Here is a 72089-nt window from a genome sequence, read left to right on the forward strand (position 1 = left end):
TGGAGGTAGAGGGCTCCCCTATTGTAGGCATCAGCACACTATAACTGAATTTCTTATGTAGTGTATAATCACCAGGAGGGATTGCTTTGCTGGAAGCTGACCTACTTAGGATCATTCTTGCCTTCTCAGGGTTGCTCTTGATTACAGCATCCCTCTTCTCCTTCAGTGTCTGCATCACATCTTCAAAGCAAACAATCAAAAACTTTATTTTCTCCTCCAGTGGGAAAAAGCTAGACAATGGATCATAGCTGGCATCAAACTGATGCACAAAATCCAAGGCTTTCTTATAAGTCACCCACTTCTCTTTCCTTAGCTCTTTCTCATCTAGATCAAACTCTTTTCTGATGAGGTCTTCAAGAAACAGGAATTGATGAGGCCTACCTCTGCACGCTACCTCCTTTCTAAACATACCGTTGAAGAAGTCTTCCAAATCAGCACACCTGGACAATGCAGTGGACAAATGATAAGGCTTGAGGAAATCCTCAAAGCAATTCCAACCTCCTTTTGTTATTACAAATTGGTGAGCTATTGTAGCTGTAGGGAAAATAGTCCCTTTACCCCTGCCTGTTAACTCTGCTTCTTGTAAGCCACCAATTTGTCTAAGGATCTCTGCAATTCCAACTTTGAGAGGGACCTGGTAAGGTAGCAAAAATGGGGTGCCTATGAAACCAAACACTCTGAAAACTGTGGAGATTGGATACAAGTAAATGTCACCCCAGTTATGGACAATTTTTATGTTCTCTGCGAATTCTTTTGGTCTTATTAATTCCAGAAGAACTTTGGGGATTCTTGGGTTCTCAGAATAGAGGAGAGTCCTTATCTTGGATGCAAAATATTTATCAAACATCAAAAAACTGGCATCCTCTCTATCCCATGACAACACAGTACTCCATAATTGTACTGGCATTTTTTCTCCTTCTTTCTCCTTAACAAGGTCCAGTCGACTGGCAAAGTATTCACCACCTTTGAAGAGAAAAAGATGCATCAGGAGTGAGTATCATCTGAAAGGCCTATCCATGTTTCCATTCTTGATTCCTATTAACCCTCCATGAATATCATCAGCAATGAAAGAGGCATAATCAAATGTAATTGCGAGAGAAGGATTCAAAATCTGAGCAATCATTAACAGGTAATGATTTGGCATATTTGCTTCAGCATCTTCTCCCAAAACTTGGCAAAGTGCCCAATACATTCCTTTAGCCCTCAAGGTGAACATACTTAATGAAAAGGGCTCTTGTGTGTTGGGTCCTACAATTGTTAACCCTCCTATCTTCACAAAAAACTATTTGAGAGGCCCGTTCCTAAGATGACTCCTTTGTGCACTGTAAATTTGGGCTAATGATGTGAAATTTATAGATTCTAGAAAATTGGTGAACTCATTAAGCCCAAAAGCTTTCCTAAATTCTTCAGCATTAATCTCAACAAGGGTTTTCCCATTTATATTCCAAATGCTTCTTGTGACTGGATCATAGTTGAGCGCAATTTGGGTCAATAGATCTACGTCCATAAATACCCCTAGGACTACCAATTTCCCAACATCTTGTTCCCAGATGCTGTTTTGCGGAGAAGGATAATTTCTCATTCCGAATCCAATCTTAAACAATCCCAATCCAAACAATCCAACCTGTGGGTCTCTCAACCAATTTCCCTTATCATATAGTCCTCCTATCTTTAAATGGGGAGCCTTGGGCACTAATTCTTTTGCCTTTGATGCCTGATTAGTTGACAACGTCAACTGTTCTAAGAAATCATCACAGACACTCCTTTCTGAATAGTTAACTTTGCCAGAAAATTCTCTTTTAGGGGCCATTTTGAAAACGTAAGAAATGAATACCACTCTTAAACAATTCTATGACGAATCAATTATCTTATCTAAAACACTACACAAGAATACGAGAGAACCTGTTCTTCGCTTGAAGGAATCTACTCTGCAACTGAACCGACTTGCTCTATACCTGAAGAAAATAACTCTGCATCCACTCTTCTGCAAAATTCTTTAAAAGATATCTTCACCCGGTTGATAGGAAATCAAATACTGTACTCAGGGCCTTAACTACAACATTGATTCCGCATGCTTCGGTCATCCCTTCAAAATTGAATTCATACGAGAATTCATATTTTTCACTCCAACGGGTCACAACATTCCTGCAAGTGTTTCATTTTGCTCTTTCACAACTTCGTGAAGCATAACTATCGGGCAGCTTGGTCTTGCAAAATAGCGTCGACCGTCCGATCAAAAGAAACTTGATCAAGCGTTAGATTAACTAACAATTTTGGCTCACACCGGGTCCCGCTTCTCTATTGGATATATGATACCATGTGGCACCCAACCATTGGCCTTGAAATTTCCTTCGCATTTGACTTAACGCTGGTCGCGTGTCTTTCCTTTATACCACCGGTTCCACCTTTGCGGGCCCACACTTTCTTCTTAGACCACGTGTCGCCGGACACGTGGATGGCTCTCATGCACTCTCGCTATTTCGTAGGGTATAAAGAACGAGCACCTTACCCTTGCGAAATAACGTGGGCCATCGGATCATCTCTTAAGTTGATTGGCATTTAATCATCTGAAAAGGCTTTCGGGAGGGGTGGGCCCGCTGACTCACTGTGAACACCTAGCGTCCAGTCACCGTCGGAGCTGACTTGTCACTTTTTCATTTGCTGAGTGAAATCACCACGGGGCTCCAGTAAACTCTTAATAGCTGTATCCTCCAAGGCCGCCATCATGACACATGGACGGCTCTCATGCACTCTCGCTATTTCGCAGGGTATAAAGAACGAGCACCTTACCCTTGTGAAATAGCGCGGGCCATCGGATCATCTCTTAAGTTGATCGGCATTTAATCATCTGAAAAGGCTTTCGGGAGGGGTGGGCCCGCTAACTCACTGTGAATACCTGGTGTCCAGTCACCTTCGAAGCTGACTTGTCATTTTATTATACGCCGAAAGAAAACCACAGGGCTCCAGTAAACTCTTAATAGCTGTACCTGCCAGGTCATCTCTAGGGCCCGCCTTTTAGCCTTTAATCCTGACCCACTGACTGTCATAACTTACGCCGCATGCCGCCATTTTACTCGCTATCATAAACCAGTTGGACCATCTATGTGGCATGCCATGTCATTTTCACAACTTCTCTAGTTTTAAATTACGTGCAACTTCACCTAGCGAAATAACGCGAGCCGTGGATCCACCCGTGAGATGCGCACTAGTTACAGGGCCCGACAACTTTAGGAGAAAAATATATGAGGCATAAATTTGTTGATTAATTAACATAACCACCTAGGCAAACAACAAGGGGGGACACTTCCTACGACCCCATGACCCATTACTTAAGTGAATAAAGTAATGAAAGATTAGAAACCAGAGGGTTTAAAACAAACACAAGAGGATCTAAAATCAAAAACCCTTAAACCCTTGAGGTCAAAAAACAAAACTGAAGCATTTGAAACTGCACCCTATTCAAGATTTCAACAAACCATAGCCAATAATGGGAAAAGAAAAGCCCATTTTTAATCAGTGATAACATCAGGTACAGTTCATCACTCTAGGGAGGACAGTAGAGTGCTAGATCCATCAAGTCTCCCACTGCAGGTAGAGAGGGATCCTGATCCTAGTCCCCACCGGCCCGCAACTACTGTACAGAGAAATTATGAGTGTGGAGAGCCTAGTGGGTCCCATTCTTAGGAAGTCCTTGTCCATGATCCCTACTGGAAAGAGGGAGATCGAGGTAAGGTGCCATGTTGTTGATTAACATATGTAACTTACCTTCTTTAGATTTGATGATATAGAATTTTACTGATGAAAAAATTATCTATATCTTACAGCTACCATCCAAGAGTGGCATTCTCTGATTCAGAATGCAATGGCAGAACTTATTGTGACAACACACGTTCCTAGTTCCTCATAGATAGCACACAAATCCCAGAGGAATGCAGCATGACACGAGGACCTTTTCTCCCCTATTTGGATGGAGGTGGACATCCTATGAGAGAGATTATGACAGATAGAGCATGACATAGTGGCATCACAGATAGAGGCAGCCACATACCGAGGTACATGATGGAGAGGGGTCACAAGAGCTCCTCACGGAGTCACTCGTAGTCTGTATCATGATACACCCCTATGGGGCCACTCCCATGGCCAGATCAGGAGGGGGCATCTATCCACCATCCTCTAGCTACTAGTCCTAGGGATAGGAGTTGATTTTGATATATTGATGTATATATGATGACACTCATGATTATGTTATTTTTAATGCTTAAACAATGTATGCATTGCATAGATTAGAAGTAACATATTGAGTAATGAGCATGTGTATCTAATTTAATTTCCATTTGATTAATTTCTCAATGCTTCATGATTAAATTGATACATGTGTGATTTTATTAAATAACTAAGTATTTAATCATATGCTACTTTGAGGATATAAAAGAATAATGTATTAAGCCTGATAAATATATGACTAATGTGATTTAATTAACTCTAATTAAACACAACATGATATAATTTCTACTTATGAAATGTAAATCCATTACAATTTACATAAAAAGAATCCAAGACAAACAATACAGTAATGAAACATGCTTGTCAAGAATGAAGTAATGTAGACCAAACAATATAACATCATTTAATATTACATACTTTAATGAAGACATGGTAAAATTCCATAACATGCTAACACATATGAAATGTAAATCCATTACAATTTACATAAAAAGAATCCAAGACAAACAATACAGTAATGAAACATGCTTGTCAAGAATGAAGTAATGTAGACCAAACAATATAACATCATTTAATATTACATACTTTAATGAAGACATGCTAACATATTACCCAATTTTGAAGAAAAAGACAAAGAGAGAATAGAAATAAGATTTGAAAGAGAGAGACAGATAGACACACAGAGAGAGAGAGAGAGCTAGGCATAGTATCTACGAAGGTGCATAGCATTTATGGGCTCCTTAACAGGTGTACCTTCCACATCTGCTATCCTATAAGAACCTAATCCATAGACCTCCATAATGATGTATGGTCCAAGCCAACTAGGACTAAACTTTCCTTTCTCCTGAGGTAAGGCATTCATGTTGCATTGATTCTCATAAAGGACTAAATCCCCTACCGAGAAGGAACGTTGAATAACCTTATCATTGCAGCTTTGTTGCAAAGTTTTATGATACACTTAAATATGCTCGAGGGAATTTATACATCATTCATCGAGCATCTCAAGTTGTTGAAGTATTTTCTCTCTATAAGAGTCATCATCCACTATAACCCTAAGAGAAACTCTCAAAGAAGCAATTTCTAACTCCAAAGGCATAATGGCATCAACACCATAAATAAGATTATAAGGGGTACAACCCGTAGCAACACGTACACTTGTCTGATAGGCTCATAGAGCATAGGTTAATTGAGTATGTCACTCCTTACCATGCTTCTTTACAGTCTTTCAAAGAATTTGTTCAATTATCCTATTAGAAGACTCAACTTGACCATTTGATTGAGGATAATAAGGTGTAGAAAATTTATGTTGAATATGATGTTTCTCGAGGAACTTCTTCACATCCTTATTTTTGAATGGTGTTCCATTATTTGAAACTAAAGTGAAAGGTATCCCAAATCAAGAAATGATATTTTCCAAAATGAATTGACAAATTACTTCAGCGGTAGTGGATCGAAGAGGAATGGATTCCACCCACTTCATAAAATAATCAGTGATGGTTATAAGGAAAGTATTTCCTTGAGATAAAGGAGGAGGTATTTTACCAACAAGATCCAAACCCCATGTGGAAAAGGGCCAAGACGCTACTTATGATTGAATCTCTCGGGCAGGGGCATGGATCAAATTGCTATGTTCCTGACATTGATGACATTGTTTAACAAACACAAAGGAATCCTTTTACATGGTTTGCCAATAATATCCCATTCAGAGCAATCTTTGAACTAAAGACCTACCCCAAAAATGCCCCCCACAAGCACCTAAATGTGCTTCTTCAAGAGAAAAAGGGACTTCAGCCTTGTTTAAACATCGAAGAAGAAGACCATTATAACCCCTCCTATAAACAACATTAGAAAGGATAATGTTTCTAGTAGCCAATTTGCCAACCCTAGCCCTGGTTTTCTTATTTAGTACCATTTGTCAAAATCTAAAATTCAACAGTATGCCACATCACTAGGATTATCAGCAATAGCCAGGGAAGTAAGGTTGTGAATAGTGAATTTAAGATCTACCACATTAGGGTCCTCTAGCAATACAAGAGAGGCAACACATGCCATCGCATCAGCATGTCGATTGTCTTTTCGAGTAACGGGTTGCATGGTATAAGAATCGAATTTTTGCAACAAGGATAAAGCTAGATCTTTATATTGTGATAATTTGTCTAGCTTAGCTTGATAAACTCTTGTCACTTGTCTTGTGATTAATTAAGAATCTCCATAAATATGCAGATGTTTCACATTCAACACCAAGGTTTCTTTAATTCCAGTTATAAGAGCTTCATATTCAACAATGTTGTTGGTACATAAGAAATTGAGAGGATATGATAAAGGAGTAGGCTTCTTTTTAGGAGAAATTAAGACCACCCCTCACCCCAATCCTGTACAAAACTTAGATCCATCAAAGTACAGTTCCCAAGCCTCATCAACCTCAATGGAAACAATGTATTCATCAAGAAAAGACTCTGGATTAGGTAGGGATAAGGTGAAGGAGCATCAACTAAATGATCAATCAACGCTTGACCCTTTATTGCCTTTTGTGAGACAAAATTAAGGTCAAACTTGGTCAACATATTAACCCACTTAGCTAAGCAACCAGGTAGATCAGTTTTGGACAAAATATGTTTAAGAGGGTCAAATTTAATGATAACATGGATCTCAACATTCAAGGGATAATGCCTCAACTTCTGGGTCGCAAACACTAAAGCAAGGCACTATCATTCTATTGTAGAATATCAAACTTTGTAATTGAGTAGAGTTTGGCTTATGTAATAAATCAGGCATTCTCTACCATCCTTATCACATTGTGCCAATAAGGCTGCAAGAGCTTGAGGGGAAGCAACGATGTATAGAAGGAACGACTTAGTAGGATCAGCAGGTTGAAGAATGAGAGGATTGGCCAAATAAGTTTTTAAGTCTATGAATTCTTGACAAAAATCCTCATTCCATTGGAAATTGGTATTCTTTTTAAGCAATTGTGTGAAGGTAAAGGTACGATCTGCAAGTTTAGAGACAAACCTACAAATAGCTTGGATCTTTCCATGCAAAATTTTTAGTTGAGAAACATTCTTAGAAGGTGGCATGTTAACAATAGCATCTATCTTCTTCATATCCACCTCCACGCCATGATGTCAAACTATGAATCCTAATAGTTTTCCACTATCCACACCAAAAACACATTTTCAAGGATTCAAACGCATGTTATACTTATGAATTCTCTCAAAGATTTGATGAAGCATCTTAACATGATCTATATGGAGAACGAATTTGGCTAAGATGTCATCTATGTAATCTTCTAAGGTCTTATGCATATAGTCATGGAAGATGAGAGACATAGCACGTTGATAGATTGCGCCTGCATTTTTCAATCCAAAAGGGATCACAATCCAACAAAACGTACCCCAAGGAGTGGTGAAAGTATTTTTGTATTAATCTTGCTGATTGATGAAAATTTGATTATATCCTAAGAAACCATCCATAAAGGATAGTAAAGCATGCCCTGCTACTGAATCTACTATCATATCAATATTTTGGAGGGGAAAATCATCCTTTAAAGAGGCCTTGTTCAAATCATGAAGATCAGTACACATCCTAATCTTGTTTTCAGATTTAGCCATAGCTACAATGTTTGAAATCCATGGGGAATAATCGATAGGATGGATGAATCCAGCATCCAACAATTTTTCAATCTTAGCTTTAACAAGTAATGCCACTTTAGGGTGAATCTTTTGAATCTTCTACTTCACAGGTTTAACATCAGGAATTAGGACAATGTTATGAGTGACAATCTTAGGATCTACACCAAGCATGTCATAATATATCCAAGCGAAGATCTCAGGAAATTCATATAACAACTCAACATATTATTTTTGCTTTTCTTCGTCAAGACATTTCCCTATCTTGATGATCTTATCTTCAACACAAGGATCCATCTTGATATCAATGGTGTCATTTATTAGGATTTTTCTTTGTTGAGGAGAGTCTTTCAATTGAGGGAATCTTTTAACTATCTCATCATTATTTCTTTCTTTCCCAAAGTATGCTTACGCATTTAAACAATAGGAAAACTACGATTATGGTGATAACTAGGAAGGTTGTCATAAGCTCCCAAGAATTTAGCTAAGGAATCATTGGTAGAAAAAACATCTAAAGCAAAGACACAAGAAGGGTCAAAGTCAATATATTCTAGATATTTTAGTGAGAGAGAAGTAGAAATGACATTAACACTAATAGATGGTCTCTCAGGGGCTTTAGTACGCTTGAAAGGATCATAACCAAGCCCAAATGTCATATCACAAAAGTTTTTTCCCAAGGGAACTTTAATCCCTTGTTCTTGAGAACCACATCCATTTCCATTATATCCACACCTAGCCAAGATGTGAAAACCAAGACCATAAAGGTTAGGCATTTCCAAAGAAGAAGGAGGATTTTCAAAAAGTGAAGGATCAAAATCCTCTAAACCAAAAATAAAGGGAGATGAAATCTGAGAAGCCACCACAAAGTTATTACTCAATATCCTAGACAAAGTAGATTACTTTTTAGATTCATCTTCTTCTTTCTTCTTTTCAACCTTAGGTTCTCTAGGGGGAATTTTGTATTCCCCTACGAAAGTAGGATTGAAATCAAGGGATCCCAAATCATCTTCTGCAAGAATCTTTTCAGGAGAGAAAGTATTATCAATCGTAGAGTTAGGTTGAGAAGATTCTTCCTCAAGAACCTTAGGTCCACTTGACAAAGTATCGAGGATCGATCCAGATATAGGAGACGGGTTTGATGAACTAGTCACACTAATCAAAGTAGAAGCTTTGGAGGAATTATCTAAGATAGTTGGGGAAGAATTGATTGAAGAGGATTTAGAACTTGATGTTTGTAAACAAGCCTGAAATCTTGTGTCACCTAACAAGGTGTATGTTGTATTGTTCTGAATGAACTTTATTTGCCTATGTAATGTAGAGGGAACAACTTGCATGCTATGAATCCAAGGTCTCCCTAGCAACAAGTTGTATGTCAAATCTCCAAACATGACATGGACAGGTGTGGGTAAAGTAATAGGACCTACCTTAATAGGCAAGGTGATGATACCTAATGAGGATTTAGCAACATTATCAAAGCCACAGATAGTGAGATACCTAATGAGGATTTAGCAACATTATCAAAGCCACAGATAGTGAGAGAATCAGGCATAATAAGAGATGTATCAACATTGATCTTGTGCAACAAGTTAATACTATAAACATTAAGGCCAAAACCATTGTCCACTAATGTTCATCTTATCGCACTATCATTTATTATAACCACAATCATTAAGGGATCATAATATTGTTGAATTTCACTAGAAAGCAGCTCATCTTGTGTAAACACAATCTAAGCCTTAGGTAATGTAATAGAGTGAATCAAAGAATCCATATTATTGGATGTCACTGCATGTGGGACATTCAATGTTTTCAAGGCATCTTGTAGCATTCCATGATGAATCGAGTAAGTTTGAAGAAAATCCCAAAGGGATATCTTGGTAGGAGTATCTTTAAGTTGTTCGACAAGATCATATTCCTTACCAAGGGTTTGTGAGGATCAGGTAGAGGATTCGGAACAGCCAGAGGAGGATTAGGTAGCCTATTGTTTCTTGTGTTATAGGTATGGGAAACTGCATTATAACTCTCCTTAGTTAGTTTCCTAGCATAGAGATAACGACTCTTAGTGGGATTCCTTCCTTGAACCGTAATGATAGGTTTGTTTGGAGTGCTAAAGGAACCATGACCATATCCACCTTGAACCATGAAAAGAGGTTGATTCGGAAGAGGTGAAGTTGGAGAAGGACAAGCACCTTGGACAACAAAAAGTGGCTTACAATGTTCATTCACATTGACCATAATGATTAACCTTTTAGATGCATTATTCTTGTTTGAAAGCTTAGGCAAAGACATAAAGTCATCAAGGGCATCATCCACTAGTACATTTGGGCCTAATTTCTGACAGCTAATTGTCGGATTTGCAACGACACAACATCGGACTTCCGACCAACTTTACCGTTGAAAACTCATCGTCGAGCTTGCCGACGATGCCATTTGCGTTGATCATCCGACGATGTTATGAACTCCTCCGATGGTGGCTATATTTGCACCCCTGGCCACAAATTACGACGGATTTCCATCGAAATTCTGACGGATGCTATGTTTGCTCCTCGACGACTGTTTGACATGGAAGTAACGTCGGATATACAACATCCTTGTCAGATGTTTCATTAGTTTTCGTCGGAATTCCGACGATGAGAGATGATGTGGGTCAAACGGCTTTGTCGTCGGTGCATGAAAGCACTGAACGAGTTCTACTTTTAAAAATTGCATAAAACATTTATTATTTATTTGATTCAATGTTATTTGCAAAAAATGATTATCAATGATGTTTCCTTTCTCCAATAATCGTCTAGGATCTTTCTGTCAGATAATATGTAACATCGAAAGACTAAATCTTTTATTTAAAAATGCTTATTTTATTTAATTATTATGTGAGCGTGAATTAAAATTTATATCTGTATGGAAGCAGAACATACAAGCTGAAGAGTCATGTGCAAGCAAATTTCGTAAAAGAAAGCAAGCAGGCATTATCTTGAATGGCATGGAAACAAGCTCATCGGCTGCCTAGAAGAGAGCAATTGGAGAAAAGTAGAGGAAAGTGTTAAAGGGTGATAAATAGATAGAGAGTATGCAATACAAACAAACAATGTCTAGAGTGTGTGATGTGACATCTCTAATTTATGTCCAAAGGGACTAACTGGTTTTGGAGTTCCTGTGAGACCTATTGGTCCACGCTTGGAGGAAATCAATGTGTTCATGAAAGGAGCACCTTTTTTCTATTATGAGAATGATGCTTTTTCACTGAAGGATATTTGGAAGTAAATACCCAAAACTTTCTATAGTGTGGAACCAGAGTTGGCGGACTCGAAGTAATTTTCAGCTTTCAGAAGACCAAGAGGTTATGTACACAATCTCCCAATAGAAGGGCAATTTCAAGCATTACCTCTCCCCCCCATGACTATTCAGGAAGAACTTCCTTAGACAAAGGACTATTGGGCTCCATGGGATCAAATAAAAAAATTGAATCATAGACTCTAGACGATGTGGTGGTGTCCTTCGTGAAGAACTTGTAGCGTCGTAAATTGTACGCACTTGCTAGGGTGGTACAATTTCACACCTAGTTTAGCACCCGCCTTGGCGCATTTTGCATTTCGCATTACATTTCCCCTTTAGCACTTAATTAATCAAATTAATTAGGTCTAAGGTTCTATTTTATCATCTCCTATATCATAAAGTTGGGCCCCTTTCATTAAAGTGTGCCCTTTTCATTTTATTCTTCCAATACATCATTTAATCAAAAACCCTAATTAGGTCCTATTTTGAACTTGGGGGCTTGATTTCGGGGGTCAAAACATCTCGAAATCACCTGTAAGTTCGGGATTCTCTCTAAAATCATCATATCCGATGACCCTGAAAATTTGGTGAAAAGTTGTCGGGACCATGGCGCCCGGTGCACATGGTCCTGGACATTTTTCCCGAAATTTTGGGAGCACGATCCAATCATAAAATAAAGCTTAACTCAAAGAAATTGGCGGGATATTCAATCTCTAGGTCGGCCAAAAGTTGAAATTAAGACCTAGGGTTTCATACATAAGAGCTCTCTTTCTTCATTTGAAAGGATGGGATTTTTGTTTTTAGGAACCTCATATGCAGCGAAAGAGAAGATCTTTGAAGACTTCAACAACATTCAACCTCCTTCTATCAAGCATTTATTAATTTCATTCATCCATTTAGGGCTTGGAAGACATTGAAGAACAATAGGAGATTACCAACTGAAGATTGGCTTGTACTCCTCCCTTGAGGGTTGGGTATGATTTCATGTTGTTTTCATGTCTTTGCATAAGCTTCAATATATCCTTTATTCATGCTTTAGATCACTTTGCATCTTGATTTAGAGAATTTACATTATCATTTACAAGCAATTAGGGTTTACTTTCTAGGTTGCTCTAGTTTGCTTTCTTGCATTTAAGGACCTTGCACACACACTAGGTCTGCACACAGAATACATTTTACAATACAACTTGGCTATTCGTGGAGGTGGAAATCACCGAAGCGGGGGTTTGACTAAGGCAAAACCCTATATAGCCGCCCAAACACCTTTTTAGAAATAAGTGCAGGTTTCGGGACTCGGACGACACCGCAGGTTGCAGATCCGGGAGAAGCAGACTGAGACCGATCTTCCCACCAAATTTCAGAGAAAAAGACCAGGAAAGGGGCGTGGGGTGCCCTGGTCCTGCCAGGACAGGAGTGCTGGGTGCCCTGGTCCTTGGGACAGGGGCGCTGGGCGCCCTGGTCCTCCTGACAGACAGCATTTTCAGCATTTTGACAGCTTTTCCAGAGTGCAAAAACAGCAGTTTTCGGAGCAGTTTCAGGGGCAGAATCAGGACAGTGGCGCCCGCGCCCCCGTCCCGAACATTTTCAGTCAGATTTTAACTCCGGGTACGCATTTGCATTCTTGTCTTGTCCTTGTGTTTACAACTTTCCATCATTTAAGTTCAATTCTGTAATCTTGTTATTAGTTCATACTTGCACTTTGAGGTTAGGGATTGAACTTGCATCATTTCATCTCTCAATTACAACAAAGGAATAGAAATCCTAATAGGTAGCCCGTGGCTCTCTCTTCCACAAGAAGAAGTAGCCAATTGTGTGATACCTCTAGGCTCTTTCGTATTCCACAAATGTGTGCTTGAAAGTGAGATTAGGGCATGTTTGCTTAGTGTCACTTTTTCTCCCACACAAAACTCTGCATTATAATTGAAAATTCACGAGGGAAACTGTAAGATAGTGAAGAGAAATACATTCTTGAAAAGTGGGAAGAATGGATCTTGCTTTGGGTGGGGCCAAGTCAGGTGGCTCCTCTAGAGGTTGTCAAGATAGAAATCATATTAGGATTTGAAAAAGATCACACTCATGGAACTTTGTGTGCGACTGATCGATTGCGTTGTTTGGGTAATGCATTCCAAATAGATACAGTTGCATACCATTTATCTGTCTTGATTAAAGAATTTTATCCTGATGGCATTAAATTAAAGTACTTTCTCTTCTATTTGGTATTGGTGGAGAAGAGGTTGCTTTGCATCAACCTGACCTGCCACCTATCGAAGAGGTCAATAGGTGGCAGGTCAGGTCGATGCAAAGCAACCTATTCTCCACCAATACCAGATAGAATAGAAATTACTTTAATTTAATGTCATCAGGATAAAAGGCTTTAATCAAGACAGATAAATGGTATGCAACTGTATCTATTTGGAATGCATTACCCAAATAGTACAATCCATCAGTCGCACATGAAGTTCCACGAGTGTGATCTTTTTGAAATCCTAATATGATTTCTATCTCATCAACCTCTAGAGGAGCCACCTGACTTGGCCCCACCCAAACCAAGATCCATTCTTCCCACTTTTCAAGATTGTATTTCTCTTCACTATCTTGCAGTTTCCCTCGTGAATTTTCAATTATAGTGCAGAGTTCTTCACGAAGGACACCACCACATCGTCTAGAGTCTATGATTCAATTTTTTTCTTTGATCCCATGGAGGCCAATAGTCCTTTGTCTAAGGAAGTGCTTCCTGAATAGTCATGGGGGGGAGAGGTAATGCTTGAAATCGCCCTTCTATTGGGAGATTGTGTACATAACCTCTTGGTCTTCTGAAAGCTGAAAATTACTTCGAGTCCGCCAACTCTTGTTCCACACTATAGAAATTTTTGGATATTGACTTCCAAATATCCTTCAGTGCAAAAGCATCATTATCATAATAGAAAAAAGGTGCTCCTTGCATGAACACATTGATTTCCTCCAATCCTAGCCCAATAGGTTTTGCAAGAACTCCAAAACTAGTTAGTCCCTCCGGACATAAATTAGAGACGTCACATCACACACTCCAGACATTGTTTGTTTGTATTGCATACTCTCTATCTATTTGTCACCCTTTAACACTTTCCTCTGCTTTTCTCCAATTGCTCTCTTCTAGGCAGCTGATGAACCTGTTTCCATGTCATTCAAGATAATGCTTGCTTGCTTTCTTTTACAAAATTGCACATGACTCTTCAGCTTGTATGTTCTGCTTCCATATAGATATAAATTTTAATTCACGCTTAGATAATAATTAAATAAAATAAGCATTTATAATGAAAAGATTTAGTCATTCGATGTTACATATTATCTGACGGAAAGATCTTAGACAATTCTTAGAGAAAGGAAACATCATTGATAATCATTTTTTGCAAATAACATTGAATAAAATAAATTAAAAATGTTTCATGTAATTTTTAAAAGTAAAACTTGTTCAATGCTTTCATGCACCAACGACAAAGTTGTCTGACCCACACCATTATCCATAATAGAACAAATCAATATAATAGGCTATTATAAAGAATATATACAAAAATATGAAAGAAAATTAAATTACCATTACAAACCCATAAACCATTAAATAGTGAAAATAGATATAAATTTGTAAATGTCTCCCTACAAACACCACAACCATAACCAAAAGAAAAAAAATTCTTACCCGCAAAAACTAAGTAGCTGACCTAAGTTGAAAGTATACAACATCTCTCAGATGATCAAACCATTTCTTAATTTTGTTCTTATGATTAGTCAATGGATTTAGTTGCGTGTAAAAGTTTTCTATTTGAAGCCTTTTGTTTCCCTATATTTGAGACTTAATAAAATTCTTGTGAGTAGGAAATTGATTCAGGAGTTACTTGTGAAGAATTTGCCAAAGTAAATGATGACAATCAAACTCAAATTTTATCTGTCTTGAAACCCTTTTATCCTGATGGCATTAAATTAAAGTTTTTTCTCTTTTTTTTGGTGATCTCTGGAGAAAAGGTTTCTTTGCATCGAACTGGGATACATTTAACTTGTGTTGTATTTGCAGAAATATGTATCATAGGTCGATGAAATGCAAACCTCTGCTCCACCAATACTAGATAGAAGAAAAAGTACTTTAATTTAATGCCATCAGGATAAAATGCTTTCAAGACATATATTAGGTATAAAAGGAATCATACCCTATAATTTGAAGGGGTCTACCTATAGTTCAAGTGATCTCTTAATTATAAAATCAATTCAATTCCAAGTGAACAAGCAATCAAGCATTGAAGGAGAATTCAAGTTGGTGCAGGTGCATTTGGAAGACCAAAGGACTCAATGAAGACATTAAAGACTTTTGAAGGTCTTAGGATTGAAGAGCCAATCAATTATGATGTCTTAAGGTCCATTATGGCCTTTAATGATGAAAGTAGTAATAAGTTTTTAATTTGTCGTAAAGGGCCTTGTAAGGACCTTAGGACCAACAAAATATGTAATAGGAATTTATGGATTAGGGAGTCTGCAAGAATTTAGGAAAGTTCAATACATCATTTCATGACCTTGTGTGTCAACAATTAAGGATTTTTTATCAAATGGTTGATGTAATTTGTACGGCCAAGAATGTTGGTGTACATACTAGGACAAGCAACAACAACAATTTTTTGTTTTCTTGAAATTTTTTGGTGTTTTGGTTTATGGTAACTTTGTCTTGAGTGTGTATTCGAATTCCTAATGCATTGAAGAGACCTTGAACATCTTATTTGTAGGGAAGATGCACTGATAATCCATTTGTCTCAGACTTTAGACTAGTTGCATTGACTATTCTAACAGATTTGTGCAATTTGGCATTTGATTTGGTTGATTTACAATGAGAATGGTCATTCCATGAATGTAAAAGGCCTAATATTCATGGGATGGTACTCCTCTAATATGTACAATAAATTACTAACAGGTTGATGTGTAGTTTGGGTGGAGAACCGGGGTGCTCACCAAAACAGCGAATGTAAGAGTGGAAAAATTGCTTGCTAAGGAGCAGCAGTAGCAAATCCACCTTAAGGAGGGGCACATTTTGTGATTGATAGTGTTTAAAAATTTCAAATGAAAGGTGAATCCATCATAATTTGGATGATATAGTGTTTGGAAGAGGGGTATATGAGAAACCCTACTTTTAAGGGTTTGTGAGAGGCTAAATAAGGGATTTTGCATCTAAGAAGGTTAAAACTTGTAAATAATTGCATTTCCTTAGTTTTGAATCATATACTTTCCAAAGCAACCTTTTGATAGTAGATTCTGTGTACCATCCTAATCCAAAAAGCATTCATTTTGTCTACATCCGATAGTCATTGCTAAAATCAGTTTAAAGTGTATTCATCTAGGGACCTTTCATAAAATATTCTCAACTTACACATCATAAAAGGATCTTAAAATATTCATTGTTTATAATGATAAGAATTTGGTTGTTCCATACACCTTCCTTTACTATTTAAAAAATATCATTGACCAAAATATTGTGCAGCAGTAGTATGGAGTGCATTTCATCTATTTTATGCCTAAATATTTCATCATACCACTTTCTCTTCAAAGGCGACTGGTCGATTGCGCTATTTGGGTAATGCATTCCAAATAGATACAGTTGCATATCATTTATCTGTCTTGATTAAAGAATTTTATCCTAATGACATTAAATTAAAGTTCTTTCTCTATTTTTTTATGATCTCTAGAGCAGAGGTTGCTTTGCATCAACCTGGGATACATTTAACTTGTGTTGTATCTACGGAAATATGTATCCTAGGACGATGCAATGCAACCTCTGCTCCACCAATACCAGATAGAAGAGAAAGTACTTTAATTTAAATCCATCAGGATAAAATGCTTTCAAGACATATATTAGGTATAAAAGGAATCCTACCTTGTCATTTGGAGGGGTTTACCTACAATTCAAGTGATCTCTTAATTATAAAATCAATTCAATTCCAAGTGAACATGCAATCAAGCATTCATCAAGAATTGAAGGAGAAATCAAGTTAATAAAGATATTTAATAGAGGAGATATTTAATAAAGATATCATCTTTTAAATTAAGAAATGGGCAGGAGATTAAGAATACAAACCTTCCATATTGCACACTTCAAGGTATATTCAAATTACAAGTTACATTTATAGGGTCTGTCCTATTTGAGCTAGCTACTATTTCAACACATTCTAACTCATGTATCTATTTCTATGCAATAATTAGTAGTAGCTACATAGACTAGCATGGTACATAAGTTCTTTTCTAATAGTGTCCTTCATATGCAATTCTTTCAAGATTAATTAGTTGTATCTACCTTCTTAGGTTATGCAAATGGAGATTAGATTAGGTTATGTATCTCCTTTCTTTCTCTATAATTCTCATTGTGTTTAATAAATTTTTATCCCTTTGGTGAAAAAAAAGGAGGTTGATGATAAATATCTATGTTGTCTATTAGTTGATTCCCATGACAATAAGTGGTTAATGTTGATACAAAGTAACACTAACAGGAAACTTTGATGACAATCTAATACACATGACTATTGAACTTACCCCTGTCTCATATAACCCTATGTTGGCTAGGCCCCACAATAATTAGAAGATCCTAATTATTACTATCCTAAACCTTGGATTGACCGTCACAATTTCACAGTGAGTTGAGTTAATTAGTCCATTAGCGAGATTGGGAAAGAGTTTGGTATTGAGTAAGGTGTTGGTGGAAGGTTTAAGGAGGTACACTATCATCATAATTAATGTTAGAGAGTGTTGTGTGAAGAAGAATGGCCATGAAAGGAGTGACTATCCTAAGTGCTTGAGGCTATCACAAAAAGTGAGTGTTTTAGCAATGAATCTTCCTTTGACCTTTGTGTGTTTGGGAGGGTAAAGACCCATGGTGGTATATGTTGAGTGGTTGGGAGGGTAAAGACCCACATATCAACTATCTCCTTTGACATCCTAGGATGGTGTCCACCTACTCTAAAACCTTGTGGGCATTCTCTGTCTGATACTAACATATACTAACATGTGCCTCTCATATAACCCTATGTTGGCTAGGCCCCACCATAATTAGAAGATCCTAACTACTAAAAACACTAGATTCTCCCCTAAAAGGTTGTTGAGTCATATAAGGCCTAGCTTGATAGCCCTATAGTCTCTCATACCTAAAATATCCTTTTGTCGATGATGGTCAAATGTGACTACCATATGGCCCCTACTATGCTCTAGACCTTTGTCCCTAACATTGATACTATTGGGTTTTTCTTTGTAAATCATATAGTAAGTCTAAATTATCCTTTGAAGGATGGGGAGGCCTATGGACACTTTAGTCCCTTCATCAAGGTTACAAACTTCTCTCATGCCTCTTGTGTCATCCCATGTACCTCCTTTACCATAAGAGACTTTGCCATAGCAACCCTAAAGTCATTTGAATTGGCCATGTGTAGGAAAACTGAAATTTTGGGCTTTCCACCCCTAATGAAATAATTGACAAGTAACTTGTCTTGAATGTAATCTACAAACTACAAGAACTCCAAAAACTAACTCTCATGTTGAGCCACTATGAAACCTTATTATGTAAATTGTGAAACTCATCTATGCATCTCTGTCAAAAATATTTTGAAATAGAACACACTTTGAAGCACTCCAAAATGGTATCTAAAGAGGGTTTCCAATGTGAGTTGGTGCATTTTATCCACCCAGTACCACAAGGTTGAATCAAGTCCTCTAAAAAATTGCATTGAAAACTATGCCTTTAGGTTTCTCACATATAGATGCAACCCAAAGCATAAGTCCAAGCTAAGTAACCAAGACATATCCTCAACCCCATTTATGGATCTTAAAAATGTAGAGGATTGGAGATGAAGCAACTCTCGAATATGATCCTTTGGCTCATGATATGTGCTTGCTATAGTCTATAACTCTTGTATTTATGCATGATGAGGCTAGGTAATGTGTATTGATCAATATTCTATCTCCTCTATGTGTATTTCTCAAACTCAAGGCGAACTCCTAATAAGCTCCCAAGATGCAAGTATATGCTCCTCTACTACAAGTGGATCCTCATGGCTTGTAAGATTTGAGGTCCATGCTCAGGCTACTCATCTTGGTGAAAACTCTCAAAGTGATATGACCCTTCCTTCCTTTTCCTACACCCAATTTTCTAACCCACACCTCATAACCTTTACCTCACTTCCTATCATTATTACCTTCCATCTACCTTTCATATCCTCTATCTTAACCTCCTCCACTTTCTTACATCATATCCTAAACCTTAACCTCATACACACTTACTTTTACTTCACCTACCTAACCCCATTCCATCCTTCACATCCTTTTATCTCCCCCCATTCACTTTCCTACCTTCCAAACCCCTAACATATCCTAACTTACTCTTTCACCATTACATCCTTCATCACTTACCTCTTTATCTTATCCTAATCCACACCTCATAACCTTATACCTCTCAGCTTCCATTTTATACCACCTTCCTAATGGTACACTTATTCTCCCTTCCAAAACACCGACAAAAAATATCACTCGATCACTACACAGTGCTCTCACGGTTCTGTAGCAGGGATTTTCTCTCACAACCATATATACTAGCATCCATAATTAGGATATATTTTACATAATGGCACTCGATCACACAGGTTTAGGTCATCCCTCTCCTTAATTGGGATATATTTTAAATATAGAAAGTAGTGTTAATTGTAGACGTATAAAAATGACCATATTCCTAAATGAATATTCAATGTTCATTTTATTCTCATTCCTCTATTTAGTTAAATCTAATTTAATTAAATCACCCACATTCTTCTATTTAATTAAATAAATTATTCAATTTATTTAGTTAAATTCACTTAAGCCCTTTATGTCATTTAATTGAATAAATCATTTTATTTAATTAAATCCCTTCTCCTTACTTTTTAATTAAATTTACATTTAATTAATAGTTTATCCCAATTGAATAAATCTAATTTATTTAATTTCCCAACTTGCAACCAATTGAAATAAATTTTATTTTATTTTAATTAAATTCTATTTTCCCTACCCACTTGCAAAATCTTACATCTCCCACTTGCCTCCTAAACCCCCTTTCTAAATTCTTCTAGAACCTATCTAATCCTAATCAATTAGCCTAAACTCTTCAATAATTTCTTTTCCCTAAATTTGAGGATGTCACTTCTCAAATTTGGAGGAAAGTCTTCTAAAAGCAATAAATCCTTTATGCCTTCAACAAACTAACTTGTTGAATACCCCCAAATTTGGAAGGACTCTTACAAATTTGTCCCCAAAGTCTTCAAACCATTAATGGTTAACTAGCCCTTAGTGGCATGGTTAGAGACTTTTTGCCTAACTTGACCCTCATCTAACACAAGGGTCTCACCAAGAATTCATTGCTTTGACCATGGTTATCCCTTTAACCTTTTCACAAGAGTTTACCCTTTGGGTAAAAGCTTTATCCATTGGATAACCCTAACCTAACCTTAACCCTTACCTTCTAAGGTAACCATGAGGTCTTCTCAAGCATTTAATGCTTCTTTCATCTCCTCTCAAGTAGTCTTATGTTGACAATTGTCACCATTTCATTGGTGAAAATTGTAAACATGGATTGATAACTTTAAATCCTGACCCTTGATTAACTCCTTCAATCTTGACCATCCACTGCCCTATTTTCACTATAAATAGAGCTCTCATTCCTCCATTTTAAGCATCCATGCAAGCTTTTAGTATCTCATTTATGCTGAAATTTATCAATACATCTAGCTTCTCTTTTTAATAGGAATTAATCTAATAAGCATTTTAGACTATTTCCTTTATCATTAGCTTAAATCATTAACTAGTATATCATGTTAGGATAGTATTGCTACTAACCTTGTCATCTTATAATCTAGTTTACTTCATTTGTAAAATCATGCATAGATAAGATGCATTTCATGCTAAAATAAATCTAAAGCATCCCTCGTTCTTGCATTCGTCATCCCTAAGTCACTTTGCTCAGTGATCTGAGAGCAAAGGCATTGGCTTGAGGGACCTTGTGAGATAGAGAACCATGGAACCTACCTTGGGAAGTTGAGTCATTCTTCATGACTCCATAACTTGCACCAAGAGGTCCCGTGGGTGTGTGGACAAGTCCCTTTGAACAATATTTTCACATTTTGAGTTTCATTGACCCGCTTTTCCCACACACATTTCTGGCGCCAACCGTGGGGCACTACCCTATTAATCAAATCGGTTTTTGAATATAATCACTTTTGCAGGTACCTGGGAAATAGGAATCGGTGTGCGGGGAGCATCCCTTAGCGCATTTGGTTAATCTTCCAGCACATTCAGCTCACTGTTTAGCACGTGGGACTCATTTCCCAGTGCATGCAGACCATAACTTAGTGCATCAACTTTACTAACATTTTCATGTAGGTCTCGGTGTGGAAAAACAACAGAGAAGCGCATCTTGAAAATAGTTTAGCGCATCGGGTCTACCCGATAGCGCATCCCGGTTCTTTTGTAGTGCGTATAGTCCTTTCTCTAGCACATCACAGATAGAAGGCAAAATTTAATATTGTAACCGAGTTTAAAGTTAGACTTTTTGAAGTCCACAAAAGCCTGTATTTTTCTAATTACTATGGTGGGTATTTTATAGGATTTCTAATATCTTATTGTAGGGAGGAACTTAGTGTTATTTTTAGAATTATAAATAGTTTAAATTTTTACTAACTTGTTTAAGTTAGTTAGAATTTAAAGTCTTTTTAATTCTTGTTAAATAAAATTGAACTCACCTTATTTGGGCTATAAAAAGAACCACAAAAGAAACAATCTTTTCTTGCTTTTCCTAGGAAGACAAATTTTTCATTTTGGGCTTTAAAAAGAACAAGTCAAATTTTTCATTTTTGCAAACAAAGGTATTTAAAAAGAACTTCACCATCCTTTCGTGCAAAAAAGGATTCACTTCAAATTTTTGCAAAGTAAAAGAATCACACATGTCAAAAGTCATTTGCAACTAAAGAGGGAAGATCTTCCACTTTTGATCGTTTTCTTTTGTTGACCAAACATCGAATTTGCTTTGTTGACTAGTTCTTTTTCATAGATCAGAAAATCATTGCCTTAAAAGGATAAAATAAACACCATGTTTTCATGGAGAAACATCTCCATATAGATTTTAGCAAATTATCTCCTTGAAAGATAAAAAGAACCTTGTTTGCCTTGTCTCGAAAGTGGAAGGAATATGCTCTCCCCTTAATTGGGTGATCAAAAAGCCAGACCACTCTTACACTTTTAGTCATATTGCATTAAATCCTTTAGCAGACCTATCTTCTCGAGGGGTTGAAAAATGTTTAAAGCCATTTTTGGCCGGTGTGAAGGGAATGACCTAAGTGGGAAATGGCTTTGAAGCCAAGTGTTCCAACCCACTATAATCAAAAGTGGAAAGTGACGAAAGTCCTTTTCAACGGTTAGCCTTCCCCCAACATCCTTGAGATATGTAAAGCCTTTGTTCTAAAGGTTGGGAAACCTTTTGAGGGAGTTTATCACTGACGGCCAAACGGGAAGCTTGATTATGAACTTTAGCATAGAAACTTTGAGCCGAGTCAGTATCTAGACATTTCTAATATCATAGTGCAAGGGTGGGGAAGAATCCACCCCCAAGATCTCTCACCATATATCTCCCAAGATAACTACTCAATTGTGAAGCAATTCACTTTGGGTTAATTTCTGGCAAAAGGCAAAAAAATGGGTGCCCCCTAGGGGGTGACACGACTGTTTGTGCTGACGGAGTATCGAGACTAGTGGGCTATGATATTGCTTATGACCCTTGAATAAAGAGTTTGAATCAAGTGCATGTTGTATCAAAACTTGTCAAAACATTGAGGATTTGAACACATCCTCACATAACATACACTCATTATTTAGATTAGGCAAAATGGTTGTCTCTTTGGTGTTGTGTCTTCATTTGTTACTTTAGAAAATAATCTATCATCACTGAAAACTCAAAACAAAATTCCAAAAATTGTAGAAAAGCAACCAAGTCAAAATATCAGGGCAATTTAGCGCGTAAGAGCAACCTCTTAGCACGTAGAAACCATTTTTTAGTGCATTCGACCTTTACCTTAGCGCGTTAGGGAGTAACATTAGCACTTCGTAAAAATCCAAGACTGGCAGTTTTAAGTAGCGCCTTTTGAAAACAGTCTGGCGTGTTGAAGCATCAGTTTAGTGCGTGGAGATCAAACTTTAGCGCATAGAGATCAACAGTTAGCGCTTTGGAGGCCCATATTAGTGCATAACCTTTTAAACCAAGACAAAATCAAAGCAATCTAGTTAGCGCGTCACAGGGGGCAGCATAGCACATGCGGTCTTTTCTCTAGCACATTAAGGACTTTCTATAGCGCATTGTATATCTGTCTTAGCACATAGCCAAAACCAGGAAAATAGGGGGCAAAATAGAGGTCATTTTTGAAAAACTTGAAAACAATTTTAGGAGCTTTCATGTTAGTTCTGATGCCAATTGTTAATAAGATGAGAGGGGGGGGTGAATCATACAAACTTAATCTTCAATATATTCAACAGATTCAACCTTGATAGCTTTAACAGATGTAACCAAAACTGTAAAACATGCAAACTTAAGAACACATAATCATAACAACACTCATAATACCAGATTTAACGTGGAAACCCAAATAGGGAAAAACCACTGTGGGATTTCGGACCCACTAAGAAATATACTCTTCTAGAGTATGCTCGGTTAAAAGCAAATCCTATTAAAGATTACAAACACATTGCTACATGTGACCCGGTTAAGGGATTTCCCTCAGATATGTTAGGATCTTCACCTTGTTAGAGGTGACCTTGTTAAAGGGTTTCAAACACTCAATTAGAATGTCACCTTGCTAGAGGATTTACAAATAAGACTGTTAAGTCCACTCAGTTAAGAGATTTTCTGTCACTTACAAATAAATAATAGTAATGAGTATGTCTGCAACTTTGCATCTAAAATGCTAAAGCAGATTCTTATTTGCTCAATACAATCTAGTCATGGGACTTATCTTATCCCTCTGCTGGGCTCCTTACTCTGTTATTCAAACAGGTCTTCAAGCTTTTGTGCTCGGTAATCACTATGTAGCATCCCTGTGCTTACACTTGCCCACATACAATGTTTATCAACAGTTCCTTATTTATAAACAATTTGCTAGCCGTTTAATCTCTTTGATCACATTTCCCATGATCAATCATAGCCATCAGATCTTCAATCTTGACCAGGTTCAATGTATCCTTCGATCTAAAAATGTTCTACCTCACCTTGGAACTTGCACAAGGTTATTGCGGTTCAATCTGAGCTGTAGATCTTCCTGTTGATCTTCCATTGCCATAGATCCTTAACAAAGTTTATACATGTTGTATCAATCATTTAATCATAACCAGCTCATCAGCTTCCATCATTAAATAATGCATGTATTCATCCAATGCATTCTGTTATAACTCAGTTGCAACTCAGTAAATACGAAACTTCACTCGGTAGACATTCTGCCTTCATTAACCGATAGCGATAACCTTAGGGTTTACCGACTAGGTTCCTTGCTCGGTAACATAGTATAGTATTAACCTTACAAACAATAGCATATGTAGGATATCAAAACAATCTAAACAGCATGATCTCATCATTGTCTAACTCAGTAATTTTGGCCCATTGAATAACTTATTCCTCCCCTTATTCATCACATTCTTTCTATGTCTTTTACTGACATCTTAATTCTCTTCAAAACATACTTCTTAAGATATGGCAACATAATACTAAATCAGAAAATCAATTTCTTGACATCAATGACAAAATAATATTGTGAAGACAGTAAACATCCTTAATCAGTTATATCCATAATTATCAACAACCTTCTCAATATCCTAATTGAAATGCCAACAATCTCTTATTGTCTATTATGATGCCAACATTTCCTTCCTCAGCCTGAACTTAATCAAATAGGAAACTAAAACAGAGTATCCAAAACTATTCTCAAAGCAAGTTTTCCATCGAACAAAGTTATCCAAAATCTGAAAACTAGTCGCAAGATAACACCTCTCCTATCAAAATTAGGAAACCTCATCATAAGTATCGAACAAGTCCTTCAATCATTCTATCCCAAAACACACTTTTTTTAAACTCCAAGTTGTCAAATCGAGTCTCCATATCGGGAAAGCTCGTATTCCATATCATTTGACATGATTTGTCGTGAGGGGGCATCTAAACCTTCATTTTGATAAAATAAAACTTGAGTTTCCAAAACAAGCTAAACTAAATCCAAAACAAATCAAAGGAAACCATTGATCGCTTGTGTATGACTAATCCTCATATTCTGAGAAGAAAGAGTATTTACATAACACTAAGTTGAAGAAACAACAACCCAGTTCTCTGAAACTTGCCAAACGGAATAAATTTTTATACATCAATCGCCAACTCTTCAAATCTCATCGAACAGTCCTTCATCATATGCTCTTATATCTTCAAGACAAAACAAACAAATTTGACAAGGAACCATTGAGGAGTAGAGAATTCTATCAAAAGTCAGCATTGAGTCAATGCCTGAATCAAGGAGGAAAGATCAATCTGGCCTTCTTTCCCGAAGAGTGCATCACTTACAACATACCCTGATTTGAACCACCAACCCCTGAACAAAACATCGAAGAGGAGTTCGTTCCTTTTGTCACATAAAGCTTTTATTAGATGCCTATCGTTACTCACTCTCACCAAAACAAACAAAGTGAAATACAACCAGAGTCCAGCCTGAATCAAAGATTATCAAATCTTTTTGAGTGTCCAAATCTAGAGGACACCGAAATTTCTAAGGAACTCCTCCAAGAATGTCAAGAAAGTGCTTCATTTCAAAAACTTGTGGAAAGACTCATGGAAAACGACAAGGAAAAATATCTACTCGTGCTCACAAGAAAAGGAGTTAAACTTCCTGAAGACTTTGACATCGACATTTTTAGAACAAGGTCTTGACATTATGATTATCAAGAATGACAAAGAGAGGAAGAAACCCGTGACCCTGAACAAAACATACATGAGCAAAATCTACCAGAACAAAACTTGCCCGAGCAAGATATCCCTGAGAAAAACATCCCCAAACAAAACATACCATTCCACACACCATTTCAGCTTAGAACTAATACAAGGGAAGAACCCTTCCCTCGGCAAAACAATGCACCTTTGATTGCCTTCACTCAACAAATGAAAATGTTACAAAGACAAATGCAAGACATGTAACAAGGGACAACAGTACGGTACTCCTTAACTGAAATGCCCTTATCTTTTTGACAAACGATTAAACATGGTGCCTTTTCCCCCAAACTCAGACATTCCCAAATTTGACAAATATGATGGGAAAAGTGATCCCCGGGATCATGTTCGAGAATTTTGTACCATGAGTCTTGAATTCGCCAATGATGACACCTATTTTATGAGGTTATTCCCAAGAAGCTTGGGAGGACAAACAATGGAATGGTTATCCAAAATCACACCTCCTGTCAGATCATTTGATGAATTAGTCAACAAATTCATAACTCAATATTCCTATAACATTCAGCATGTTATCACCATGTTAGATGTTTGTAACACCAAATAGAAAAATAATGAAACACTCATGGTATTCCTTCAACATTGGTCGTATGGTTTTGAGATATCCTCGAGATGTGCCTGAAAAGGAAAAGATGGAGATTTTCATCGATAACTTGAATAGTGAGATGAGTTACATACTCAAGCTTCAATGCATACCATCTTTTTCCAAATTGATTGAGAATGGCATCCAAGTAGAAGAGGCATGTGTCAAGAAAGTAACATTAAAATTCTTCAAAGAAGGAACAAGTTCATCCAATTACAACAACCAAAACAACAACAACTTAGACAAATCCAGATTCTGGACCAGAAACAAAAACACTAGAAATGAAGGAGGAAATGAATCAAATGATCCAAAATCCAAGCAACCAGTGCTAGCGTTATCAGGTAATCCTCAAGCTACAAAGAATCCCAAAGGTGCTAACCAAGGTACTAACACTTATGCACTGAATACCAATCAATATCAACTCAACACAAACAACACCAACAATGCCCAAAACAATAATACCAATCGAGGACCTAATCCAAACTCATGAGGTAATGCAAACAACTTTCTAAAATGCATTTACACACCACTAGGGCAATCACTGGAGTCAGCATTCAGAGAACTCCTGGCAAACAAAATTATCTCCTTACCAGCGATCAACAACTTTGAACCACAAATCAAACCACCCTGGTGGAATGACTCCCACTTTGGTGATTTTCATCGCAACAAAGGTCATCAAACAAATGATTGCATGAGACTAAAAAACATTGTTCAAGACATGATTGATAGAGGCGATTTAACAATCGATGGTCTCAAGACAAATGGTGACCATGGAGCCTTTAAAAATCCTCTTCCAAACTACAACAAGGATGGAGCTTCAACCTCGAATGATACACGTGGAGCTCGAATCAATCACATATACAATAACACCATCAATCATATATCAACTAAGGACAATCAAGTCAATGTTATCACAATCAAGGACAAGTGTGAACATGAATCTGTCAACGTAACAACCAAGGCTCAAAAATATGTCTTGAAGGGGAATATGTCAACAACAAACACCATACCCAAAATTCAATATGATCTAGTCAGTCAACTATGCAAAACTCCTGCTCAAATATCTATACTGGAGTTACTGAAACTTTTGCCAAAACACAAAGACATCTTGGAACAAGCATTATTGGAAACAAATGTACCTCAAGATCTGGATGCTGACCAATTCTAAGCCATGGTAGCTCATATGATAGGGCCTCATAACCTCACTTTTTCTGACCATGATAATATCTCATTGAGCCATCCATACAATACTCCACTCCATATTGAAGTCTTGGTCTACAAACATCGAGTCAAAAGAGTATTAATAGATGGAGGAGCTAGACTCAATATCTGTACCTTGAAACTTATCTGTGCATTAGGCTTCTCTGAGCAATCTATTGATCCACACAAGAATATCACTATCAAAGAATATGATGACGAAGAGAGATCATCCAAAGGAACAATAATGTTGCCAATTCAAGTAGGACCAATACAAAAGGACACTATGTGCCAAGTCTTATACATAGACCTCACATACAATATCTTGTTAGGTCGACCTTGGATACATTGAAATGCAAGCAGTACCTTCTACTTATCATCAATGTGTTAAGTTCCCCTACAATGGGCAGGAGATTTCTATATCAGCAAATCATAATCCATTTCAACATTGTAATGCTATGGGGGCAGCCCAAGACAGCTTGGTTCCACATAATAGAGAAAAACAAAGTTACTCAACACCAGATCTTCAACAAGAAAAGTCTACATCACTATCTATGGATTTCAAGAAGAAAATGAAAATCAAAGAGCAAGGCATGAGAGAATACTCTTTGGAACCCATGTGTTTATCCAACTTACCAGGATCACCTAAATCTCATGGATTACCTACAACATCAACACATCAAGCAATCTAGCCCATCACCAAATTTGATGGCAAATTTATCCAACTAGGCACTCTAGCTCATGAATCAGAGGAGAAAGACATCCTTAGTTAGCTATACAAGGATGAGGAAGAAGACAGGGCGGCTATTGTGGAAGTAGCTATACCAACACACCTGTATGGAAAAGGCTACTTGATCTTGCAATAGATGGGATACAATGCCAAAGGACCTATTGGTAAACGTCAGGAAGGCATCACAGAACCAGTAGATCCTCCTTCACAATTCAGTAAGGACAAGAAAGGATTAGGCTATGAATACATTCTACCACCAAGGAAGATACCAAGAAAATACCAAAAACCTCAGTGGAAAGCAAAGAAGAAATACAAGGAAGACTCCTGGAAGGAGGCACTATTTGAGTCAGCAGAGATAATACGCAAAGAACATGAAAATCAAGAATGAAAGCAACATCAAGAGAAGACCATCAAACAAAAGAAGGAAACATCTACTGCAGAAGCACATCATATTCAAGCACTAATATCCAAAAAATAGGAACCACCTCATGATAACATCATTCCTCCCCAAGGAGAGACAGTATATGAACAAATGCAAAGAGTGGAAGCAAGATCTGACATAGAATCAGAGAAAACTATTAAAATTGTATCGATCATCAAAGACATGTTCTCACCCTACAACATACCAGTCCACAGCACTACCAAAATCTGGTATAATACCTCTGAAACTAATTCCAATGAATATGAATGGGGGATTTATTCTAATGTTACTAAAGATATTTGTGCAAATGGCAGTCATACACCCATCTCTCAAGAAGAACCCGGCACAGAATCTAGACCATTGAATTTGGTCCACAAAATATCTATGACGCCAAGGAAAACGAGCAGCGACATTATGAGAAAGTCTATACTGAAGATGATACCATCGAAAACCTCAACAAAATCCTTAAGTTCTTTAACACCCAGACACTTACAGTAGCCAAACTTGATCCACCTAACGACTCCTTACCACTTGTCTTTCCTGACCTCATAGATTGGGATGAACTTGAAACTCATGATATACCAATTTTCCCAAATGATGAATCCATTATCCATTACATGTGTACCGTTAACCCGAAAATAGACTCTACTAGTGAACAAAATAATGACATCTGCAATCAGGGGAGTTCCAAGTCTCTCAGTCACAAAAATGAACAACATAAAAGATCTACTGCTGAAAACCAGTCAATAGCAGCAATAGATCACAAAAAAAAGTAAAAATAAAGGACGCATCTGAGGGTGAAAACCTTTTTAAGGCACCTAAAGATGGGAGACTTGACACTCTTCCTAAGAATTATCACGAGCGATCACCCATATTGATTGAGCCCACTCAATCAATCAACATTGGTACTACAGAAGCAGCCAAAAATATACACCTTGCAGAATCTTTGACAAAGGAAGAAAGATCAGAATTTATCAAATTTTTTAAAGAAAAGCAAATCAACTTTTCTTGTTCATATGCAGATATACCTGGGATTGATCCACGGTTAATCATGCATCACTTATCCATTACTCCATGAGCTAAGCCATTCAAGCAAAAATTGCGATAGATGAATCCACATGTGGCACTCATGGTTAAAGCTGAGCTGAAGAAACTATTAGATGTCAAATTCATTCAACCTATCGACTATGCTGAATGGATTTCCAACATTGTACCAGTATCAAAACCATATGGTAGTATCAAAATATGCACTAATTTTAGAGATGTCAACAAAGCCTTTCCAAAGGATGAATTTCCTTTGCCCAATATCGACATAATTGTAGACCTCACAGCAAGCCATGCAATGCTATCACTAATGGACAATTTCTCGGGCTATAATCAAATCAAGATAGCCCCAGAGAATCAAGATAGAATAGCATTTACCTATCCTTGGGGAACATGCTATTGGAATGTCATGTCATTTGGCTTAAAGAATGTAGGAGCAACTTATCAATGAGCAATGACAACAATCTTTCATATCATGATGCATACCTTCATGGAGGACTATGTGGATGATTTACTAGCTAAATCATTCACCTGGACAGAACATTTAAGCATCTTAGAAAATATTTTTGACAAATTGGAAAAGTTCCAAGTCAGGCTCAACCCTAAGAAGTGTGTCTTCGGGGTTACATCAGGCAAGTTACTAGGCTACATAGTTTCAGCTAAGGGTATTGAAGTGGATCCAGCAAAGGTACAAGCCATTATGGAGATGCCACCATCAAAGAAAATCAGCTAGCTCAGATCTCTACAAGGATGGATCCAATCAATTAGGTGATTCATTGCTCAACTAGCAGATAAAAGTCTACCGTTCAGATGGGAAGCCAAATATGTAGAATCATTTTATCAAATCGAGCAATATCTAATGAACCCACCAGTTCTAGTACCACCAATAGCAGGGAAGCCACTCATTCTCTACATTTCAACAACATATATATCACTGGGGGCATTGTTAGCACAAGAGGATCAACAAGGCAAGGAACGAGTTATATATTACATCAGCAGGACATTGAATGGATATGAACTCAACTATACTTTCATTGAGAAGGCTTGTCTAATAGTGGTATTTGCCTCTCAAAAGTTCTGACACCACATGCTAGCTCACACAATTAAGCTAGTTTCAAAAATTGATCCTCTCAAATATTTACTCAGCAAGGTAGCTCTTACAGGCAGATTGGCTAAATGGGTCATTATTCTCAGTGAATTTGGTATCCACTACACAGAGCGACGAGCTATCAAAGGACAAGCAATTGTAGATCAACTAGCGGAAGCACCACTACCTAGAAAACAACCTATGGAAATTGAATTTCCAAACAGAGACGTTCTTGTTATTTCCACCAAACAATGGACCTTATACTTTGATGGATCCTATACTCAACATGGCGTAGGTGCTGGCATTTTGTTCATCACTCCTGAAGGGCACACCATACCAAGATCATATAGGCTTATGTTTCCATGCATAAATAACATTGCTGAATATGAGGAACTGGTTATCGGCATCAAAATGGTTGTAGAATGGAGAATCACAGAATTAAAATTCTACAGAGATTCACAACTAGTCATCAATCAAATCAACAATGACTACCAGAGGAAGGATGACAAGCTACTACCATACAAGAGAATGGTGGATGATTTTAAAAAATATTTTGTACACATCACCTTTGAGCAAATACCAAGGTTGGACAAAAGAGCAGTCGATGCAATGGCTACTATCGCTTCACTACTACAAATTCCAGAGCAACAGAATCGTTATGAGTTTCTGGTAGAGCAACTGTTCTCCCCAGCCTATGACCATTCTGATTCTCATGTTATCTATGCCTTGACCAGTTCTGATTCTCCATTATATGGACCGATATACGACTATCTTAAGAGCAATATCCTACCCATTGACCTATCCCGAAACCAAAAATGCAACTTTATCTAGCAAGCCGCCCATTATACTCTCACTGCGGATACTTTGTACTGTCGAGGTCTAGATGGTAATCTTCTTCATTGCCTTGATCATAATGAATCTGACTCTGCTTTACAAGAGCTTCACGAAGGTATCTGTGGCACACATTCAAGTGGTCCTACTCTTGCTAAAAATCTTCTAAGAATGGGATATTACTGGCCGACAATGGAAAAAGACTCTTATCACTTTGCAAAGAAGTGTCCTAAATGCCAAATCCATGGCAATCTTATACATGCACCAGCATGGGAACTGCGGCCATTCACAACATCCTGGCCCTTTTGCCAGTGGGGACTAGACTTAGTCGTCAAAATTCATCCTTCATCTTCAAATGGACATAAGTTCATTATAATTACAATAGAATACTTTGCCAAGTGGATTGAAGTGGTCCCCATGACCACAGTAACTGGAAAACAAATAGCCTCTTTCATCCTTAATTATCTGATCTACAGATATGGCATTCCAAGTTCCCTCATCATAGATAATGGATGACCTTTCAAGAAGATGTGCGAGAACTATGTGAAAAAATCAAAATCCAACATCGTTTCTCTACACCTTACTACCCACAAGGGAATGGTCAGGCCGAAGCATCCAACAAAACAATATTGAAAATCCTAAAGAAAATAGTGAATGATGCAGGCAAAGATTAGCATGTACAACTCAATCCAGCACTTTGGGCATACAGAACTAGCATTCGCACACCTATGGGAGCTACACCATATTCATTGGTATATGGATCAAAGGCAATTTTACCATTAGAGGTAGAAATTCCATCTCTCGGAGTCTCTTTGAAAGGCCTAATTCTAGATGAAGAGTATCGAGTCAACCGACTACAGGAGCTCGAACTTCTAGATGAAAGATGCCAATGTGCCTACACTCATCTCAAAGCATATCAGCAACACATGTGTAGAAGCTACAACCACAAGGCCATTCCAGAATTTTTAAAATTGGTGACGTAGTACTCAAGGAAAATCCTAGAAATCAGCAAGATCGGGAAAAGAAAGGGAAATTTGAACGTAACTGGTTAGGTCCCTATGTCATCATATCAGCCTATGGATCAAGCACTTATCAGCTAACAACTTCAGAAGGAGATGTGCTCAACAAAACCACTAACAACATCCATCTGAAGAAATACTACACTTGAGCAGTCTAATGCATGGAAAAGTAAAAAAAACAAAAATATCAAAAATCAAGAAAAAGGAAATAAAAAAGGTGCAATAAAAGCAACTGGTGAAAACCTGGCAATAGGCACTATTGTGAGAGGACAACTCCTCTATCTATCTTTTACCATTATATCCACAGTTAAACACTATCGGCCATCGCCTGACATTTTATCACAATATCCATCCAGGACATACTTAGAGTAGTCACTATCCTAGTTTATCTGCATATCCTTTTTCCGCATCTCACCATGGCTTGGTAATCACTGTACATATCTACATTAAGAGGAACACTCAGCTAGGGGCAACATTGATCAGAACTTGCAACACATTGAAGACGTCAAAAACTTGTAGCAAACTCAGAATATCATATCCAGCAAACAAAACTCAACAATCACAAAAACCACACATTAATCACTTAACGGGATACACAAAATATGATGGATGATTTTCTGAAGTATCAAATGTTTGCATCTTGCATAAAGTTTTGACTATTTTTGTACTTGAACTTTTTGAATTATTGGATCCTCTACATTTTCTCAACAAAAGCTTCAAAGCTAGAGAAAGTCGTGGGGACTCCAATTTTTTTAGTTTTCTGTCTGTGAGGCAATCATTTGTACTATGTAGATACTTGTCTCGAGATGTGGTTCAAAGCATATCACTAAAGACATGATCCCACATTTCACATACAAATGGTTAAATCTTGTCTATTTATACGCAATTCACACTCAGGTCGTTCTGGTTCAATTATACCTTGACGCTTGTGCTATCTTGCAAAATCAAAAATCATGTAAATTTTCCTTAGGTCATTATAGTTCAATTATACCATTATGCTTGTATAAATTTTCAACATATCCCAAACAAATCAATGCTCAATGATGATACTTACAAAGAAAGCAAAAACATGTGACTATACAGGGATGACCAATGCAGAATGAAGATGCTCAAATCAATTAGTTGCATATCTTTTTACAATTAGTTGCATATCATTTTACAATTAGTCGCATATCATTTTAATCTTGCATTAGTATCATATCATATCATACATCTCATTTTCAAGATACATCTCACAGCATATCATATCATACATCTCATTTTCAAGATACATCTCACGGCATATCATTATCATACATCTCATTTTCAACATACATCTCACAGCATGTCATATCATACATCTCATTTTCAAGATACATCTCACAGCATATCATATCATACATCTTATTTTCAAGATACATCTCATAAACATCATGCATTAACACATCATATCAAATCACATACATATAAGCATCAGATCATCATCATAGAAAAATCAAAATCATATAGAAAGCATCAACCATCACATGTCACATGAGGATCAAGGAAAATGGTGTCATATATATCTCAAAAATGATCAATGTGAAAAATATGTCATGTCTATTCCAATACAACAAAATGATCAAAATATAATAGAGACAACGTCTCTCAGGTATGACTATCTCCTGAAGGAGGTGGTCTTGCTGCAGATGTCCCAGCACCTAGATCTCTAGGTGGATCCTGTCACGCCTCTACTCTCTGTCCTCAACCCAATCTCTCGAGATCGACTAGATCTCAACGTTGTGAAACTCGGCACTCGGCGCTCCCTGGGCACTGCATCCTCATAATGCCTCATGTAGTACTCTGCCTCCTTGGTTCTCAAAGCTATCTCTCTCAAGGTGTCTCTCATCAGGCCACCTGTTCTCGCTATCTGCAAACTCTCTGCAAGCTCCTCTGCTCGACCCCGACGCTCTATCTCTCTATCTCGCTCTGTGGTAAGCTTAGTAATCTGACTCTGATGTGCCAACAACTATGTCTACAGTTGTTGCACTAACAACTGTAGAGATCTAATCTATGTGTCCTCCCAATGCGTCGAAATCCACATCTACAGGGTTACCCCCTGTCCCTCTACCTATCCATAGTGCTGGTGGAGGTAAAACATCTGACCTCCTCCTCTAGGCCGGTCATCTGAAATCATCATGCCCTCCCACTACCACTATCACCTCTCCAACCCTCTCCTCATCCCCAGCTCCAATAGCAAAACCTCCTCTCCCTCTATCCACCACAGCCCGCCGCACTACTCTCTCAACCCGTATCCCTCTGTCACCACCTTCTCCACCTCTATCTCCTCTCCTCCCCCGATCCAATCTCCCCCTATCCCCTCGTTGACCTCGACCACCTCCTCCGCCGTCTCCACCATCGCCTCCTCCACCATCACCACCTCCCTCATCCACCTCCTCACCAGCCTCTCCCCATCTCCCTAGCCTCTCGGGTTGATCATCCTCATCATCATCAAAAGCGGGAATCATCTCTGCTGGATCTAATATCCTGGCCACTGCATGCACTGCAAAGAGTGCTGCAAACTCATCAGTCATCCCTACATCCACTATCTCAAGGGCATAGTCCCATATCTGGCTAGCTAAGTGAAAGAACTCCTCAACTGTCACCATGCTATCAATAGTGGGTCCCCACTCTGGAACATCATGTCTCCGTCGAGCATATAAACATGATCCCTGTGGTATCTCGTGTTGTCGACCATACTGCCGCAACACCTGACTATGCAAAAATCTCTCAATAACAAAGGACATCCGCCCTATCAGATATCTGGACATGTATACATAGGGCATCTCCATCCCATCCTTTGCCCATACCTCACAACCTGTATATGGTCACCAGATGACCGTATCGATATCATCCAAAACTCTCCTCCAATGCTCTAGTTTGCCCAGCTTACGCTGGACAACTATCCCTCGATATCCGTATGCATAAGCACACCCAGGAGGCCTATCTTTGTCCGCTAGTGGCCTGGCTGCGGGAATATGCTCCCATGCCCATACCTGTAGCAGTGTAACTCCAACGGATAGACTGCTATACCCCAAGTACACCACCTAATGCAGATCCCTGTATAAGTGGGCCAGCATAGTCGACCCCCATGCAAATCGGTGACCCTATGTCACCATGTCCTCCAAGACCAACCCCCATTCTACAGCCAGTCCCTTCAACCTTTGGTCGGGACATAAGAAACCACCTATGAAACCTACCAGCACTGATGGTAGAGGAGCGCAATCCAAATCTAGGAACTCCTGCCAGGGGATCTCAAATCCACAAACTGTATCATCCTGAAGAATTCAGCAAAGTGCCTCTGTCCCACCCTCCTCAATCTACTCGTAGGGTAACAATGCACCTACCACAGGAATCCATAGAATCCGGTAGCAATCCTTAGGTGTCACTGTGATCTCGCATGTCACCAATTGAAAGGTGTTTGTATCATTGTGCCACCTCTCAGCCAACGATGTCAATAAACCTTGGTTAACGATAAACCGGGGCATCTCTAACAAAGAGGATAGGCCACACCTCTTAATGATATCCCTGTCAGCCTGTGTTAATCGTGGTATCAATGACCACGGTCTTGGAAATCGCTTTCACGACTGAACCACTCCAATACGCTCCTGTCACAAAGCAAAACAAGTCCAATATCAATTTCCTTATCAAAACAAAATTCATATCAACTTGAAACTTTGAAAATCTAATCAAGTTCCACATCATATCAATCAATTTTCATATCAAATCATATCAGCTTGTAACACAACTCAAGTTTCACAATCAAATCAACTTTTAACACAACTCAAGTTTCACAATCAAATCAACTTGTAACACAACTCAAGTTTCACATTCATATCAACTTGTAAAACAACTCAAGTTCCACAACCATTGCAGCTTGTAAAACAACTCAAGTTCAAACATATATATCAACTTGAAACAATTCATATCAAATCAAGTTCATATCCACCATCCATATCAAATAAACATCAGATCAAAATCAACTTGAAACATTGCAAATCAAATCAAGTTATATTGGAACTCCTATTGGACAACTTATCAAAACAATAACAGCAGACACGCAGACTAACAATTCACACCCATCTTGACAAAACTAGCATCAACCTACCAATTTTTATTCATCCAAAAAAATCACACTTTTCCCAAACTTTTTCCACCACGTGCTAAAAAATCCTATCTACGCGCTAGCCTGCACCTATGCGCTACCCTATCCTATCAAAGTGCTACCCAATTTACCCTACGCGCTAGCCTACACCTACGTGTTATCCCTTCTCTCCAATGCGCCACCTAACCTACCCTAAGCGTTGAACACCCCAATACGCTATCCTCCTTGGTTCCTGCGCTATAACCCTACCCCGCTGCATTAGGTCACACCTACGCGCTACCTATGCCTACCCATGCGACCCCCTAGGAACCCTATGCGCTAGGTCTAACCTATGTGCTACCCTATGCACCCTCTATGCTAACTTATATCGATGCACTACTATAACCTATGCAAACGCTACCCTAGAACCTAAAGCACTACGCACTGCGGAACTTATCGTATGCGCTACGGGTTTTACCTGACGCGCTAAACCGTTAAATCCACGTGACAAAATTGAAAACATTCTTAAAAATGATAAAATAAAAATCCAAAAGGGGTCAAAAGGGCTGACTTACCGGTGGTCCATACGCGGCAGGCCTCTGATACCTCTGAACGTGCTCGAATCGATGAGAAGCATAAGGAACCAGCATATTGAATTTTCTCCAAGTATCACTTTCTCCAAGGTCAACAAGCACAAATGAGACAAAAAGAAATCACTTTTTCCCTTTTATAGGGTAAATCAAAATTAGGGTTACGTAGAGGAATGCGTAAATTGCTCGTGGTGTCTCATACAACCCTACCAAACATCATTATCGAGAGATGAATCAAATAACCGCATTCAACATAGCCAAAAATTTTACAATGCAATGAAATTTATCAAATTTATCCAAATCAAATCAAATGTTCAAAATTTTTGATTCATCTCCCGAGGGGGCATTATCAACATCATTTATCAAATCTGGGGCACGACGTGAAAATATCAAAATGGCATAACATCGATCATAACCAAATCATGACGACACATCATTTTCTTTGAATCAACATGTGCACACACGTCACTTCAAAGAGGGGCAAAATGTAGACCTAAAAAATGACCATATTCCTAAATGAATATTCAATGTTCATTTTATTCTCATTCCTATATTTAGTTAAATCTAATTTAATTAAATCACCCACATTCTCTATTTAATTAAATAAATTATTCAATTTATTTAGTTAAATTCACTTAAGCTCTTTATGTCATTTAATTGAATAAATCATTTTATTTAATTAAATCTCTTCTCCTTACTTTTTAATTAAATTTACATTTAATTAATAGTTTACCCCAATTGAATAAATCTAATTTATTTAATTTCCCAACTTGCAACCAATTGAAATAAATTAATTTTATTTTAATTAAATTCTATCTTCCCTACCCACTTGCAAAATCCTACATCTCCCACTTGGCTCCTAAACCCCCTTTCTAAATTCTTCTAGAACCTATCTAATCCTAATCAATTAGCCTAAACTCTTCAATCATTCCTTTTCCCTAAATTTGAGGATGTCACTTCTCAAATTTGGAGGAAAGTCTTCTAAAAGCAATAAAGCCTTTATGCCTTCAACAAGCTAACTTGTTGAATACCCCCAAATTTGGAAGGACTCTTACAAATTTGTCCCCAAAGTCTTCAAACCATTAATGGTTAACTAACCCTTAGTGGCATGTTTAGATACTTTTTGCCTAACTTAAACCTCATCTAACCCAGGGGTCTCATCAAGCATTCATTGCTTTGACCATGGTTATCCCTTTAACCTTTTCACAAGAGTTTACCCTTTGGGTAAAAGCTTTATCCATTGGATAACCCTAACCTAACCTTAACCCTTACCTTCTAAGGTAACCATGAGGTTTTCTCAAGCATTTAATGCTTCTTTCATCTCCTCTCAAGTAGTCTTATGTTGACAATTGTCACCATTTCATTGGTGAAATTGTAAACATGGATTGATAACTTTCAATCCTGACCCTTGATTAACTCCTTCAATCTTGGCCATCCATTGCCCTATTTTCACTATAAATAGAGCTCTCATTCCTCCATTTTAAGCATTCATGCAAGCTTTTAGTGTCTCATTTATGCTGAAATTTATCAATACATCTAGCTTCTCTTTGTAATAGGAATTAATCTAATAAGCATTTTAGACTATTTCCTTTATCATTAGCTCAAATCATTAACTAGTATATCATGTTAGGATAGTATTGCTACTAACCTTGTCATCTTATAATCTAGTTTACTTCATTTGTAAAATCATGCATAGATACGATGCATTTCATGCTAAAATAAATCTAAAGCATCCTTCATTCTTGCATTCGTCCTCCCTAAGTCACTTTGCTCAGTTATCTGAGAGCAAACGAATTGGCTTGAGGGACCTTGTGAGATAGAGAACCATGGAACCTACCTTGGGAAGTTGAGTCATTCTTCATGACTCCATAACTTGCACCAAGAAGTCTCGTGGGTGTGTGGACAAGTCCCTTTGAACAATATTTTCACATTTTGATTTTTATTGACCCGCTTTTCATGCACACATTAATATGTTTTAGGCTAACTATATTTTTCATTATTTAAAATGCAGTGTTTAATTAATACATGATTGTAGGATTGCTCAACGGTTTAGGTCTTGTAAGAAATTCTTCTTTTAAATCGATCATATCATATTACAGAAACCTCTCACCATCTCTACTATTGGTAATTAATCTGATAAATCTATAATAAACTTTGAATCTAAATATTTGAATATGTATAACAATGAATTTTCTAATTATACCCTACCTTTTTCCTGCAGCGATTAAACCCACAGGGAACCTATGTCTGCCTCCCTCCTTCGTGTTCATTGGGGGATGGCCCCTACCTGCATGTTTTCTATTGTGATCCCCTAATATGCCCCAAGACAGCGAACTAAGATACCTTGGGAGGGCCTTTAGGTAGGCACTCGTTCACTCGACCGAGAAGGGACACTTACACGAATAGTTGTGGTTGAAGCCAACGAAGATGGATGGAGATTCGATAGTGAGTGTCCAGGAATTTGGGTTGTTTCCAGTGTGGCTCTGCTTGCTTCTTTAGGTCAATAATTCCCATTCATTGGGAAAGCACAGAACCAAATCGTACTCCCTCCACTTCTAGCCTAAGCTGCAAAACCGGCTGGTTTCACACCAATGATCTTCCCTGCCACAGCATCAACAATAGGGATATGGGGCCCAACAATAACTTCTCAACTTACTAGACCCCCACCTGCAACTTCTTGAGCGCGTAATCGATATGGAGTCTTTCACTGGAATCGGCATGGCAGGAACCACTTCATTCCGTGGCTAGAGCACTAGTAGTAGATAGCTAGGATAGCTGACAATTAAACCCACAGTTCCCTGCAGAGGTGGGATGAAGAGGTGGGATTTTGTAATAGAAGAGGTCAACAAGACAAAGAGGCGGGATTTATGAAATGACTTGTTCTTTTCTTTTTTTTTAAGTAATGCATGCGGTCGTTGGAATTTCGACGAACGCGGACACTTTTTCTAAAAAAACCCAAATGTCATTGCCAATTCCTTCTCCATCGAAACCAAATGTTGCATTATCATTGAAATTCTGATGAAATCGGGCATTTTTTCAAAAAAAAATCAAATTTGATCACAATATACCTTCTCCGTCAGAAACCTCCGTCGTAATTTTAGGCCAAATGTATTAGTGATCCAATAAAGCATGGTCATAGTGATTGAAAGGCTTCTTTGGACTCAAAAGGAGACATAACATCATAGAGGGAATCATGGGAATCAACTATGTTGATAGATCTAGTGGAGGAGTTGATAAGAATGTACCTGTGAGAGGAATCATTCAACTTATCTTTCTCATCACCACGAAATGGCATAGTAACAAGGTTGATTAACTTTTGACATTATGAGGGTTTAGAAGGCTTAGGGTTCAAAAACTCATCTAGAGCTTCATCTAATTCATCCTTACTAAACTCATAATCAACAAAATTGCATACATCATCAAAAGTATGAACTTCTTGCAAATAGAAATTTGGCATCATGAAACTTAAACACACAATGCAAGGAAAATGGAAGAAACCTATCTCTCTTTTTTTCTCTTTCTCTTTCTCTTTTTTTTTATGTTTTGAAAGAAAATGAAATATATTAGATATAGATCTTACAATACAATGCAATTCAAATGAAATTGGATTCATGTCGGGTTCACCAAAGATGTGCAGGGTAAAAAGTGAGACTAAGTATGGAAACCCTAATCCCACTCTCATACACACTCATGGAATACAAAAGAGCCTAGGGAGGTAACGCACGTTAGCTACTTCTTATGAGAAAGAGAGATTCATGGATTACCTCCAAGTTTTTCTATTCCTTTTTTGTAAATGAGAGAGAGGAATGATGCACAATGCAATCTAACCTAGGAAGCAAGTAAGCAAGCAAATCCTAGTCTGAGAATGTAGATCAAAGAACAAATGATACACTATTGAAAGGTACAAATCAAAAGGAAAAAACAAAGGTGCACATGTGTCTAAACTCTGAGTAGAAATGTTCAGGACTGGGGTGCCACACCACTATCCTAATTATGCAATTCTAGAGCTACAAGTGATAGGAGGGATTCTAAGATCTGCAAAGTATTGTTCTATCAAGTCCTGCTGATAGAGGGAAGGACCATAGAATCATGCCACTATCCTAGGTAGGACCAAGGCACCATGCCCCTATCCTTGATAGATTTCTAAACTTCTGATACTTCTGGGTGGTGTTGATGCCTTTTTCCAGATCTGAAACTGCCTCTGGATGCCTGCTTCTACACCTGCAACTGAAAAGGGAAGGTTTGGGGTGGCTATATAGGATTTTTCCTTATTCAAACCCTCGTGTTGGTGACTTCCACCTCCATGAATACCCAATAATGTACTAAAAATGTGTGTGCAAGAACCTTGTGTATATGCAAGATACTAAGAATGAAAGTAAACAACCTAGAGCAACCCTAAAGAGTAAACCTTGATTGCTTCTAATTGACAAAGTAAATGCTCTAAATCCACAATGAAAATTGATCTAAAGAATGAATATGAATCAAAATGAAGCTTATGCAAAGACATGAAAACAACATGTAACCATACCCAACCCCAAGGGAGAGGTACAATCAAATTGTCAGTCTGTGATCTCCTATATTCTTCTACATCTTCAAAATCCCCCAATTGATTAAATTATGCTTGATGAATTTTTGATGGATGGATTTTGAATGTTGTTGAAGACTTCAAATATCTACTCTTTCATTGCAAAGAAGGCTCTAATACTCCAAAAACTTGTTCTTAGATTCTTAGAAGAAGACCCTTTCAAATGAAGAAAGAGAGCTCTTAAGTATGAAACCCTAGATCTTAATTTCATGTTTAGGCCGACCTAAGATTTGAATTTTCCACTGATAGTTTGGGGTTAAGCATTATTATATCATAGGATTTTGCTCCCAAAATTTTGAGGAAAATATCGTGGACCATGTGCATTCCCGCCACAGTCCGACCAACTTTATACCAAATTTTTTAGGCCATTAGATATGATGATATTAGAGCGCATCCTGAAGTTACAGCTGATTTTGAGATGTTTTGATATGTGAAATCGGGCCTAAACTGTCAAAATAAGACATAATTAGGGTTTATGATTAAATGATTTATTGGAGGAATAAAATGAAAAGGGGCACGCTTAGGGTAAAGGGCCCAACTTTATAATGTGTAAAGTGATGAGACGTGACCTTAGATTTAATTAAATTAATTGATTAAATGCTTAAAGGGGAATGAGAAATGCAAGATGCAAAACACACTAAGGCGAGTGCTAACCTAAGTGTGAAATTGTACCACCCTAGCAAGTGTGTACAATTTACGACACTACACCTTTATTTTTAAAACTTTAAATACTCACAAATTTTACATACAAAGTCTTTTTTTTTTTCCTATCACCTCCTTTATCTATAACTTGTCTATCTATAATTCTATAAATATATTTTATCTATCACTTCCTTCTCTACTTATCTCACTCATTTTCTCATCTCATCTATATATTTCCCAAGTTACATCTATCTCTACATATATCTCCCACTCTATCCTTGCCACTCCTTATTTCTATATCTCTCTAATAATCTCTCTTCTCTCTATTTATCTCCCCCCTCTACCTTATCCTACCTATACCTATTTATTACTTGTCTCTATCACCTCCTTTCTCTCCATATCTTGTCCCCTCTATCTCTATCTCCCTATAGATCTATCTTAATGTATATTTATATATTATTATCTCTAAATCTCACTTATTCTCTCCATCTGTCCCTCCATTTTTCCTACTCTCTCTATCATTTTCTATACATATCTCTCTCTACCTCCATCTTCACATCTCTATTTCTTTCCCTGTCTGTCTCTCTTTCTATATGTCCATCTATCTTTATATATCTTCCTCTATACATGATTAATCTACCTCTCCCTTTCTCTACCTTTATCTCTTTATTTACTCCCTCTCTATATATCTATGTCTCTCTCCCTCCATCCTTCTCTATAGCCCCTATATATATATCTTTCTATCTCTCCCTCTTTATCCATCCCTATCTATATTCTTTATTTCTCTCTTTATAACTCTCTTGCACTATCTACATCTCTCTATCTATCCATATTCCTCTTCCTTTATATCTCTCTATCTCTTTCTTTTTGTATCTCACTCTATGTACCCCTCTCTCTATATATATATTTATATGTTTTTACCTCTCTCTTTCTCTATATCTATTCATCTCCCTCTCCCTTTATCTTCATTTTTATCTCTATCTTCCTCTCTCCTTTTCAATCTCTATATGTGTATCCCTCTTTCCATCCATCCTTGTCCTTCAGTATTTTTCCCTCTCCATATTCCTTAATATCTATATCTCTATTTATGTCTCTATCTCTTTTCTAGGTATGCCTATCTCTCTCTATTTCTCCTTCTATATCTCCCTCTCTTTATCTCTTCATCTCTCTTCACCCTTATATCTCTCCTTATTTATATTTTTATCTTTAGACATATCTATCTCTCCCTCTCTATATATTTATCTCTACTACCTCTCTTTATCCCTCTCCTCTCTCTTTATTTGTATCTCCCTCTCCATCTCTATTTTCATCTATGTAGAGATATCTCTCCCTATTAGTAATGGATATTGATTATCTTTCTAATTTATATGTTTTTATGTTATCTATATTTGGATATTATTTCTTGATGAGGTGTGTGGAGTATCTTTCCCCTATGAATTTTTTTGCTAGAGAGGGAGGGGGAGAGGGGGAGAGAGGTGAGAGAGAGAGATAGAGACTATGAGAGGGAGAGACTCAAAGAGAAGTTGAGAGAGAGACAAGGAGAGACAAAGACATAAAGGGTAATTAATAAGAGGGGGCAGGGGGAAGAAGGAAGTATCAATAAAGGGATAGGCAAAGAGAGGTTAGAGAAATAAATGGTTATTGGATGGAAGAGAGAATGTGTGTGTGTGGGGAGAGAGAGAGAGAGAGAGAGGGGGGGGGTAGGAGGAGAGAGGAGAGGGGAAAGTATAAACAAAGGGAGAGAGGGGAGAGAGGTCAAGAGAGACAAAGAGTAATTGAGGGGAGGTGGAGAGGGGAGAAGGGTTAATTAGGGAGAGAGAGAGAGAGAGAGAGAGAGATTAATTAGGGGGAGGTGTAGAGTGGGGTGATGAAAGTATCAATAAAGGGAGAAGAGGAGAGAATGAGAGAGAATTGGGGAAATTAGGGGGTATGAGGAGAGGGGGAGAGGGAAGTATAGAGAGAGAGGAGGGGTAATTAAGGGGGGGGGGAGAAGGGGAGAGGTAAGTATCAACAAAGGGCTCGAGGGGGAGAGAGTTGTGAGAGAGAGGGTAATTGGGGGGAAGAGAGAATGAGAGAGAGTTTGGGTAAAGTTAGAGGGGGAGATAGGTGTGAGAGAGAGATGGTAATTGGGGAAGAGAGAATTAGAGAGAGTTGGGGGTAATTAGGGGGTAGGAGGAGAGGGGGAGAGGGGAAAGTATCAAAAAAGGGAGAGAGAGAGAGAGAGAGAGAGAGAGAGAGAGAGAGAGAGAGAAGAGGGGGGGAGTATCAACAAAGGAAGAGAGGAGAGAGATGGGGAGAGAGCCCCCTAATTACCCTCTCTATCTATCTCTTTGGTGATACTTCCATCTCCCCTCTCCCCCTCCCCCAAAATTATCCTCTCTCTATCTCTCTCTTCAACTCTCTCCACATCTCTCTCTCCTTTTTTTGATACTTACCCCTCTCCCTCTCCTCTAATCCACTATTTACACCCAACACTCTCTCTCATTATTTCTTCTCCTCAATTACCCTCTCTCTCTCACCTCTCCCCCTATGCCTTTATATATACTTCCATCTCCCCTCTCTCCCCCACCCCCTAATTATTCTCTCTATATCTCTCTTCACCTCTATCCCCATCTCTCTTCTCTCTTTGTTGATACTTTCCCCTCTCCCCCTCTCCCCCTCTCCTCCTAACCCCTAATTATCCCCAACTCTCCCTCTCATTCCTTCTTCACTCCAACCACCATCTCTCTCTCTCTCTCTCTCTCTCTCTCTCTCTCTCTCTCTCTCTCTCTCTCTCTCTCTCTCTCTCTCTCTCTCCACCTAATTACCTTCATCTCTCTCAATCTCATTCTCTCTTCCCCCCAATTAACCTATCCTTCTCACCTCTCTCCCCATCTCCTTTTGTTGATATTTCCCTTTACCCCTCTCTTCCTCCCCTCTGAATTTTGTTGCTAGAGATGGGAAGGAGATGTAAATAGGCTAGTCTAGATCTTAGGGGAGAGAGAGTGAGATAGAGCAGGAAGTGGTGAAGAGGTAGAAATATAAGTGTAGAGATTGAGAGAGAGAGAGCTAATGAATGAGGGATTCAATGAAAGTTAGAGAGATAGATCTAGAGAGAGATGTTTAAATATGAACAAAAGAGAGGGAGGGAGTAACAGACAACTAGAGTGATAGGTTTAGATCTTAGGAGAGGTAGAGAAAGGAACAAAGAGAGATAACATGGTTTTCTAAAATTTGTTAAACTCAGTAAAATTCCTAAATTTTCTATTATTAATTACTTATTTAGTGTTTTGAGTGTTTTGAGATGATTGTTACAAAAAAATTATGAAAGGGAATGTACATATGAAAAAATTGTGAGCTTTTGATGTTTCAAAAATGAAGGATGAATTTAAATTAATTATAAATATTTTATAATATAAAATATAGAAACACCACCTATTACATTGCGTAGAGCTTTGAATCACCTTTCCAATGCCTATAAAAAATCAAAATTTCGATATGAAACGTAAAATTATGCCCATTTTACTAAAATGTGTTTTTTTAAATATTTTCATAACAGATATCCAATTTGGTTTCCAAAATGGATATACATTATAAACAGATATTTGATTTGGAAAACATGACATCACAACAATGACATCAAGAAACAGATATCCGTTAATAATGGATATACGTTTTTTCTAACATAATTTTTTCTCTCCATTTTTCACTTAGGATTGCTTTGGGATTTGGCTAGGACATGTCAAGCCTAGAAAGTCAACACAAAAAATGTGTTTTTGAGTTTTCCTTGCTTTTCCAGACTTTGCCCTAGTGGCTGACAATTTTTTTAATCGAAATTGATGAAATGAAAAGGGTTTTTTAAGAACATTCTCAACTTTCCAACAATATAAATTTTGTGTTATTTTGACTTTAATTCAACACTATTAATACCAAATTTCTAGCACATTGGGACATATTTATACCAAATATTTCATCTTTGTTTGTAGAATTTCAAATTGAAAATCTAGAATACATCATTGATGTTGGAATCCAAGAACACTGAGAGGGCGGGGGGGGGGGGGGGTGAATCGGTGTTCTATCGGTATGATCAATTTTAACCTTATTAAAACATGCATACACCAACCAGTATACCGGTACATATAGAATTGAAAGGAGTAAAGCAACCAATAAGCCAATCTCATAAATGGATACCATAACACAGAATTATACGTGGAAAACCTCAAAGAGGAAAAACCACAGTGGGATTTGTGACCCACAATATCAATTTGCTGACCATATGAAGAGATATTACAAAATATAAGGGGCCTACACTTGGAGGAAGGCTTACAGCCTAGAGAACACTGCTCAATGACAAAAGGAGCCTCACTGACTACATATAAATCCAAACTACAATCTGAAGAAATGAGTGAACTGCTAAGATAGCATCTTTCTATGCCTGAATACAGTTCTGGTTAAGCTCTGTATATTCCAGTCTAAAACTCTAAACCCTTTACCAGAATATCCCTAACATAAATATCCTCACATACATGGGTAAGTGCAAGAAGTTGTGTCCACTTAATGTGGAAGTTTTGGACTTAGTTAAAAAGTTGAAATCAAGCAGAAAGAATAGGAGACGAATCAGGATCTCGTTGGCTCTCGGCATCCCAAGCCTAAAATCAAACAGGATCCTGTGGGCCCCGGGATCCCGAGCCTAGAGCTCCAAATGGGATCCCGTGTTGAAAACGAAATGAGATCCCATGTTGAAATGAAAACGGGATCCCGTTTCATTTCAACACGGGATCCCATTTCGAATATATATATTAAAAAAAATAACGAAATGCGGTTCATTTTTGGCTTACGGGATCTCGATTCAAGGAGTGGAGCCCTCCCAGGAATTGCCAGCAACCTGCCTTCAAGTCTTCCAGGTATGCCCAACACCCATTTTCATTGAATAATTCATGTTTAGATTAATTTTTTAGTTAAAAAAATAGATTTTTAGTTTAAAAATTATTTTTTTGTTAATAATTTTTAGTTTTAAATTTATTTTTTTTGTTAGAAAAAAATGTTTTTAGCTCAATAATTTTTTTTTCATTACAAAAGTATGTATTTATTTTAAAAATTATTTAAATTTAGTTTGATTCTTTTTTTTGAATTGATTAGATTAGGATTTTTTTTAAATGAAACGAAAACCCAAAAAAAAATCAAAACCAAAACATTTAATTTACAAGATCAAAACAAAAATGAAAATGAAAACCAAAACCAGAAAATTACAACAAAAATGAAACTATTTAAAACATCTTTAAATTGTATACAACATACCCCCTATGACCACATAGGGTCACATCACATCCAACCCCTTACGACCACATATAACCCCATAGGATCAGTCATGGTGTCCAAAGGGGTCATGTATGTGGTCTTAAGGGGTCATGCATGCACATTCTAATCTACATGTGTGACCCCTTAGGACCACATACATGACCCCTTAGGACACTATGCACGATCCCATGGGGTCACACATGTACATTGTAGAACACATGTGTGTATCCCCTAAGCCATCTCCTATTTTCAAATTCATTCCCCTTTTAATCCACATTTGTCCTATAATTTAGTTTGAGCCATGTCTATATTATACCTTGACTTAGAATGCGTGCATGTATGTGACGAGCCTTTACTAGGACCACATTTTGTTCTAATGAGTCATAATCTGGTCCTAAGCGGTCACGCATGTGTTAGAACACATGTGTGACCCCTTAGGACCACATATGACCCCTTTTACCATCCTAGTAGTTGGGTATATTACATACACTAAGTATAGGATGTTAAAAGGGCTCATATGTGGTCCTAAGGGGTCACGCATGCATTAGAACACATGTGTGACCCCTTACAACACAATGTGGTCCTAAAGGCCCGTCACACACATGCTACTTTTTTAACATTTATGTACACAACATGTACCCCTTATGACCCAATTTGACCACATAAGAACTCCTATATTGTGTACATACGTCCATCCCCTTAAGTCAGGAGTCTTAAATGATTAATTAAAAAAATTGTAGATGTTAAATTTAAAATTACTATTCTAAGTACATGAAATTAACTAATTACAACTATACCCCTCTTAAAACATACTATTACAATCATACCCGTTTTAATGTATACTAGGACCTATTAACTATATTTAAAGTAAATCTTCTTATAAAACGGTCCCCTTAACTATATGTATACTAGGACCTATAAACTATATGTATACTAGGACCTTATAAAATGTATACTAGGACCTATTAACTATATGTATATACTAGGACCTTATAAAATGATCCCCTTAAGCTACATGTGTGTCCTATATTTTAAGTAAATCTTCTTTCCTTTACTTGCCACATACATCCTATAATCTAGGCAGATGGTATTAAGCCACATACATCCTAATTAGCCCAATCCCTTTAAGTCATGTGTCTTAAATGATTAATTACAAAATTTGTAGATGCTAAATTTGAAATTCCTATTCTAAACTTACATGAAATTAACTAAATACAACCATACAGACCTCTTAAATAACATGTAATAGGTCCTATTAACTATATATTCAATTTATTAAACTTAATTATGATTAAATTTAATCTAATTTTGACCATGTCCCCTTAAGACACATGTAATTAGGAAATGCTGCACGTATATCCTACAATTTAGGCATGTCCCCTTAAGCCACATGCATCCTATAATTTAGGCCTCTCCCCTTAAGCAACATACATCCTATAATTTGTAGATGCTAAATTTGAAATTCCTATTCTAAGTACATTAAATTAACTGTTTACAACCATACGGGCCTCTTATCATACTATTACAACAATTCCCCTTTTAACATACTAGGACCTATTAACTATATATATTATTAAATGCCATATATATTAAATAGAATGAAACAGGTCCTATTAACTATATATTCAATTTATTGAACTTAATTATGATCAAATGTAATTTATTTTCGACCATGTCCCCTTAAGACACAGGTAATTAGGAAATGCACGTACATCCTATAATTTAGGCTTGTCCCCTTAAGCCACATACATCCTATAATTTTTAGATGCTAAATTTAAAATTCCTATTCAAAGTACATTAAATTAACTATATTTACAACCATACGGGCCTCTTAACATACTATTATGACAATTCCCCTATTAACATGCATTCAATCTATCCCCTTAAGCCAATCTATTAACATACATCCTAATTAGGCCTACCCCCTTAAGCCAATTGTCCTAGTTAGGCCAATCCCTTTAAGTCGTGTGTCATAAATGATTAATTACAAAATTTGTAGATGCTAAATTTAATTACGACATATTTAGGCCTATCCCCTTAAACCAAAATTATCTTATTTCTAGTTTGATCCCCTTAAGCCACGTGTCCTAACTTTAGGCCAATCCCCTTAAGTCATGTTGTCACTTGATGATTAATTACAAGCATTTTCATGTAGATGTTAAATTTAAATTCTTATGTACATGATCATATATATTATATGTAAAATCGTGCATGTTCTTGATTTCATATGTACACATTAAATTTTTTATCATTTATCTGTTTGTAGAGTTTGTATATGTATATATATGTTTACAATGTATATATATATGTATATTGTACATGTTTTCAAATTATTTGTAATTTAAATTCATGTTTTAGTTTTAAAAGTTAGATTTAAAATTTTTATTTGATTTTTAATTAAATGTATCATGTGTACATGTGTATATATATATGCAGAGCTCAGATTACATACACATCATCACATGGATGTGTTTGATATAGAAGATTTTCTTAATGCAACAAGGCCTGAGCAACCCCCTCGGATGACCCTGCCCATGGTGCACCACCTCCACCCCCACCTCCTCCTCCACCTCCACCCCCACCTCCACCCCCTCTTCCACCTCCACCCCCACCCGATCATCATCCTCCACCTCCTAATTTTCCTGAGGCTCGATTTCGAGCCATTATTGATGAGAATGTTGTTTTCATACAGGGGAAAGTTAATGAGATCCTTAGAGCACCACATATATCCCCACACATGCACCATTTTGCATCGAAGATGCAAAACGTTATTGATGCAGTTAGGTCTATAGATGGAGAGCTTGATTCACATTGAGCATGGAGAGAGGAGAGATGTTGGTTTTATTCTAATGGCCTCTCCTATAAGGAAATTTTGAACCTAAGAATAGATAAATCTCACCTTGTTCCATATTTTTCAAGCCCCATCATAGGTGAACCCATTCCACCAAAAAAATCCTGCATATCCATGGGGTGGTGTACACATCGGGGCATGGCTGATAATTTTTGGGATCGATGGCAGATGGTATTGATACTCCACCACATGCCAACTTAGAGTGCCCTTTATACTTCTTGAGAAAATTATATGCAGAGTTTATTTTGGGTTTAAAGCCCAATTATTTTGGTATAAGAGCATTCCAGGTGGTTGGTGGTGGCATGCCACAAGATAGATTGGGGGCACGTATTGACCCCAATAGACCTGCTCGTCGCCAGGCTATTGTGGCCTATGCTTGTTATACCTATGGCTGTTCATCAACATTATGTTGTCTCCACACTGGACTCATTGACCACACTCACTGGTAGCCTTAGTCAGTAGACAACTAATTTGTTGGACGTGGCGACATTGACACTGGTGAGGATGATGTTGACATGAGTAAATCCATTCCACGTACATCGACACCTCATTTTTGTACGAGTTGCCATCGACTATGCTATGGGCCTTGTGATGGTCCAGACCTTGCTTCGAGTTCACATCATGGTCCATCCTCTTTAGCTACACGTGGAGCATCCACTGATCATGATAATATTGGTTCATATGTCGATTTTCTTTTTGCTGATGATCATCCCATAGATCATGATTTACGTGGTAAATAGGTATGGGGAGATCCAGTACATACATGTACAGTTTGCAGTTTTATATATATATATATATATATATATATATATATATATATATATATATATATATATATATATATATATATATATATATATATATATATATATATATATATATATATATATATATATATATATATATATATATATATATATATATATATATATATTTACATAATTTATATGGATCTCTCTATCTATATGTCTTCACTATTTACACATTTGCATGTCTCCAGCCAGTGTTTGGGGCCACTACGACACCGACTTCCACGTCGGATTACCCATCTGCCACTGTGGTGAGTGCAGCTCCTCCAGCATCGATTGTTGTGGTTGAGCAGAGAGATTCGGTACGTTGACACTCTATCTTAACTTATATATATATATATATATATATATATTGAGATTTAATTAATTTTGTTCATCAAACTTACATTCAATATCTTAATTAAATAAATAAACATCCTGTACATTTGATTTAATATCTAGATTTAATTAATTTTGTTGTACAGGTGGACACGACCATCAGGATGAGTTTACATCCAGATGGGCCATATGATCATCTTGATCCTCTTGATAGTTTTCTACAGACATCGTCTGCATTTCAGGTATTTAATGTTGATTTAAATTAAAAAAAATTGATACAAGTTTCAGAATCATATTTTATTTAAAAATTAAATTAATTTGTATATTATATAATATATGTACACATGCGTGCATATAATTGACACGTGCAACTCTTTTTTAAATACCTTGTAGGATCTTGTTGATAGTGGAGTTTTTGTTGATGTCGCCCCAGATAGTGTAATGCCTAGAGGAGATGATCTGAGTCAAGTATGTATCCATATGAACATTAAATTATCTCTAGTTCAAAATGAACAATTTAAATATAAATTAGATCTAAATTTCTATTTTAAATCATCAATTGATCTTGATCTATGTGTGTGTGTGTGTGTGTGTGTGTGTGTGTGTGTGTGTGTACATGTACTATATATAGCATGAGATACCAGTGCCATCGACCGCCCCTATAGCACCTAGAGATGCAGAGCCCTCAGTAGAGTCTAGAGGAGATGAACCTACTCATGTACACGTATGTGCTACTGAACTTATAATTGAAATTTTTAAATTGTTTTTAAATATATATATATATATATATATATATATATGAACATGAACTACGTATAACTCTCACAAACTTGAACATTTTTGTCTTGCAGAGTGGATCTTCTCCTCTTCGTCTACGTGGCTTGAAGAGGAATCTAGATCATATTTAGGGCTTATAGCCGTCTTCAATTTAGGGGCTAGATTTGTTACATGTTTCATGCAATTTACTGACATTTGATCATTCCATCCCATGGGACTTGTTTATTTTGCGCACTTTGATTATATATTTCATTTTGAGCATGGACTTGATGTACATGTGTGTACATGTGTACACACTGGGACTTGTTTATTTTGCATGTACACATGGACTTGTTTATTTTGTGCATACACTTTGATTATATTTCATGTTGACCACATGTGGACTTGTTGATCATCACACATCTAGACTTGATATACATATACATATGCAGTGCTTGTACATGTGATATATATATATATAGATATACATATATATATAGATATACATATATATATATACATCTATATATATATATATGTGTGTGTGTGTATATATATATATATATATGTATATATATATATGTATGTATGTATGTATGTATGTATGTATGTATGTATGTATGTATGTATGTATGTATGTATGTATGTATGTATGTATGTATGTATGTATGTATGTGTATGTGTATGTGTACGTACATGATACTAAAACTAAATAAATAGATTAAAAATAAATGAAGCAAGTGCAATTGAACACATATATGTAGTATGAGCAATTGATATTTATAAAAGTTTAATCCAGGTGCATCTCTTGAATATATAATAATTTAGAGCTTCATCCACATCTCAAAATAGCAAGTGCAATTGAACACATATACACACATGAGCAATTGATATTTATAAAAATAGCACACTTGTACACATGTGCATATACATCATGTATTAAAAATAAAACACTTGATATTTTGATATTTTTCCAAATAACACATGTGTACACACACAAATGTTGTATACATTAAAAATTTAATTCAAAGCAATTGATAATTTCTAAAATTACCATGTACATGCACAAATATATACATACTAAAAGCTTAAATATAAAAAAGTTTAATCCAGGTGCATCTCTTGAATATATAATAATTTAGCTTCATCCATGTATCTCAAATTTAAAATTTTCAAGATCCACACATCTTAAATCTATATAAATTAAAGTCTAACTCAATATTCTGAAATCTAAAGTATTATATAAGTTTGATCCAATCTAAGACATTAAAAGCAGTTTTAAAAGCGATCTAGATAAATTAGATCTCCACAGTTTCAAAAGCAATCTAGAGATTTTAAATTAGATCTCCACAATTAAAAGCCTGGTAACAAGATGTACCTACATGCACACAAAAAAAAATTAATTAGAACTTAATTAGAAATAATTTATTAAAAGCATGTATATTAACTAAGTCAAATTTAATTAAAAATACAAAAATAAATTAACTAAGTCAAATTTAACCAAAAAAATGATGCATACATACCAATTAGGACATGTGACTTAAAAGGGGAAATTATTTAAGCAATTGAACAATTTATCATTGAAAAACATCAAATATAGAAATTGAAACTAAACATTTAACAAAAAAAATGATGCTTACCAATTCATTGGAAATCTTGATTTAATTCTAAAGATTCATGAACTCGTTTCACATGCCACCAACAACAAAAAACTACTTTAAGGTAAACCTACAACAACAAAAAATATTTAGATATATATTATATATAGGATTTAAATCTAGGCGGCTGAATTTAAGTTAAAACTAGGACATGTGGCTTAAGGGGATCAAACTAGAAATAAGACGTGTTGCTTAAAAGAGGATCATTTGAAGTAAATTATAGGACATGACTTAAGGGGAAATTAATTGATTAGGACATGACTCGGCTTAAGGGGATGGGTGTACAATTGGGACATGTAGCTTAAGGGGATCAAACTAGAAATAGGACATGTGCCAGGTTACAAGAGGATCATTTGAACTAAATTATAGGATATGGCTTAAGGGGAGATTAATTGATTAGGACATGACTCGGCTTAAGGGGATGGGTGTACAATTGAGACATGTGGCTTAAGGGGATCAAACTATAAATAAGACATGTTGCTTAAAAGAGGATCATTTGAAGTAAATTATAGGACATGACTTAAGGGGAAATTAATTGATTAGGATATGACTCGGATTAAGGGGATGGGTGTACGATTGGGACATGTGGCTTAAGGGGATCAAACTAGAAATAGGACATGTGCCTTAAAAGAGGATCATTTGAAGTAAATTATAGGACATGGCTTAAGGGGAGATTAATTGATTAGGACATGACTCGGCTTAAGGGGATGGGTGTACAATTGGGACATGTGGCTTACGGGGATCAAACTAGAAATAGGACATGTGCCTTAAAAGAGGATCATTTGAAGTAAATTATAGGACCTGGCTTAAGGGGAAATTAATTGATTAGGACATGACTCGGCTTAATGGGATGGGTGTACAATTGGGACATGTGTCTTAAGGGGATCAAAATAATAAGGACAAAAAAAAATTAGAATCTAGATGGAAGTTCAAAATAGTCAAGTTCATATTTTAAATGAATCATGAAAACATGTATATATATTTAAAAAGCATTTTATAATATCAATTTAAATCATTTCAAAAGACATACATAATTTTAAAACAAGTATACGTACCTCTATATATTAAATACTTATTACATTACATGTAACACAATTGTGTAAGAGCTCTCAATAAGGGGATGGACCTATATATATCAAACAATAATATTTAAACCATCTCTATGATCAAATGGTATGTAATTAAAATAAATTAAACATGTACACAATATATACATACATACATTTAACATGTAGACATACCTCTTTATTTAAATACTTATTCCATTGTACCATCGGCATCCTCTCTTTTTTCCAAAGCATCTATAATTGTCTCGTGATCTTCCATAGAAATTGTCCACAACTTTTTATTATTAGGTCTGTCGCGATATCTCACTAGTTGTATATTTGTTGCAACAATCAAATGTGAGTAGTGTATTATCTTCTTATATGTTTCATAATCTTCAAAAGTAGGCAAACCATTCTTCCTTGTCAAATATTTCCTTAGCCAAGTTCCAACAACTACCACTGAACCAGTCGGATAATTAAAACCATCGTCATCTTCTCGAGGATTAACTAGTTTGTGTTTAGTCTCAACACATCGAGCCAACAAATATTTTGTTTCCTCTTCATTGTCCTCAGGTGCAACAATGGCATACACATGTCCTAAACAAACAAAAAATTAATAAATTATCACAATTTAGAATTTTAAAAATGCCATTTTTAATTTACACTAAATATAAAAAATTTGAAACTAATTTTATTAAATGGCCAACAAAATAATAAAAATGATTACCTTTCTATACAAGGTCTAAAACACGATCATAATCATCTGATGCAAATAGTTCTTCATTATCTTCAATTGTGTTAATCTGATCTTGTGCTTGAGTAGGAGTCAATGATCTTTGATTCCAATCTTCAACCCATTCAGTATTCTCACATACATCAGAATCACCTGAAATACAAAACTGACAAAAACATGCAAGTTCCCTTATCCATATAGTCCATGTGCTTGCATTTGACCTCTTAAATGAATGTCATTTTGTCGATCCGCTAATTGTCTCACAATCGGGTTTCGGCGCAATGTTTTCCTCTTCAACTAACCAAAAGAATCGTTGAATTGTAGAGTTCACACTTGATCTAGTAGATAAGGTTGTGTTGCACCAATCTACAATTGCACGTGCATCTTTAAATTTTACATTATCTTCAAATTTAAATTGCTCTCTAGCAAGAATTCTTTTAACACAAGCACCATCTCCATCATGTTCTCCTTTGCCATGTCCAGCTTCAAAAAAACTTCATATATGTTGGATATTGTATTCCTTGTGAGCCCTGCTTAACCAATAAAACATTCAAGCATTCTTGAATTGTTCAGTACAATTATCTGACCATATAAGATGTTTTGTCATCTGGATTCCTCTTTCTCTTATATTTTTATAAAATATGCTTAAACAATATTGAACAAAATCTGACGAGTGCATCCTATTATCACTCACATAGAAATGATACTCCCTTAGGATTTTTCTATCATCCTTTGTGCTATCATCTGCGTGTCTATAAACAATATGAACAAAAATAGCAACTTGAGTGGAATTGTAATATTGAGACTGAATTTCCTCTTGTGGCTTAAGAGTATAGTTTTTTGCAAAGTCCACCACTAATAGTATACTTCCAACTGCAAATGTATTTCTACATGTGTGAAATTGAGAATCAAGCCATCTAGCATGTTGAGAGTGTGTCACATATTTTGGTACAAACTTACTTTTAAATTCTGACATGAATGCATGTACACTAACCTTCTTTGTGATTAAATCTACACGCTTTCCTATTTTCCCATCCTTTAAGGGATACTCAACATTCTTAAATCTTCTAACATCCACTAGTTGTTGTCCAAAATCAGTTTCACTGCTCTCATGCATACATTCTACTAGTGATGAAAAATTGCCACAACTAGAACATTGTCCAGAGATACATGAATGTAAATAAAATAATTTTCCATCAGTTCTTTGACAAAATAAACTTGCTACAAATTCTTTGATTGATTCAGGTGGCATATCAATACCACATTCCTGGATAAGCATGTTACTATGCAAAAAACAACATATGTATCGAAAAACATCATAATAGTAATGAAATTGCACGTGCGTTTTACAACAACAAGAGACTCTTTTCTTGTTAATTTTCACATACCAGGGCTTCCATTTTTCAAATGATCTTTGACTTATAGTGATATTTCCAGGTAACAAAACTTCATCCAAAAATTTTCTATAAAATTCAGTTTGAGTTGTGTCTAATAGGTGTTTTGGATGAGGGTCACGAATTTTACACCCCACTCTCAACTTTAGAACATCTCTAGCATTAGATGATACCCTTGTATTATCATGCCAAAACTTTTCAACAAAAGATTTCACTTCAATATTCAATTTCATATTTGGCCTGCAAAGTCTACCACTAAAACTCCAACTTTGGTTGATTGGATCACTTTCAATACTTTCTCTTCTTTTAGTTGCTCTAACTAATGTTTTAGGATGCATCTTTAAAATTCCACTAATGTTGCTTACCATCCTTTTATTCAAGGTTGCTTTATTCACTATGGCAGTTTTTATAGCTCGTCGCACCGCATTCTTATCTTTAGATCAACTCGTTGTACCAATAGATTCAATGGCACTTGCAACAGTAGACATAACAGTACAAAAAAATATATGGAAAAAAATTACAAAAAAATATCCTCATCAAAGGTGAGTGAGTTGTAGATCTTTTCCCAAAAGGATAAAGAAAAATAGTTTCATTTAGGTCAAATTATGTGTGTCATACATGGGCATGGTATGGTCCTAAAAAGTGACTTTTAAACTATAGGTTTTACAAATGCCTATTCAAACTTCCTTTTTAAGATCTGGGTATTGAAAAAAATCACATATTTGGAAAGTAGACTTCGAGCACTACATTTTCTATTACTGAATTTTTTCAAGAATCATCCTTTAAGTGCCTCAAATATTTAGGTCAAACGAGATGAAATCAAAAAAAAAGAGAAAAAACTTCCACTTTTTGGCCAAAAAGTGGACACAACTTCTTACACTTACCCACATGATTCTCTCTAATATATCTCGCTTCTCCTTCATTATTTCCTTCCTAATGCATATTTGCATCATATCACATATATCAAAATGATCTAATCCAACTGACCTATATACCCTATACAATTTATCATGCCTTATGTCAGCTTACAAAGATAATTACAATATCAATATACATGTCGGCTAGATAACATAAATACATGAATATCAAAATCAATTGTCGATGTCGGATCCCAAAGATGTCAGCCTCCAATATCGATAACCTGATTCTAAACCGTGTTGGCCTGCATTTCCAGTAACCAAAGAATTCCTTCCATCCTATCGGTGTCGGTGCTAGTGATGTCCCTATCGGTACACAACTGACCCAAAATATGAAGCCGAAATAGGTTGTCATGTTGCCATCAATGACAACATAGTGAAACCAACCAATTGAGTGTCAATTGCCAACAATTGAGAGTTTAATTATAGTTCTTGTACTACTATAGAATTTAGATATGCTTCATATTCCTATTTGGAATAAGAAGTCATCTTGCACATATTTGTGGTGTTGTTTCTTCTCAAGGGGAGAAAAGTTGTTTATTAATCATGGAACATCTTCAACTTCTAGTGTCCAACATTTATCTACACTACAAGTATCACTTTGAGGGTAGGTTGCATGGTTTCTCTTCTCATCTTTGTTTTGGGAGGAAGAATTTACTCAAATGGAATTCTTTCATTCTTATTTTTATGAGATCATATAGACATTTTATCTTCTCTCTCCTATGAGGAGGAACATCTATTGTACTTAGTGATATAAGTAGTCCTTAGGGGTCATTATAATTCCTTACCTTTGTGTCATTCATTATTCACTTGTGTATTCCATTATATCATTTCTCTTATTGAGAAGAATTTATGTTTCCCACTTAGTTTTTCTCATTTACTTTGTTCATGAGAAATTTGTTCATGGGTACCTAACAAGGCCTAGTAGCTGGGAGCCATTATTATCCTCTTTGTATACATTACTCCATAAGTTTCACTTAAGGGGAGTGTTAGGGCAAATAGTATCTTTACATATCTAGTTAAGTTATAATCTTTAGAGGATTGACCTATTCACACTTAGCTTAAGTTTAATTAGGTTTTTTCGTAATTTTGTCTCATCTCATGTAGTTGAGACACGTTTCATCATCATTTGAGATACCTAGTGCATGCACACTTGTAAGTTGCTAGAACACAAGCCATTTGAGCTAGAAACATGCTTCATCTTTGGAGGGTTAGTCAACCATTATGTTATAGCTTCCTTGCCTATATATGCAAGGCTCTCATAGTATATTTTTACACTCTCATTATATGAGATTTTCTTTGTGTTAGTTTGGTTCCACTAAGTGGAAGGTTATATTGTGCTTTCAGATTCTTGGCTGATTCCAACACTTTACACCAAAAGGTTTGATGTCATATAAGAAAAGGAACCTAGTTTATGAGAACCCTTATGAATCGCTTAATAAGAAAATTTTAGTCTTTAGTACCATTGGGGGGAGTATTAATATAGGAAACTTCAATGCAAGGATGATAAACATATAAGCCCTTCATTTAATCAATGAGTGCAAAGAGAAAAGTAATCTATTATGGTTGGAGGAAGAGAGCAATCAAATTTTGAAAATGTTACAAATGTGGGGCAAAATTTTTGGGGTTATGTAGTTTAGGAAACATGGTCACATACAATGGTATAAAAATATGGTCAAAATTAGGTAACATCACTTGAAAAAGTTACAATGGTCAAAGTGTAGTGGACTACGTTATTTACTCACAAAATCATATCCAAAGTGTGAGTTAGTGGTTCAAAACTACACTATAGAAGTGGAATAAGATCATAGTCCAATATATGTAAATCTTGACATCTACACAATCAAACAAAAAAGATGAGAAAGTTCACTCAAAAGAACGAATCTTCATAGGGTAAAATATTCATGACCTAATGAAATAATAAATCTGATAAAGCTACCCTTAATTTTTTTTTATGAATTTGAGATAAATATAGCCTATATGGAGAGCCATACAAAAATAAAAAATACATTTCTGGGAACAATAGGGCTATACCTCCCACCCACCCATAGTCTTCCCAACCAGGAAGAAAGGGTTGGCCCCCAAGATCCCATGGGAGAGTGTCGGTTCTTGTGGGGAAAATGTATTATGTCTCTCCAATTGGAAGGGAACAAGCTCGGGTAGGGCTAGATTTTATACGTAACATGGGACCACCCACCTTGCCAATGTTTGCATGTTAGGTGATAGGGATACCATGGTGTTTACTGGTCAGTCGACCCTATTTGTATAGTAGGGCCCAGGGAACCCTACCGCCATTTTACACATGGATTGAAGAGCATGTAAAAGAGCTATAACTAAAAGAGAAATATTATTTTTCTATAAAATCCTTGGTGTGATGAAAAGTGTAAAGTGGCAAAAAGAAAGTTCTAAGAGAATTTAGGGTGGACAAAGAAAATAATGAGTATGCAAAACTATTTTTTTTCAAAAAAAAAAATTCAAAAAATAAAGGTATGTGAAATTATAAGAAGGGAGGAACATTTTTTTATTGGAAAGAACAATAATCATAGATTTCCAATGGGTTGTGTATCCAAAGTTGTTATATGAATGTGCTCAAGATAAACACAACCTCATGGTAATCAATGCAACCATTGAGTTGTTCTCTGTTGAAGATATCAATCAAGACATAAAAGGACTTGCAAGAGGGAAAACCCAAGATATAGATTATAGGCTATAAGAAAATTATTTAAAATGTGGTATATGGGTCCCTACACTTCAAGTCAATGCATCTTCGATAATTTCATTCAAGAGGGCTTACTAGAGGATTGGATGTCTAGTGTTGTTACCCTCTCTATTAGAAAATGATATGAACAATCCTTCAAAATATTGCACTATTATGGTTAATTCTCTTCTTGGAATTTTTTTGTATGGTTGAATGGAGAAATAGTAGTTAGAATGAAAAGAGGGGTAAGTGATGGGTAGGTTTTAGATTGAAACACTCCACTATTGATAATTGTTTTGGTGTTATATACTTGATTGAGAAGATATCGACCACCCAGGGGAAAAAATATTATTGCTACTTTGTGGACTTTAGAAAAGCCTTTGATATGGCGTCGCATGAAAAGCTTTGGAATAGGATGGAGGAAATCCAAGCTCTAGATGAACTTTGAGTAGTCATTAATAGGTTTTATAAATAAGTCAAGGCTAGAATAATAACAAGCAACTAAATGTCCAAGTGCTTTTATTATATTGGTGTCAAATAGGGTTTCCTTCTCTCCCTATTTTTTTTTAGGTTATACATTTAAAATATAGAGTGGCTAAGATAATGGAGAGGAGATTCAACATGCTAGATATATAATTAAGTTACTCTTATATGTGGATCATCTCATCATAATTACAAAAATAACTCATAATTTAGGATAGTACTTGAGGGATCTAGAACTCTTTTGTTAAGAGGTCAATTTTTCAAGTGTGTGTGAATAAACTAGGTTAAATGAGATAAAAAAATTAAGATAAAAAATTATAAATCAACACAATAGCCCAGATCTAGAAATATGAGACAAAGAAGAACTTGTAACTGCAATTTGGACCAAAAAACCATAGACAAGGTTGGAGGGCACCCCAGTTTGAGGGTGTCTAATCCAACGGTAATTTTGAATTATTGATCAAAAGGATTTGTAGATCTCTCTCCCTGAAAATTAGTGAAAAAGTGTCAAACACCGTTGGAGGGCACCCTAGTCTAGGGGTTTTGCCTATTCAAAGTCTGAAATCGTATATCGTTGTCTGCCCTATACATCAATAGCACTCTTTTTAGTTGAATTCAAACCTAGATACACGAAAATGGAGAAAATGTTGTGCTATATATGGGATTGCCTAAGTCAAATCCCATGTTAGTATTTCCACCTCTACAAAAATGATTAATGAAAAGAGAGTTTTTCCTCAAAAAGGACAGACTAAAATCTTAATGGAAATTCTTGAAATGATATATCTTACCTTTGATGTGAAAACCTTGGCTTGAAGTCTCGCATAAGGCTTGGTGTTTCTTGATTGATTTTAATGGATGTCTTCATCATGGAGGAACAAATTATGATTGATCATGATTGCTCAAGGTCGAATACTTGAATCTTTGATTGTAGACATGTACTCAATTATGCTTGATTTAATGCTCAATAGAAATTTCTTGATGATAATTAGGAAAGTTAGAGTTCAAATGAGAGAGGGAATTGTATTTATATGTTATTTGCACATTTCAAATTTAATTTTCAAGGAAGGCCAACATCGGGGAGAAATTTCACACTACTTACAAATTCAATCATTTTAATCTCAAATTTGGGGTTAAACTACCTAAACATGGGCGTTGAATGGCCTAGTCCACCAGGACAGGAGTGTTAGGCACCCTAGTCCTAGTAGTTTGAGCTAGAATAAAGGTTGTTGAGTAGGGGATTACACTAAAATTCTAGAAATGGTCCTAAAACTCACCACAATCAGCCATGAATCAAGTACATAAGGCACAATTACCAAAGTGATTCCAAATTAATTGTGAAATTGTAAATTTATATAATTTACTATACTATAGAACTCTTCCTAAATGGTTGCTAAATAGAAATATACTTTTACCATCATCTTAATTTTAACTAGGTTTAACTTAGACTGAATGGATGGATATAGGATACTATAGTACTTGAGGACTCAGTGTTACTTAGACTTGGATGGGCCCTATCTTGTATAGAGATCATAAAATGCATTTGTGTATGCTTGGATTAGTTAGTTGTCCTAGCAACAATTGTGAGCATTTCTTGCAAGAATCATCATAGAAATTTTCAAAATAGTATGAATCCTTGAAATCTTCTAGAAATTTATCCTAGAAGCTAGGTTGGATTCATCTTTTGTATGGTTTGTCTCAAGTATAAATAATGTCCTTGTCATCACTTCTTGATAGGTGAAGCAAATTTTAGAGGTCAAATCCTCTTTGCTAGAACAGTCATTCATGGAGGAATATGACTCTTACAAATATAAGAAATTATTTATTATAGATCTCATTTAACCTTATCCTTAAAAATAAGAGTTTCTAAGTTTATTTGAAACCTAGAGATACTCAACCACCAAAAGGTTTACCTAATGATGAATTCAATGGAACACCCCATTCAAAAATGTCTACAAACTAGTTAAACAAAAATAATTGTTGGCTCATAAGTTTCGTTACAATTTTATTCTTGGTCATTATGTGTATCTCCTCTAGCATTGGTTTTTTCATTTTGTTAAAATAACCTAGTAGGTAGTTTGATGCTCTTAAGATTTAATGTCATGTCTCAAATGCCTTGATCATAATTGATAGGTCATGCGGGAACAACATGAACCTTGAATGCCACCAATTTGAATATGAAGAGGAAACCAAGTGGACATCTAGATTAATTTGTGTGTTTGTGTAAAATCTTTGTGAGAATAAGTAGTGGAAAGAGAGATCTTTAACTAAAATAGTGATTATGTTTTAATTTATCTAATTATATTTTATATGGTATACTCTTGAGGAAGATGTGTGATTATTAAATTTTAATCTAATTACCACTATGTACCTATTTGTTGAGTTAATGTTGTAGACATACATATATAGATTGCATGTTGTGTAGGTTGAGTCAATGTAGAAAATGATTTATATCTATCTATGACATGTCATGTCTTGATGGTTCTGTGATGTGGTTGGTAGGTGCACAATGTGTAAGTAGATGACTTGGTATAACATGAGCCATAGGGATGTCACCTAGGTTACCATAGTGAGTGCACTATTTGATATAAAATTGTAAGATATAGTGATGAGTGGTGTAAATCAGCCTTTGCGATTTGACCTTGAGGTATGTCAAACCGTATTGAATCCATCGTGGATACTGTAAAAGATTTGGTAAAAGTATGTATACCACCAAGTTCAATCTTGTGTAAAATCCCACATGCCATACTAGAGTTTGTGTGACATCTATATGGAATACAAATGTATGATCCTAGTGTTACCTCGAGCATCTAGAAGGTTCTCTAGTGTACAACAAGCCATGAAACTGTTATTATAATTATTGTAATCCATTTGAATAATTTGGCATATTACCATGGGAATCATTGTTGGTAGATCCTCCTAGATCAAGGGTAGATTTATATTGATAGGGATACCATCTAAGTCGTGAGAGATCAATTAGATGCGAAGCTAATTCATGTGAAGGTGATGGTAGCTATGCTTGCCACAAGAGGAGATGCATTTAGCAGTCATTTTGAATTAGTTGACATAATCATAAGTGAAGGTGGTGACTATTTAAGAGGAGATTAGGTATATGAGAGGAGTGATCATGTAGTGTTGTAGGATAGATTTTAATAGAGATATGAGTCAATGACACATACACACAATAATAAGAGGAGTTAAATAGGAGAGCTCATCAAGATACTCTCCCCTTAAGTGGGGATGGTGAGTGTATTGGGTGTAATTTGGAATTAGGGTTTCAATTAAGATAATAAAACCATTAACAAGCCAAATTAGCCAACGCATTGAAAGAGGGGTGAATCCAATAGATCTAGCCACAATCCAAATAGGGAAAGGGCTGAAATTCTGATTAGATTCACTGGTTATTATTTGTTACCCTCTTTCTTAGTTGAAATTGGAAGGTACTTGTGAAATTAGGGTAAAACAATGATAATTGAAGTAAATTGTGAAAACATACTGCTACAAATATCCTACAAAGCCACAAACTGAGATTTGGGCAAAAGAAGATGTTTAAAACCTGTTCCTAGAAGCTCAGTCTAATTTTTCAGGATCAGGTAGTACAAATTCGCCTTGGTCCTCCAAATTTCGCTTCATTACAAGCTGAACCTATTCATCGTCGTCAACTCTGTCAGAATTCCTGAGTACAACTCTTAAACCTATTTCCTTCACACAAAAAGAGAGGGAAAATGTTATGGATAAGGGTTTGCCTTAGGTCAAACCTCGGTTTAGGAATTGACCTTGAAGTTTCATGCTTGGAGGAAAGGCAAAAGGAGATGGAAATGCAGGTCTATGGATAGTGTGAGAAGAATCAAAATAGGCATCAAGCATTGAAAGCTGAAGCGCCAAGGTGAGGTCTAAGCCAGGATGAAATTGTATGCAGATACAATTTACGACGCTATAGTGAGTCATGTATGTTATGATATTTCTTAATGTGAAAAATTGATATATTGTGGAACTCTTATTTTTATGTTATTAATGATATTGACCATGTTAATGTTGGATAACTGTTATGTTTAATATGGATGTGATTGTTTTCCAATATTTTATGTGGTTTCTTTATATATGTGTGTGTATTTGAATAATGTATCATGAGCAATCCATACACATATGTTTTTGGTAATCAATGAACCACATGTGACATTTTATGTGACATTATGGAATCCTTATAAAATTATTTAATCAATAAAGCACAACGAATCCCATACACATGTAATAAATGAACAAGATGCATCATTTACTTCAAGTTATTTTCCCTTATATTTATGCACTTCTAACTATTGTTTCTCTTAAATATCTACTGATAAATATCTCATATACGACCATCTATTTAAAACCTCCTCTTTTATATGACAATCTTTATTAATTTTTTATTATATTTTATGGCAAAAATACATAAATACAATTAAGAGGGCATTATCCTTTCTAATACTCTTCCACAATCTAATTTACCTTGAGAGCTCTTACCATACTTTGGGATGGAAAGTGTTATTTTCTCTTCAAAATAGATGTAGAGAGGTTGGACTTTGAAATTGGAAAACTATCCAGGTTCTTTTTGGTCTTCTAGTGCTCCTAGTTGTGCTATATGGGTGTGAATTGTGGGCTAGCAGCACTTCTACATCAAAGTGGAAACAATTTGAAAAAATACAAAAGCGCTTGATTACAAACAATTTTAAAATTAAAAGTTTAGTTAATTATGATATTTTGCTGAGTAAAGTGGGGGCAGTCCCTATTGAAGCAATTTCTATGATGTGTCTCATAGGATATTATAAAAGATTTGAAAAAATGGAAACAAGCATATGGCCAAAGCTTGTTTTTGGTGACAACTTGAGCAAAAGAAAGAAGACGTGGATGAGACAAAACATCATATGGATGGGTAAACAAGATATCTTTTAAATGTGTGTCCCATAGACAACAAAGAGAGAGACTTTTGTTATAGATAAATTTAGTAAGCAAACTTGGAGTGAAGTGCTATGAAGAAAAAAGAAATATTATATTGAGGAGTTCAATCCCACATGTGATCTTTTTCAAAAAGCGTACATAAAGGGCTTGTATCATGTGGAGAGTCAAAATTCTTATTGCTCAATTAAGAACTAAGTCTCATCAATTCCAATGTGAATAGGGCGGTGGAAAAAGCTGAAAGAAACTTGGGAAGAAAGGGTGTGTATTTTTTGCACTTCCAAAACAATCAAATCTGAAAGGCACTTCATTTTGTAGTGTGATGCTTATAGAGACGGGGTAATTATGTTAATGTCTTGACAGGGGATTTTTGGTATAATCTTTTTAGTAAGACGGCTGTTGAAAAATTAGAGAGTTCGTCATCATCTTATATAAAAAAAACTTAAACTGTAAAAATCGAAGATAACAAGACTGACTGTCCCATAGACTATTTAATGTTTACTCATAAAAGTTAGAGTTATTCTTCCTCCATGTGAGTCACAACGTGAAGAACCATTCAACGTGTGATCCAACTAAAAACATTTCACATGGGATGAAATTAAGAAAACCCAAACCTTTAATATACTTGTCTTACGTTGTCTAATGTCCTCCAAATTGTAAGTATTTTAATTTGACCAGCGATCTGCCTCGTTATCAACAAACCAGAAATTTGTCCATGGCGACCTGCGCTAGAAATGATGTGTTTCACATGCACACAGCCGAGCAGGGAAACGTGGATCCCAACATATATACACAAAATATATATACAATATATATATATATATACACACACCTGCTCACAGTCAACAGAAAGAACCACTTGGCTCTGCAACGCTGAGTAAAAATTTCAATGGTGGTTGTGTTTCTGCACTGTGTTTTTCAAGGTGCCATCATTTTCTTGTGAAATGAAGAACGTGGCAAAGTGTTTTAAGCGTCAAACATTTGCTGTATGTCATTCATATTATATATATATTTTGTATTCAATGCTGATTCCTGCCTACTTCCTTCCTTGAGGATGAGAAAGATCATCATTTGTTCAGCTAATAAAAACATGTGATTTGCAGTGGATAAAAGTGCTCTTCACATGATTTTGCTTTTTGTCATGAAATCTGTGAAAAAATAAGTGCATGCACATGGCTTTGATTTCTTCACAATACTGCTACCCCACAAGCACGTGTAAGACCTGCCCTTCCATTATATTAAGGTTTATATTGTTCTGCGGATTTTGATAAATGTATCAAAATCATCTCGTAAATGATGATTTAAACATATTTAACCTGCTACCTAAATTGATTTGAACTTGCATAATACGGAGCTTTTTTAAAACTACCACTAAAAATGTTGTTTACTATAAAAATTATCTATGATACAGAAGATGTTTCTAGATTTGAAGGTGTGAGTTTTTTCAAACATTTTGGATCAAAATATTGTTTATTATAAATATACTTTCTGATACAAGATAGCTAACAAATATTATCATCTGTAGACGGTTCTGGATTTGAATGTGAGCATTTTTTTGGATATTTCGAATCAAAATATTATAAATATTCTTTTTGATACAAGATAGATGACAAATTTTACTATGTACAGAAGATGCTTGTATTTGAAGATGTGAACTTTTTTCAGATATTTTGAATAGAATTTTATGATTCATTTCTCCTTTCTATGGTCTATTTTCTAATGATGGATCATAAAATTTGATCCAAAGCTCTACTGGAAAACTCACATAATCAAATTTAGAAACATCTCTTGCTAATATCATAAACTTTGAAAATAATAAGTATGCAATATCACTATTGTTGAAATATTTTAACGAACATTTTGGTAGTTTATTATAGGGCAGCTCTTTGTAGCTAGGGGAAGAGCACCAGTAGCCGTCATAGCTAACTTCACGCACCCACAGATCCTAAATGGTACATCTAATTTTGAATTTGTTTTTTTGTTGTCTTCGTATGCGACTTAACTGCTTAAACCTATTGATCTAGCTTCTAGGTAGTAACGATCCGATCTCTACGGGTCATTATGCGTAGAAAAGTCAAAAAGTGGTCATTTCAAAGTGTTGCCCGATACTTGACCTCCTTTGCATCAATGCCCGCACACCAAAAGGCCAATATCCATTTATAAAATACCTAAAAAGTAATATGTTTTTCACCTTTTTATAAAAAATAATTAACCTAAAAAATTTATGTTATGCATGTAATTAAAAATATGAGGAATATAAAAATGTTTAAAATGGGTGGTCAAAAAACATGTTGACCACCCATAACCCCCTTCTCGCGTAGGTATGATGGCCCCACGTGGCACGAACTCCCGCTATCTTTTTTGCCCTAAAAACTTAGGGAAATGAAGATTTTTTGTGGCATTTTCTTCATTCGCTGTCTTTTTTGCCCTAATAACTTAGGGAAATGACATCTTTTTCTTCAGTCGTTTCTCCGTCGTCGGCCTCCTCTGCAACCATGTCATCGGCGTCCTCCGCAACCATGTCGTCGACCTCCTCTGCAACCATGTCGTCAGCTTGCTCCCAGGTAACAGTCGCACTCTTCCTCCTTGCATATTGGATGTCCAATGATGGTTTTGCTCCTTCGCAGTTGCATTATGCTTTGTCTATTGATGATTTCTTTGTATGCGGTTTAGGGTTTCATTTCAATGCTCTGTTACAGTTTAATAATGTCGAAATCCTGACACAAAATGGCAAAACAATTAGATATCTCTTCGTTTACTTCAAAACCCCTTCATTATTTTTCATTTCATTTTTTGGTTGTGCTGTTAAATGGTGTTTCTCTATTTATAATGTCAAAATCCTCACAGAGAATGGCAAAACAATTGATTATCTCTTCATTTTCTTCGAAACCCCTTCATTATTTATCATTTCATTTTATGGGTGCATTGTTAAATGGTGTCTCTCTGTTTATAACGTTGAAATCATTACAGAGAATGCGAAAAAAATTGATTATTGTTCGTAATTGTTCGAGACCCCTTCATTATTTATCATTTCTTTTTATGGGTGCGTTGTTAAATGGTGTCTCTCTGTTTATAATGCCGAAATCATTACAGTGAATACGAAAAAAAATTGATTATTGTTCATAATTGTTCGAAACCCCTCCATTATTTATCATTTCTTTTTATGGGTGCGCTGTTAAATGGTGTCTCTCTGTTTATAATGTTGAAATCATTACAGTGAATGCGCAAAAAATTGATTATTGTTCATAATTGTTCGAAACCCCTTCATTATTTATCATTCCATTTTATGGGTGCGTTGTTAAATAGAGTCTCTTTGTTTATAATGTCGAAATCATTACAGTGAATGCGAAAATAATTGATTATTGTTCATAATTGTTCGAAACCCCTTCATTATTTATCATTTCCTTTTATGGGTGCGCTGTTAAATGGTGTCTCTTTGTTTATAATGCCGAAATCATTATAGTGAATGCGAAAAAAAATGATTATTGTTCATAATTGTTTGAAACCCCTTCATTATTTATCATTTATTTTTATGGGTGTGTTGTTAAATGGTCTCTCTGTTTATAATGCCAAAATTATTATAGTGAATGCGAAAAAAATTGATTATTGTTCATAATTGTTCAAAACCCCTTCATTATTTATCATTTCTTTTTATGGGTGCGTTGTTAAATGGCGTCTCTCTGTTTATAATGCCGAAATCATTACAGTGAATGTGAAAAAAATTGATTATTGTTCATAATTGTTTGAAACCCCTTCATTATTTATCATTTCATTTTATGGGTGTGCTGTTAAATATAGTCTCTTTATTTATAATGTTGAAATCATTTTAGTGAATGCGAAAATAATTGATTATTGTTCATAATTGTTCGAAACCCCTTCATTATTTATCATTTCTTTTTATGTTTGCATTGTTAAATGGTGTCTCTCTATTTATAATGTCGAAATCATTACAGTGAATGCGAAAAAAATTGATTATTGTTCATAATTGTTCGAAACCCCTTCATTATTTATCATTTCATTTTATGGGTGCACTGTTAAATAGAGTCTCTGTTTATAATGCCGAAATGATTATAGTGTGCAAAAATTATTGATAATTGTTCATAATTGTTTGAAACCCCTTCATTATTTATCATTTCATTTTATGGGTGCACTGTTAAATGGTGTCTCTTTGTTTATAATGCCAAAATCATTACAGAGAATGCAAAAAAGATTGATTATTGTTCATAATTATTTGAAACCCCTTCATTATTTATCATTACATACACACACACACACACACACACACACACACACGTGTGCGTGTGTGTGTGTGTGTGTGTGTGTGTGTTGTAATTGTCCACATATAACAACATGCGGTTAATGGGTGCGTTGTTAAATGGTGTATCTCTTTTTATAATGTCGAAATCATTACAGTGAATGTAAAAAAATTTGATTATTGTTCATAATTGTTTGAAACCCCTTCATTATTTATCATTTCATTTTATGGGTGCGCTGTTAAATGGTGTCTCTCTGTTTATAATGCCAAAATCATTACAGAGAATGCAAAAAAGATTGATTATTGTTCATAATTATTCGAAACCCCTTCATTATTTATCATTACATATATACATACACACACACACACATATATATGTATGTGTACTATGTGTGTGTGTGTGTGTGTGTGTGTGTGTGTGTGTGTGTGTGTGTGTGTGTGTGTGTGTGTGTGTGTGTGTGTGTGTGTGATTGTCCACATATAACAACATGTGGTTAATGGGTGCGCTGTTAAATGGTGTCTCTCTATTTATAATGTCGAAATCATTACAGTGAATGTAAAATTTTTTTATTATTGTTCATAATTGTTTGAAACCCCTTAATATTTTTCATTTCATTTTATGGGTGCGCTGTTAAATGGTGTCTCTCTGTTTATAATGTCAAAATCATTACAGAGAATGCAAAAAAGATTGATTATTGTTCATAATTATTCGAAACCCCTTCATTATTTATCATCACACACACACACACACACACACACACACACACACACACACACACACACACACATCTGTGTGTGTGTGTGTTATTGTCGACATATAACAACCTTCTCACATATACGTGGCACAAACTCCCACTATCCTTTTTGCCCTCAAAACTTAGGGAAATGAAGATTTTTTGTGGCATTTTCATTGTTTTCTCTGCCTTCAATTTGTTAATATACTCACTGTAAATAATAAT

This window comes from Cryptomeria japonica, chromosome 6 (assembly GCF_030272615.1).
Source record: "Cryptomeria japonica chromosome 6, Sugi_1.0, whole genome shotgun sequence".
NCBI lineage: Eukaryota > Viridiplantae > Streptophyta > Pinopsida > Cupressales > Cupressaceae > Cryptomeria > Cryptomeria japonica.